This window comes from Phacochoerus africanus, chromosome 15, assembly GCF_016906955.1.
Source record: "Phacochoerus africanus isolate WHEZ1 chromosome 15, ROS_Pafr_v1, whole genome shotgun sequence".
In the NCBI taxonomy this organism is placed as follows: Eukaryota; Metazoa; Chordata; class Mammalia; order Artiodactyla; family Suidae; genus Phacochoerus; species Phacochoerus africanus.
The window spans coordinates 91,844,202-91,915,854 of record NC_062558.1 but is presented as its reverse complement, the minus strand read 5'-3'; the positions used below and the strand labels follow the sequence as shown (position 1 = coordinate 91,915,854).

Here is a 71,653-nt window from a genome sequence, read left to right as displayed (position 1 = left end):
ATCACTCACCTGACTTCGAGTTTTGCCAGTTCTCAAAGATCCAAGCTCATATTTCCAGAATGCCATGAAACAGAAGTAATTAATTTTTTCTGCAGTCGCATAACCAGATCCATCCTCAAAATGAGAGAGTAATCCCAATTCAGACTCATCTTGGGCAATTCTGGACAACTGGGATATGCAATTCAATTTAATTCAATGACAATGTCTCGAGTTGTCATGTGCGTCTGGCCCTTTTCCAGTTTGGGAATTATAAAGATTAACATAACATAGTTCCTGCCCTCGCAAAACTTATTGCTATTGGGAAAACACACACATAAACACAGATCTTGAGTCTCATACAGTAAATAATTTGACAAGCTGTGAATTTGTGGCCCATTTAGAGTAAAGCATGGATCCTCCCAGAGGAAGAGGAGAGAAGGTGTGTATTGGGGGGGAAGGGGCCTAGCAAGGGTGAGAGGGAGAAGGAGAGTCCCCAACACTAGAAAGGGCACATCAGGCAGAATTATGTAGCAACAGACCTCCGCTCACCCACTTGAAGCACTCCAGGAAGGAGGGGGTCTTCGCAGGGCACTGCCTGTGTGGCAGCCTCAGGAAGACTGGCCTCTCAGCCTCAGGATAGAGCCCCGCACCCAAGCCTGGTATCAAAGCCCAGTACTGTCTGCCCACAGGGAGGCAGATAAGAGCCCACGAGGTCATGGGCAAGGAATCAAAGGCAGACCATTCACATGACAAACAAGAGCCCTCCCAGATCCCCTTTTGGAAATTAAGACCCCCATAAGCCTCCATAGAATTTGAGGGTGAGTGGAATAAACCCCAGCTGTGGAGATATGGGGTTTTCTACCAGCCCTAGCAGACACGGGGCTCAAAGCTGATTATAACTGATTTTGTAAAAATAAAGGACTATGACCACTGAGGGAGAGAGAGAGAATGTGTGTGTGTGTGTATGCACGCACAATGAGCAGTTTCTACAGTAATGAGCACAGAGTCCAGAAGAAATGTAGAGGCCAGCACATGACAGATGTGGAGTCTAGTGAAGTCTTCATGGAGAAACTGATGGGTAAACTGAGTCTTGAAGAATGGGTTGAAGGTTATCAGGTAAAGAGGGGGCACAAAGGTGAACCCTGAGGAGGGTAGGAACTGGAGAAAAAGCTCGGCAGAGAGGCACCAGCAGATTCTCTGGTTTCTGTTTGCAAATAACCCATGATATATTTGTGGGACCCATTCTGACCCTCTGTTTCCTCTTCAGGAACTACCCCAGAAACGCAGCCAAAAGAGCATTTCTTTCTTTGTCATAACGTCAGCACTTATAGTCTTTCATCACAGGACAGATGATATAACATTCAAACTGAAGGTGGCTTAGCAATAACTCAGTCCAAAGTTGTCCTTGTGCAGATGGGGAGCCTGAAGGCCAGAGAAGGGAAATGACCTACCATTTGTCACACATCTAAATAGGAGTGGAGCTGAAACTGGAATCCAGGCCTTAATGGCTAATCCTGGCCTCACCGCTTAGCAGCTGCTTTGCATGATTTTTTGCCTTGCTCTATGTTAATGGGTCCCCAGGGGCCCCTCAGCATTATGTGGCGGGATCATTGCAAGAATATCACCCAAAGGACTGCAGACACCAGACATGGACTTACAGCAGCTTCTTTCAGGTATCCGTGCCTGCCATATTTGGAGTTCACACTGATGCAGAGAAATAGCTGGAAGTGAAACCAGAGCTCTCCTACTTCAGAGGATACAGGTGCCCATATTCAGGGAAAGAGAAGTGTGCCTTCTTCAGCAACAGAAATCAGAACATGAAAGGCTCAGATTCTTAGAGGGTAATGAAAACCTTCTTGATAGAGAAGCTGGTAAAAGGGAGAAGAGGGACACATGAGCCCCATGGAGGTGTCCAGTTCCAGGGCCCAGATCAGGAAGAAGCTCTCAGTCAAGGGCAACTGCTGGCAGAGCTGGGAAAGACAGCTGGAGGACAGCTGGGGGAGGTTCCTTGCAGTTGGCCAGAGCCACTCTGGGAAGTCTTCGAAGAAAAGTGAGAAGTGGCTAGCTGGCATGTTGCCCACCAGAGAGTTTCAGCGACAGGCCTTTCAGATACTCCCCAGCTCAGATCTTTCCTCACTGAACTAGCTTCCCAAACAGAGATGCTAGGCTCTGCTGCCATTTCTAGATGGTTACGATTTCCTGTTCTGTCCAGTGTGTAGATTCACTTGGAAGAGAAAGTGAAGTTTAGGAAGCAGGACTGGCAGCGCAGAGCTATAGGGGGAAGCCTGGCCCTCAGGGTGCTGTCACACACCATGCCACGCCCATGACCTCTTCAGAGGTGGAAAGGGCTTGGAAAGTGAGGTGGTATTGAACTATGTCCACAAATTCACAAACTCTTGACTCTTCTTGTCAAAAAGTGGAGTCTATTCTCCTTCCTCTTGGATGTGAGCCAGTCTTAGGACTGACTCCTAACAAATAGAAAACACCATACACCAGAAGTTACTTGAGAGACTAAATCCGAAAAGATGATGATATATCTTCCACTTGACTCCCTCCTGGTCTCTTCTTTCTCCCTCTCTCCCTCTCTTTTTCTCTCTTTCCCTCCTTCTGGCTCTCCACCCCCTCTCTCCCCCTCTTTCTAAGGATGCTGGCACTAACAGTCAGCCACCATCTTTTTAGGAGGCCAGGCAGCCACATGCAAAAGCGACATGTGTCTGTGAGGGAGTGAGCCCTCCCACAGCGGCAGGCCTGGGCAGGTCCCCAGGTGGTGCTCAGTGGAGCTGAACTCACAGACTCAGGCCCCAATTGCAGATTCATGAGCAAATAAAATGTTGAATTAAGCTCCTAAGTTTGGGGGCTGCGTTATTACATATCAACAGAGAACAAGATCAGAAAACATCTTGTTTGAACTTCTCATTTCAATATTTGGAAACTGAAGCCCCAGGGGTTAAGGCTTGGTCAAGTTTGCTCTGAGATGAGGTAGAGTTGCTATTCACACTCCAGTTTTTGGCTTCCCTGGCTAGTGCCACCCCCTCTGCCCCTCATGAGAATACGGGATGCGGGGGGGACGTCTGCATTTGCTGGCTGAGTCCTCCCAGGAGAAGTGGGAGACAGGGGAGGAGAAGCATCTCAGTCCCTGCAAGCCACCTCCCCTGAACAGCCTGTGCTCCTGGTACAGATGAGAGATGGTGGGCTGGGCCTGGCTCCCTGCCACTCAGCTTCTGGAACTTCCTTGTACAATATCTGGTTTGTGTAAAGGGCCCTAGATCCCCAGCAGGGGCTGGGGAGACAGAGGTGGCACCTCTTACCAGGTCTCTGTACACTGGGAGGCCGCCTCACACAGAGGTGGGGAGGGGAAAACTGTCCCCCAGCCCTGGAGTGCCCGCCCACTTTGGGAGGAACCAAGCGGCAGGGGCTCTGCACTGGAGCCCAGAGCCAGGAGTTCATGGGGTTGGGGTGGGGGGGGAACAGCCATACAGCCTCATTCACATCCTCTGTCCAGGCGTTAAAGCAGCAGCCAGTTCCCTGCATAAAAAAAAATAAACGCCATCTTATAGGAGTTCCCTTCGTAGCTCAGCAGTTAACGAACCTGACTAGGATCCATGAGGATCCCTGGCCTTGCTCAGTGGGTTAAAGATCTGGCACTGCTGAGAGCTATGGTGTAGGTCACTAATACGGCTTGGATCCCACGTTGCCATGGCTGTGGCTGTGGCCAGCAGCTACAGCTCCGATTTGACCCCTAGCCTGGGAACCTCCAGATGCCACAGGCGCAGTACTAAAAAGGCAAAAAAAAAAAAAAAAGCCATCTTATAGAAAGCTTGTCATGGGAAGGAAACAGTTCTGTGTTCCTAGCTGGATGCAGAGGGAACTCACTGGCTGCCAGGGATGGGGTGGAGTCCTTGAGGTAGCAGTCTCACAAAGCAGCAAAGAAGCTGGACCTCTAGGAGCCAGAGGAAAGTCCCCCAGACCAGGCGGCCACTGTCTGTTTTTTATGCATGAACTATTATTTTCATCTTGCTGGTTGGCCTTCTGGCCTCAACCAGTCATTCAGCAAAAATGTGCTGAATAATTACTGAGAGCCCAGGACACCCCTGGGCGCCAGTACCAGGAGGGTGAGGTTCCTTGAGGAGTACAACCCTGTCCTTTCAGGACCCCCTAAGGAAAGTTGAAGGCACACACAGCCTGCTGAGCACCGAGCAATTCACCCTCTGATTCATGGCAGTTGCTTAAGCATCCAGCTCCTGGTGCCACCACCCTGCTTCTGTGTGTCCACACAGGGTTATTAAGTACACATTCAGCCTCGTTACTCCAGGTCTGTACCTATATCAGCACATCCCCGACCACCCATGGCTCCTCCCAAAATGCCAATTGCATATGAACGTTGGGCACTTGGGCATTGGTTGCCCACCTTTACACGGAGCTCATAAAGATCCAGGACAGAGGGGCAGGAGGGCCTACTCTAGGCTCTTCTTTGGCAGAACAAAGGGCTTCTGAAGGGCTCCATCAGAGGATGGACCAGGATGAGGCAGTGTCACACTTCTCCCGTCCCTTCCTCAGCTGTGCTTCTCAATTCATAGGACCGGACAGATTTTCTGGCTCCCCATGGCTCCAGTAGGCCCCCAAGGCCAGGGATGCTGGGGGTCAGTGTGGCCTCAGGGCATTATGTGCTGTTCACAGAGAGCAGGGCCTGCCCCGACCACAGGGAGTGAGGGTACCACTTGGTCTTCCAGGGAGCTAGCATCCCTAATGCTTCTGGTTGACAATTAAGTCAAGATGGTACTTTTCTAGGGAGCTGTCTCCCCGTAAGAAAGTATACTGTCATCAAATGGTGAGGGACAGCCTCCCTGGCTGGAGGTGGGGGGGAGGGCGTCCAAGAGCTGGATTTAGCCAATGCAGGCTCCCAATCTAAGCCCTCCCCAAGCCCAACAGGAGGAGCTGGGGCCAGGGGTGGGGGGGCAGTTGGGAGGTGGGGGTGGAGCCCAGCTTTCCTTAGAGTGAACTGCAGCCTGGAGCTCTGGATTCCCCAGTGAGGCCCCCAAACATGCTCTCCATGCTCACTGGCTCCCAGAGTTTGCCGGCAGCTTAGGGCAAGAGATAATAAGCAAACCCTCTTTCCAGCATGTTGAGACTTGCCATGGTTTAGCGTGTCTGGGAGACCAGTGGGTAGGGCTTACAGGCTGCCAGGGCATGGGGCAACCTCCCCCATCCACCTCAAAAGCCCGGTTCATGAAATCATCAATTTTCTTTTATTCTGCTTTGTCACTTATCACATGAGCTTAAACTTATGGGACTATCATGGCAGTAAAGGAATTCAAGGCAGAGAGAATTGTACTAGCTGTTTCCTGTGTGGTCCCTGTCATTCACTCCAGAATTTTTTCCCTGGTCTCCTGGAATCCCACCACTCACAAAGGCAGGCTTTGAGGTGTGAGGCCCTGCTAGCATATAAGGAAATCAAGGCCCCCCAAAAAAGCAGATAAGTCCCATATCAAAGTGAATGGCTTATCCATTCAAACCAATGGCTCTAAAGTTATATTTTACCAGGACAGGTATAGCCCACTTGGAGAATTAAAGAAAAAAAAACATGGTTTCCTCTCACTCTCTCTCTCTCTCCACCTCTATCTTAGATTCCAAAAGCAGTAGCCAAAAGCACTGCACTCTTCTTCAGGGTCTATCATCTTCCCTCAAATGTGGATTCTGGGAAAAAAAAAAAAAAAAAGAGCCAAGATCTGCACAGGCAAGAAGCTTCTGTAAAGGGGGAGAAGGTGGATCCTAGTGGCCCCATGGGTTTATCTACTGGGGGATAGTTTTCCTGTCTTACTCACAGCATCCCAGAAAAGACAGGAGAGGGAATAGGTCACTTGCAGCCCCCTTCCCTGAATGGTAGTCCAAAAACCCTGCAATCAGCCCTGAGAGTAGAGAACATGGGAAGAAGCTGGCCAGCTCTCCACCCATGGGGCCAAACTTCTCCCGGGAGCCTGCAGGAAGGGAAGAGGAGGGAGAGAGGACGCAGACAGCAGCTGCTGACACAATGGAGCCATTGAAGCTGATGGGGCAAAAGATGGTAGGGGCTGGGAAGAAGATCATAGAGGGCAGAGCCACCAAGAGAGCCTCCAGAGAGGGTATGGGGTCCAAGCGGCCAGAAGGAAGGAGTTACACTCTGGAGGAGCAGGCCTCCTGACCTTTAAGTCTGCCCTCAGTGCCACGAAGTGGGGCAGGCTGGATAGCAAACAGCCCCCTGGGCTCAGGCTCAGGCTCAGGCCTGCATTTCATTATCTGCCCTGCCTCCAGAGGCATCAAATGCCCGTTGTTCTCAGATCCCCCATGCTTGGCTGAAACATGTGCAGTAGCCACAGGGACAGTGTTAAAGGGACTGAGTAAAGACCTCTACTCCCTATCCCCCTCCCCTACTCCTCCTTCCCTTTCCAGACCCCTTCTTCATTAGAACCCCAGATCATCAAGGCCCCCAGGAGCTGGAGACATCCCTCTCCTCTCCTCCCTGGAGCAAGCCTGCAGCCCTGAGAAAGAGCCTGGTCCACAGATGGGCATTGCTGCGAGGTCAACATGTTGTTCCCAAGAGTTCACCTCAGGCTTAGTATCTAATTTGCTGTGTGCCTCAGGTAAGCCCTGCTGTCTTCAGACCTGCAGGTCTGTCTCCTGTGGACTGAGGAGGCTGGAATGGATGAGCCCAGGACCAGCATTCACTCCTTCTAGCTGATTACTAGCAGTTGGTTGAACAGATCCTCTGGTGGAAGCAGGCTTGTGTTTTAACCTCCTAAACATCCTTCAAATCTGTACACTCCCTTCTTTACCCTCGCCCCCCAACCCCCGAACCCCAGCTGCCCTCCTCCCTGCCTGCCTGGACCACAGCAATATTCTCCAGACCTCCCATCCTAATCCTCTCCAATTTATTCACTTTAAAAAATTAAATTAAAAAAAAAAACCTGATCGTATCACTCACCCCCTTAAAATCCCCTTTTAAAATTTCCCATTATTTTAAAGTAAAGACCCAAATCCTTCCCAGGGCCCCAGAGGCCTTACAAGGTTTAGTACCACCTCTCAGGCTTCTATTGCCATCTTCACTTTTTTTTTTTTTTTTTTTTTGCTTTTTTAGAGCCGCATCTGCAGTATATGGAGGTTCCCAGGCTAGGGGTCGAATCGGAGCTATAGCTGCCAGCCTACACCACAGCCACAGCAATGCCAGATCCAGCCATGTCTGTGACCTACACCACAGCTCACGGCAACACCAGATCCTTAACCCACTGAGCAAGGCCAGGGATCGAACCTTCATCCGCCTGGATCCTAGTCGGGTTCTTTAACTGACAAGCCACAAAGGGAACTCCATCCTTCTTCACTTTCTTTCCTCCCTTCACCCAATAAAGTCCCCAGGGTGAGGGGCCATGCTGGGTTTTGCACTTTAAACTATTTCCGGCTTGTGACTTCATCTTGAGTTCAACCAATAGTATTACGTGAGTGAGTGGAAGAATGAATGAATGAATGAGTACACACTCAAAGGAGGTAATTGTCTCTCTGGGAGGTAAAGAGGATGCTCCCCTTGCCCAAAGCACACCCTGTTAGTCTGATGCCTGAAGTTCCATTAAAAGCTGGAGTAGACACTTCCAACTCTAGAGCCTTTGTTTCAAGAGATCTGACATGTGTTTATAAGACATACATGGACCGGCTCATGCTGGAATGGCTTCCTTTCTTTGAGCAGCTGAAATGTGAAAAGCCTCTTATGTTTGGGGCGAACCCCCTGGAAGAGTCTGTGCTGCAGTTGAGGTGTGTGTGGCAACGCCCCTGCTCAGTCATTGACATGATCTGCACGGAACCAGGATCCTCCTAGAAACATTGGAGCTATTTGTCTGTCAATCTTTAGGTAACTACGTTACAAGGGAACAGAGTTCCCCTGGGGAAAGACAGTCGAAGGAGTTGCTGGAGCCAAGAAGACAGCAGCCCAGACGTCCTGGAGGGCTCACTGATGCTCCCTAGAGAGTAGAGGCCAGCCATCTACAGAGCGGGGTCTGCAAGAAGCCTCCTTCCCTGAGCATCACCAGGCAGCCACAGTCCTTTCCTGGCTCTAAGGGAAAGCAGTTCTGTGGCCAAACTTTCAGGGACATTGTCAGATTGGTCAAGGCCAATGGGGGTTCTGCCAGTACCAGCTCTGTGCTGAAGATTCAAAGCCAGAATCCCAAGAACCCACTCTCCAAGGAAGAAAGAACGGTGGAGTCAGGAGAGGCGAGAACACGTTTGCTAAGCACCTCAAATGTGGGAGGAGGTATCTTTACATAGAGGAATCCATCTCCTCCTCTTCCCACCCACAGAGCAGGTGTGATTCTCCCACTTTGAGGACAGGAGGCCCAGACCCACAGACAGTCACTGAAGCCAAGTATCCTCTCACTGCTGCTTCCTGGTCCTTGGTAAACATCCGCCCAAAGGAAAAAATCCATGAGCCAGCAGATCTGGTCTCGTCTTGAAGCTAATGGTGTGGTCTCCGGGAATCACCTCCCCCGTCTGAGATCCATCTCCTCCTCCGTGAGACGGGCAGTGCTTCCCCTCCCTGGGGCTGCTTTGGAGATCAAGTAAGCCCCACGCAAGGCTTACACACAGCAGGTACCAAGACACCAGGACAGGTCCATTATCCTCCACCACTTTCCTTTCTGGGTACCATTTAGCCCTTTACAAACAGATCTGTTAGACTAGATGCTCTGCTGGTCCCTTTTGATTCTGCTGTTCACGTGTCTGAAGAAAGACCCTGGGTCTGGCCAGGACTGCTTGTGGAAAGGTTGCCTGACAGCAGTCCTTGTGGACAAAGAAGAGTCTTTATTCTGATGGACTCTTGATCCCTCACTCTGACTAAGCCCCTTGGTGCATGGGGAGGGGGGAGGTTGATAAAAAGAAAGGTCTTAAGGAATGCTGAGGATGGAAGAGAAGCCAAGTGTCTGGATTGTGTGACCCCAGGCTGCAGCGCTAGAATGACTCTCAAAACATTCGCCTTTATGAGGAAGTTGGAATGTGAGTCACACTCCGCGCGCTCCCCCAAGGGTTTCTTTGCAGGCAGGACTGCAGATTGTTCAGCTAATTAGCTAGCATTCTGAACTCAGCTTCAGTCCAGAGCAAGCCCTGGGCACAGGGCTCCCCAGGATGGATCCAAGGGGGCTACTGCCCCCTCTGGTCAAGACAGCAAGCTATGTAAGAGGGGAGGGAGGTGCCCAGGGTAAGGAAGGGAGCCTCCCAGTCTTTCAAGAGATCATGAATAAAAGGGCAAGTGGCACAGCATTGTTCAGTTTACAAAGAAACTTCCATCTACAATGGTTGGCTTCTTAAAACAATCCTGTGAATCCAGCAGACCAAGACTGTGCTATCATTGCTTTACATATAAAAACACTGAGGCTCCGAGTTCCCCGTCGTGGCTCAGTGGTTAACAAATCCGACTAGGAACCATGAGGTTTCAGGTTCGATCCCTGGCCTTGCTCAGTTGGGTTAAGGATGCAGCGTTGCTGTGAGCTGTGGTGTAGGTTGCAGACTCGGCTCAGATCCCGCATTGCTGTGGCTCTGGCGTAGGCTGGTGGCTACAGCTCCGATTCAACCCCTGGCCTGGGAACCTCCACATGCTGCGGGAGTGGCCCAAGAAATGGTAAAAAGACAAAAAATAAAAATAAAAAAATAAAGACACTGAGGCTCAAACAGTGCATGCAAATAATTTGCAGGGCAGCAGAGTAGGGGTGGGGAGGAGCTGAGCCAGGCTGGCAGCTCCCCAGGCGGGTGCCATCCCCACTCTACCACATTGCTTTCTAGGGACATCATTAACTGTGCATTAGAGGTTATGGGTAGATCGTGGGGATTCTTCATGAGGTTTTTATAAAGTTATCATGGCTCCATTTGGCTTATAAACATCCCTGGGAACAATGGAGAGAGCCAAATGAGCTAGGGGGTAGAAATAATTGCACTGAGCTCACACCATGGTCTGCCGGGAGATGGCTGCAAACCCACTTCCCACAGGGGTTGACCAGCCAGCTAATAGACACTGAATGCAGTATGCATGCTATTAAGGTTTCTAGTGACTTCTGCTCCCTTTGTCCCTCTAGGGTCTGTATTTGTGCCTGGAGTAAAGGCAGTGGCAGGAAAGAGCCCACTCCCAGATGTCAGAAAGGCTTTCTCTGCACTCAGCAGATGGCTTATTTAAGTTCCAGAACTTTCAACAAGAGGAACCAAGTGATATCAGTTCCTTAAACTGTCTACATAAAGCATGAGTTTATGGCACTTAACCATTTTTATATATATCATCAAGGTCTAGAAAAACAATTTTTTTTTTTTTAATAAGCACAGTAACTGTCCCACCTTGTCATCACCGTGAATGTGGAGAGGGGAGAGCCAGACAACTACTGATCGACCAAGCCCACTTGAAGCTGTAACCAGACCCTAGCCTGTGAAAGTCTGTAAACATGTTTTTAAGCTCCATCGCACTTTGTATAAGTTACGCTGGAGAGTGAAGGGAAACCCATGTTTTCCACAGCACGTGTCGTCTCTGGTGGGCCTGGTGCAGCTGCCTCTCAGCTCAGCCCCTTTTGCCCAAGGGCTCTGTCACCTACTGCCCTCGGCCGAGTGGTTCTGGGGCTGCGTCTCAAGCCACCATCCAAGAAGCAGAGTGGTGGGGCACCAGAGATTAAAGCTGAGAAAGCACCAGGAGTGGACACAAAAGCAGGAACAGGACAGGAGCCAAGAAGACCAGGGGAAAGAGCCACTGTGTTTCCACAAATAATACTGGACCTCTGCTGCCCCCTAGCAGACACTGACGGTAGCACACCCTCTGCTGCAGGAGCCTGGAAGCCAAGAACTCCCTGGACAAAATGGGGCTCCTCTCAGACTCCGCCACATTCTAGAGGATGGCCTTGGGAAGTTATTTAAAACAGCCCTGCAGAAGTTTCCTCATCTATCAAGTGGGGGTATAATAGTCCTTACCTGTAAGATTAAGAGGCTTAAAAGCCCAAGGTGGGGTAACTATAATGGAACAGGACCCTCTGGGGCCTTCCCAGGACAGACCCTTTCCCCCACATCCTCTGCTTTAGCTCCTCTCTGAAGGACCTATGCTAGTACCTGATGCACATTTCCTCAGTGGTTCTAGAGGTGCTAAATCCCCCGACAAATGGAAGAAATTGACTACTTGATGACCATGAGCACATAGCCCCCAGTCCTATTGGAGCCTAAGGATTGATAATGTCAACCCCTGTGACACTGCCCTGTCCCCTCAGTATCAACAATCAGAGAGTTGTGCACCAGCGGATCGCATATCCTGGCCCCTCCCTCACCTTGCCTTTAAAAACGGTTTCCTGGAACCCATCAGGGAGTTCTGGTGTTTTGAGCACTAGCTGCCGTGGCCTCCATGCTTGGTGCCCTGCAGTAAGTGCTGCACTTTCTTTCAAAAGCTAGGGTCAGTAAATTGACTTTACTGCATGTGGGTGAAGGGACCCAAGTTTGGTCCGGTAACAAGAGGGACCAGATATATACTCTACCTGAAAGAAGTGTGTGTGCGTTGGGGGCAGATATCTGAGAGAATATCTGAAATAACAGTTTTAAGACACAGCACATAGACATGAAGGACGGGGATTCCTGAGAGCAGATGATCCCTATCATTTCCCACCTCCGTGCCCAGAGAGATTCCAGGCCACAGCAGAAAGAGGGAACCCTGGACAGTTCACAGACTCCATGAGTTGAGGAGCCAAAGCTGAGAGCCCAGAGAAACCAAGGCAGATGCAGAGTTCCTGAGGGAAAGGGGAGCTGCACAGAGAGAGGACCCCAGAACATTGCAAAGTGTCCACAGAGTACTGGTCCGCACAGGTGTGTGGGGAACTTAGCAGAGCCTGGGAAAGAGCCCCCTGACAGCATCCCAGGGAAGCATCCTGGCATCCACACAGAACCACAATAGTGTGTCTTCCCACCAGCCAGGCTGAGAATGTCACAAACCATGAGGCACCAGGTAGAGTCTTTCTTAAGGAGTTGGGGAATGACTACCCCTAGAATAAATGCAGCTCCAGTTCTCCAAAAAAGGTTAAAGCATGTCTGAAAAGATCAAACTGTTTCTTTCTCTTTTTTTTGCTTTTTCAGAGCCACACTCACAGCATATGGAAGTTCCCAGGCTAGGGGTCAAATCAGAGCTGCAGCTGGCGGCCTACACCACAGCCACAGCAACGCCAAATCCAAGCCACGTCTTTGACCTACACCACAGCTCAGGGCAATGCCAGATCCTTAACCCACTAAGCAAGGCCAGGATTCAAACCCACATCCTCATGGATCCTAGTCGGGTTTGTTAACTACAGAGCCACGAAGGAAACTCCGGATCAAACTGTTTCTAAGTAGCTTAACTGTGTCCCAGAAAAGCTTAAAAATTCGTACAGGAAAACAAAAATATCCGGCACACAAGAAAAAAAAGTAACAGAATATGAAATCTAATTTTAAAATGACCACATATTCACAGAAGCGGGGGAAAAAGACCCATTGTGGGAAGAAAACTGTCAGTGAACTGAGTGACAAAACATGACATATCAAATTCAACAGGTTATGGACAAAGTAATACTTGGAGGGAAATTTATACCACTAAACTAGTTTAGAGGAGTCCCCTGGTGGCTCAGGGGGTTAAGGATCCAGCACTCTCACTGCTGTGCTGAGGGTTACTGCTCTGGCAAAGGTTCAATCCCTGGCACAGGGAACTTCCACATGCTGCTAGTGTGGCAAAAAGAAAGGAAGGAAGGAAGAAAGCAAGGAAGCAAGCAAATCAAACTCCAAGTAAGTAGATAAAAGGAAGTAATAAATACTAGTAAATCAGTGGAATTAAAAAAAATAGAAAAGAGAAACATCAGGAGTTCCTGTTGTGGCTCAGCAGTAACGAACCCAAATAGTATCCATGAACATGATGTTTCGATCCCTGGCCCTGCTCAGTGGGTTTAGGATCTGGCATTGCTGTGAGCTCTGGTGTAGGTCTCAGGGATCCTGCATTGCTGTGGCTGTGGCATAGGCCAGGAGCTGTAGCTCCACTTCGACCCCTAGCCTGGGAACTTCCAAATGCAGTAGATGTGGCCCTGAAAAGCAAAAAAAAAAAAAAAAATTAAAAAAAAAGGAGAGAGAGAAACATCAACAAAATTAAAACCTGTAGGGTTTTTTTGGGTGGGGGCAGGAGTAGAAACCAATAAAATTGAAAACCTCTAGTCTGATTGATCGCAAAAAAGAGACAAGATTCAAATTACTAGTATCAGGAATGAGAGTTTTGACTTAATTGTAGACTTGACAGATATTAAAAATAAAATAAGAAAATACTGTGAAAAATCCCAAGGCCAATATGTTCAAGTTAGATAAAATGGACAAATTCCTTGAAAGACAGTATTGATGCTTATATCAGCAAGTGTAAACGGATGAAGTGAAAGAGCCTTGTGTCTATTTTTCTAAATGAATTTTTACTTCAAAGTCTTCTCACAAAGAAAATTGCAGGTCCAGATAGTTTTTGTACTTAATATTTAAAGAAAAACTAATACCAACTTTATATAAACTCTCCCAGAAAATTGTAAAGGAGGAAATAGTTCTCAACTCATTCTAAGAAGCCAGCATTATCCTGATAATAAAACCTGACAGAGACGTCACAAGAAAAGAAACGTACAGAGCAATGATATCCTAATGAATATGAAGGCAAAAAAAAAAAAAAAGAAAAGAAAAGAAAAAAGAATTTGTAAACTAAACAAAATTTTAGCAAATCATATCTAACAACATAAAGGCGTAATCCATCATGACCTCCAGGAATGTAAGGTTAGTTTATGATTTGAAAAATTACTCAATGCCATTCACCATATTTGTAAATTTAATAAAGAAATACCATATAAGCATCTCAACAGACATAGAAAAAACATTTTCAAAAATCCAACTTCCATTCCTCATAATAACTCTACGAAAGCCAGAAATAAAAGGAATTTCCTCAATCCAATAAAGGATCTCTACAATAAACGTACTATTCATGCATATTACATTTAGTGGTAGAAGGCTAAATGCTTTCCCCCTAAGATCAACATCAAGACAAGTGTGTCCATTCTTACCACTTCTACTCAATGTTTTTCTGGAGGCTCTGGTAAATGCAATAAGGCAAGAGAAAGAAATAAAAGGCATAAAAGGCATTGCATTACAATAATTCCAGGATTAACCAGAGCACAGTTACCTAGAACTCCCAGCTGATGGAAATACTTTCTAGTATACCTCAACGGTTAGAAGTATCAAGCTGAAATAATAACAGCTCCCATTCATTGAATGCCTACCATAAACCTGACATAAACTGACACTTTGGATATGCTACCTAGAAACTTTATTAAAGCCATAAAAGGAAAAAAAAAAATCTTAGTACCCTTGTTTCACCAATGACGAAAATGTGACTCACAGGTGTTAAGTGCCTTGCCTGGGGTCATTTAACAGGTCCTAATTGTGAGGATTCCAACTCATATCCATCTGGTTTTAAACTGTTCACTGAAAGCTAGAATTTTTTCAATAAAAGTGTTTCCATGGAATGACGTCAAATCAAATATGGTTTCTGCCAAATCTACCTGCAATATTTTAAGCTCCTAGTTAATATTTTAAGTCCTGGATCGCTATTAAGTTTCCTGCCTGTACTAACTCCTCCTGAATAAAAGCAGCTGTCTGGAGTTTTGTATTGAGAAAGATTGTGCAACTGAGTTTGAGCTACATGAGAAAGATTGCAAACTGGATTCTAATGCTATTTGTTTTTCTTTTTTTTTTCCAGGTTATTATCTCATTTTATTATTTTTTTATTTCATGATTTTTATTTTTTCCATTACAGTTGATTTACAGTGTTCTGTCAATTTCTACTGTACAGCAAAGTGACATATATATATATATACACATATATTCATTTTCTCACATTATCCTCCATCATGTTCCATTACAAGGGACTAGATATAGTTCCCCAGGCTATACAGCAGGATCTCATTGCTTATTCACTCCAAATGCAATTGTTTGCATCTATTAACCCAAGACTCCCACTTCATCCCACTCTCTCCCTCTCCCCTTGGCAACCACAAGTCTGTTCTCCAAGTCCATGAGTTTCTTTTCTGTGAAAAATTTCATTTGTGCCTTATATTAGATTCCAGATAAAAGAGATATCATATGATATTTGTCTTTCTCTTCCTGATTTACTTCACTTACTATGAGAGTCTCTAGTTCCATCCATGTTGCTGCAAATGGCATTATTTTGTTCTTTTTTATGGCTGAGTAGTATTCCATTGTGTATATATACTACATCTTCTTAATCCATTCATCTGTCTATAGACATTTAGGTTGTTTCCATGTCTGGGCTATTGTGAATAGTGCTGCAATGGACATATGGGTGCATGTATCTTTTTCAATGAAAGTTTCTAATGCCTTTTGTATTTGTTGGGATTCTCCAGAGAAATAGAGATAATAGGATGAACAGATAAACAGGGAGAAAAAGAGATAGGCACATAAAAAAGAAGGGGAGGGAAACGGGAGGGGAGGGGACAGGAGAGAGGAGAAGAGATTTTTAAAGAATTAGTTCCCATGATTATGGGCACTGACAAGTTCAAAATTTACAGGCAAGGTGGCAGACTGGGAATTCTGGCAGGAGTTAATGTTGCAGTCTTGTGTTCCAGGGCAGTTCAGAGGCAGGATTCCATCCTCCCTAGGGGACCTCGGTCTTTCCTCTAAGTCTTTCAAGTGACTGGATGAGACTCACACACATTATGAAGAGTAATCTGATTCACGCAAAGTCTACTGATTTAAGGAGTTCCCTGGTAGCTCAACAGGTAAAGGATCTGTTTTGTCACTGCTGCGGCTCAGGTCGCTGCAGTGGTGCAGTTTCGACCTTGACCCAGGAATTTCTTCATGCCACAGGTGCAGCCAAAAAAAGAAAAAGGACAAAGGCTACTGATTTAAATCTTAAAATGACCTTCACAGCAACATCTAGACTAAGTTTTTGACCAAACAATTAAGCACCTTGGCTTTTCCAAGTTGACACATAAAATTAACCATCTGATCTTTTTAAAGATCAGAAAGACAATGTTGTGTAGAGCAGTGGGTCTCAAACTTTAGCATATTTTGGAAACTCCTGGAGAGCTTGTGAAAACAGAGACTTAATCACTCTTCCACCCAAGTATTACATATTTTTAATCAGTTGGAGACAGACATTCAGACAGTCAGTGCTGTTGGAAGGGAAAAGGGCTGCTCTATAAGGTAGGAAGTTGCCTGTGAGTTGGGGGAGTCCAAGCTGGAGGGCACTTGGTGGGAATTTCCTAGAGAGGTTTCAGAGAGCAGATGGGGCACCTCCTCTCCTCTCACACTATGAAATTCTTCAAATCCCTAAATTCCAGCCCAGACTCCTGGCATGAAGCTTAAAAGAAAGAAAGAAACTTTAAAGAACTAGAAGAAGGTGCCATTGTTATTACAATTATTGTGGATATCCATTGTTAAAAATAATAGCAACCATGCTCAGGCATCTTCCCTGCAGAAATCCAAAACCATGTCCTTAAAGCCATTTCAGGGTGTCAGTAAGTAAGTGAATGAATGAAGGAATGAACAAACAAATAAAAGTCTACACTGTCAGCAAAACTATTCCAAGTTGGATTAATCTGGAACTGAATGTCACATTTAATTCTGCCAAGGCTTGGCAGGGCCCCAGGCATAGAATGGTTTGCATTCCATCAAGCAAAGCAGCTTTGGGTGCTAAGGAACCAATAATCTCAGGGGCCCTACTAGGGTGGGCTAGAAGGTACTGTTCCTCTGACTCGAGTGAGATAAGGGTCACTGGCCTGAGTCCCAAAGACAGCTAGCTCCCCACCCCCACTCTCAAACTGCCCCTGCTCATCCCACAGCCAACGTTACTACTAGAAACACCACCAGCTTTAGCAGCTAAACAAAACTACATTTATTCCCTGAGCAGCTGTGATTACCACTGTACTATGCATGACCCAAAGATCAACCCTAAGACTCAGTTCCTGCTTTCTGAAAACTAGCAGACATGGCCTTAACCTTGGAGCTAGAGGACCTGAGTTTAAGGCCAGGCTCTGCCCTTGGAGAGCTCTGTGATTTGGACAAGGCAACTCACTTCTCTGAATCTTTGTTTCCTCATGGGTAAATAAGGCTAAAATTTTTGGTGAGAGCCCTAGGCAGGAGTTATTACATGCAACTTCTCACACTGTTTGATACCCATGGGACATGCAGGCCAAAGAAAGCTTTGGACCCAGCTTGCATGGGTTTTATAATCTCTGTCACAAAGGTAAAAAATACAGCATAAAGTGTTCATAATCTTTCCACTATCTCACCTTCAGCGGCTGAGGGGAAGCACGACCCTGAATCATTTGTGTTCCGCCGTGGAGCAACACAATAGCTGTAAAAGGAGGAAAGCAGTCGTGAAAGGGGGACTGGCCAGAACTTTTAGGAGAGACTAGAGAAGGCTTGAGGCTTGAGGAGGGGGTGGGGGGGGTGCGGTGAAGGTTGTGCGACAAGGCTGAAGATTTTGAGAGACCATTTGCTGTGTTTTGCATTCCCCATCCGCGAGCCCTCCAAAAGGCTTAAAGTCTCCTATTACTTTAAAAAGCTTTTGGAGTTGAATCTGCACTTCTTTTGATTCATCACAGTGCTAAGACTGGACCTTCAGGCCAAGGCAAGCAGGCCCAGATAATTTTTGGTTGTATGGACTTCAGAGAAAGCTGAAAGCTGGGGTCCCTATGTACATCACATGTAGGCATAATAATAATTAAAACAATTTCTGACATTTCTATCATTTCCAAAATATTTTCGCATATTGGATGCAATGCCTTCTATGTGTTCAGCAGAGCAGAGACCTTGTTCTCTCCTCAGAGCTGGATATTGTACACAGAGATCACTTTTCCTAAATGGAGTAACTCTTAAGAGTTCCATGTCCAGGGAGTTCCCGTTGTGGCGCAGTGGTTAACAAATCCGACTAGGAACCATGAGGTTGAGGGTTCGATCCCTGGCCTTGCTCAGTGGGTTGAGGATCCGGCATTGCCGTGAGCTGTGGTATAGGTCGCAGACAAGGCTCGGATCCCGTGTTGCTGTGGCTCTGGCGTAGGCCAGTGGCTACAGCTCCAATTAGACCCTTAGCCTGGGAACCTCCATGCTGTGAGAGCAGCCCAAGAAATGCCAAAAAGACCAAAAAAAAAAAAAAAAGAGTTCCATGTCCATTTAGAGGAGATAAGGGAAGCTAGGAGATGTTTTATTGATGGGAACATGGGAGAAAAGAATGAACTCTAACTTCAGGGCTGGCACCAAGTTCATGTTTGTGCAGTGACCATATGGACGCAAATATTTATCTGTCTATACTGGTTTATACACATGTATTTCAGTTAACCAGATCCAGCCCGTCTTGCTAGCAGAGAGTGGTTTTGCCTCTTACAAGCTCTGCTCTTTCAGCAGCCAGGGATGACGGGTAAACGTCGATGAATAAAAAGGGTGGCACTAAGAAGAATGGTAGGCTTCACTATGTTCCTAGACGCTAAGATGAAAAAAAAAAAAGCCATCATCAGAGTAGCCACATCTTCACAATGAGGGGAATGAGTTTGAGGAGCATTTTGAATAACCAGGGGTTTTTTGCCACTTTAGAGAAAAGGCTTGGCCCCACCCCCGGTCCCCTGCCATGTTTGAGCCTCTGTAACTGGGACTTGTCACCATCTCCCTCCCAGCTCTCCAGGAAATGAAGTTCCTCTCATTACCTAAAGAAACTTTTTCCTTCTCTCACACATGTGTATGTATGTTGCATCCATATTTCAGCTCCAGGCCTGGCTCCATCCACAGCTGCCCAGTTTGTCAACAGTTGGCCCTTTGGTTTCTCAATGTACCCTGAGTGAGCACAATACCCAGGGCCAGTGTTTGTAAAAGCACTATGGTTATATAAGGGGAGAGAGGGAAAGATTTGGGACTGTGAGACAGGATTGAAAATCAGCAGCATGGGCTGCAGGGTGTGGGCCCTTAAAATGTGGAGGAGAGTCTGGGTCTGCACCAATGGGCAGGAAGAGGAAGACAGGGCAATGGGTCATGAGCCAAGGCCCTGGCCTAGAAATGAAACCTAAAACTGTACCTGTAGGAAGGTGGCCTCTCCTCCCAGCCAAGAGGAGGCCTGAAAAACACACCCACTGTTGGTGGCCAGGTCTTATCGCTCCGTTAAATAAAGTAGAAGTAAAACAAGAGCAAAAGAATGAACTGGGCAGAACTTACTCCACACACTGGATGGACCCATGGACAGTGGGTGAGATAAAATACAAGCAATGACCTCCACAACCTCTGTGTCTGTGGAGATGCTGCCACAGTATGGGCTGGAGGAACACACAGCTCTGCTAGGTGATGGGCAACCCCCAGCTTCCCATGCCTGCGAAGTCCCTCTGTGTCCCCCACCCCACCGATCGCTACAGGATCCCATGTCCACCCCCTGCAGTTCATGGATATCTTCTGAGTGGAAAGGCTTTGCTCCTACTTGCTACCATCAGTGCGTAGATGACCATGAAGATCCTTGCTCTTCACTCCAGTCCCTAGAGCTGCAACTGTCCTGCATGGAGCAGAGACCTGGGGAGAAATGTCCCCATCAGCAGTGGGAGATGATGTTCTGTGTCACCAAGACCTGCTTCATTTTTATATTCAAAGGCACATGGAAAGCTAGTCCTTGGAAAGGATATTTCCAAAAGGAAGAAAAGCATGCAATTTTCTGATTAATCAGAGTAGTGGCCACATCTGAGGATTCACTGACACCACACTAAGGCCTGAATTAGTGAGAGGCAGGTCTTCTATTAGACTATGTCAAATAAAGTAACTAGGTCACTTTCAAATGTTTCTTTATTTGTAGAGCTGGGCCAAGAACTGGAAAATATCTAAAGGAAAAGTCAGATTCATCTGAACTTGCCATTTTCAAATGATCTAATGGCTCATTTATATTCAGCCTATGTTATGCAGCCTATGTTATAGGCTGCTGGCTTCTGATTAGGAGACGCGCAGAGAATTCCAAAGAACAAGGTCCCTTGTCTTTCCAAATGGTTATAGGATTTCCAAATGGCATAGCGAAGGGTATGACAAATGGAGGCTGGCCTGGGGGTGGAATAAAACAAGGGCACTTGAAAGCCAAAATGAGATGCCACACAGCAAGGTTTGAGTTAATAGTGGCAGAGGAAAACAAAACAACCCCTTGTGACCGTGCTGGGTTGAGAAAACAGCCAGGTCACAGGACCCATTCCTGCAGGCCCTAGAGCAATCAACAGCTGGGAAATGTGCTGAAACCTGGGAGGGAGCAGTCTGGTGACATTGAAAGGCCAGCTTGGGGGTGATAGGGACGCCCTCACCACTTCCTGTGGTGCAGCTGTACCTACCCATGCAGAGAAGGGAGGTCTGGGAGGGAACCCAGGTGCACCTGAGTCCAGGGACAGTCGCCTCCAGGCAGTCCCCTTGCCCCAGCGCAAACGCCCCCATGCCCAAGAAGCTGAGCCCTCTGCCTCCCGCAGCCTCTTGGAATCTGCGCTCAGAGAGGCTGCGGGTGCAGGGCTATGGAGGAAAGCACATGTGCTGTGGGAGCAAACAGCCCTGCAACCAGGTCCCAGAGGTGCCACTGTCCAGCTACATGCGTGTTGAGGAAGATCTCGATCTCTCTGAGTCTGATCATCCTCATCTGTGAGGAAGCACAGAGACACCCACTTTGCAGAGGACCTAGGACAGCCTAGTACTCAGTTGACTTGGCCATTTGCATCCTCTCCTATCCTTGGCTGCTCTTGAATCTCTGGCAGGTCTTGGGGCCCCTGCCACGCTGCAGCACTGATGACAGGTCTGTGGCTTGCTCCTCTTCATCTTGTGCCCACTGAAGCTCCAGGAGGGTGTCCTTTGAGAATCTCTTCCTATCCGCACCTGAGGCCTCAAAGCCCCCACCTAAGAGGCCCCTCCCTGCAGCTCAAGGAATTTCCCCAAAAGCCACTTCCCACCTCCCTTCAAACCTCCTGCCACCTGGCTGGGTCTCCTGGGTTCTAGCCACTGTCTCCCACCTCATAATTCTTCTCTTCTCCACTCTACTCCCTTCTTTCCTTCCTTTTGCATTTATCTCTTTGCCTTCTCTGTCTCCTCCCTCCCCTCCCTTCCTACTCCTCTTCCTTCCTCCCTCCTTCTCCCTCCCAGCCTCGCTTCTTTCAGTTAATGACTGGTTGCATGGCCCTCCAGACCTCTGATTTCATTTCACTCCCAAAGATACTGCCCACCAGCTCATTCTCTTATTCCCAAATCCTTCACTCAGGGACCTGGAAATTCAGGCTTTCAGCCTTTTCTCCCTTCCCCATGGACACTATCTGAAAATTGGCAACTATAGAGGACATTTGATTTCATTTGCAAAAGTCAGCTGGGGAAGATGGGTTTATTCTCTTGAGTGAGACCCCAGACATCTGCCTGCTCCATGCCTGGCTCACCAGCCCTCCCTTCTGTCCCTGAGCAAACTCACATTCCTCCAACACATCCCCTTCTGTTTCAATTACTTCCTGTCCACACCTGAGACCTCAAAGCTTGCACCTAAAGAATAGGTCCCTGTAGCTTGTAAGCAAAGAACTCTCCCTGCATGAGCAAGATAAGGCAAGACACTAAGAAAAACGGGGAGCAAGGGACATGGGACGTGGGGAGCCCTATCTGAGGCTATTCCAGCCATCATGATGAGAAATGATTAGTGCCTAAGCTGAAGCAGGAGCAGTGAGTGTACCAAGAAGCGGATGGATGCAAGAGCTTTTAAGAAGGCAGGGACTCTAGAACTGGGTGTAGAAGATGACCCCATCCCCAGGCTCCTGGTCAGGGTGTTAGATGGGAGGGGAGAGGCCCTGATCTGTTTCGGGCACAGAAGAACAAATATATGGTGGTACACCTGCCGAGGACATCCAAGAAGCAGTGGATTGTATAGTTCTGGAAATCACCCCAAGAACGGATTGTTTCCCAAGGATGTTAAGGATGCTTGGTCTCCTGGAGAGAAGACACCTTCAGAGCTGAGGATGGAGGAGGGGCCAGAGTGAGTGCAGAAACCCAACCGGAGAGCAAAAGTCTAAAGGCCTGGCCTCCATCAGGCTCCTCGCTCCTCCCTGTCCTCAAAGGCAAGCCAGTGACAGCTCTGAGTGTCAGTCTCATTTTCGAATGGGTGGTGAAAAGAGATGATGTAAAGGGCCACTTCTTGCAAAAATCCATGGAATTCAAAGTTCAACTTTGCCTGGTTTTCCATGGTAAGTGTTTATGCAGCTGTGCAGCCTCAATGCACCAGGAGCTCCTAGCTGCCCTCATGGACAGATAACAGGAAAAGTTGTCTTCACAGCTTAGTGCTGATACCCAGAAATCCTCGTGACAAAGTCAGCTTCAGTCTAAACTGCAGTGTACTCCAGGCTCAACAACTCAGGATGAGAGAAGAAATCTTAGACATTCTGGGAAGGCATCTCTTCTGAAAAAGATAAACCCAGCAAATAGTCTCAACAATGTTAATGGGTATTTTTATTGTGTATAAATGATAATAAGAGGCAAAAATTGTTTCTTTTCCAATTATTAGTATTTTAAAATGCACAAAACATCATGAAGCTCATAAAATGTCCCTAAGTACCACTCCATTGCCACTTAGTCTTGTTCATTGACGACACTTTTATTTCCATTAAAGCATTCTTCTAAGACTCCGTCTCCATGTTGTCTCCCTCAACTCGCAGTTGGCAGTTTACATTGTCTGCTTCCCCTCCTTAGCTCTGTGACACATTCTAGAATTCAGTCTTTTTAAGGCCTGGCCTGAGAAGCTTGATGTATAGTATCTGGCCAATCCCTGGAGACATCTGCTCATATCATGATTCTGCTGTTTTAGCACAAGGAGCAGCACATTCACATGGCTTTGTCACTTTTCAGTCCTAACTGACAGGTCCCTCTGTTTAAAGGATAACCTAGTTTGATGTGCCCACAGTAAACAGAGGGGCAGTGGCAGGTGGGTGGGGGGTCACTAAGAGTCAGCAGGTGTGGTTTTTACTGAGGTCACATACATCCACTCCAGCACCAGATCTCTGATTCACTGACATCAAGTGGAGGTCCAACAATTCAAATCAATTCTGACACTGACTCCCCGGAACTAATGCAGATCCCAGGGGTTAAGGGCTCAGTCCCCTAAGATTGTCACCACTTTAGATGCCAACTGCAAATGAAGTCCACAAACCTGCCCTTCCACCTGGCCAACTACAAATTCAGGGTTTCCGTGACCCACCTTGGGTTTATAATTTGCTAGAAAGATACTCAAAACTGAGGAAAGCAACTCTACTTACAAGTTTATCCTAAAAGAGGCAAATGAACAGCCAAATGGAAGAGACACAAGTTTGGGCTGGGGGATGGGCCTTGTTCCCAGTCCCTCTCTGGATGTGTACCTGGATGTGTTCACCAACTCAGAAACTCTGAGCCTCTTCATTTCAGAGTTTTATCCAAGTTATTTTTTTAATGTGGACACAATTGATTAAATCATGGCCATTGATGACTAAAGTGAATCTCCCGGCACTTTTCTAGTCAAAGGTCAGAAGGCAAGGCTGAAATTTCTTATCTTCTATTCACATGGTTAGTTCTTCTGGCCACCAGCCCCCATCCTGAAGCTCCCTCTAAGAGCTGGCCAAGAATCAACTCATTAGCATAAACTTGGGTGTGGTCAAAAGAGACTCATTAGGAATAATAAAAGACAATCCTATCACTCAGGAAATTCCAAGGGAATTTCAAGGAGCCTTGTTCCTGGAACCAGAGACAAGGATCTAAAGTCTATTTTTTATTATACCTCATAGCCTGAGCAGGGCTTGAATGCTGGCGGTGTCAGGTATCACCTGGCTGACAAAGCAAAGGCACTCACTCTGCGTGAGCATTGGTTTCCTGGTCTGTAAACAGCCCCAAAACATCTTCAAACCTAAAAGCAGGCTGTGAGCGTCTCGGAGGGTAGTGTCAAAATGCCAAACGAGTGTGAGTTAAAATTCTCCACTATGAGATTCTAGTTCACACCCACCAGTGTGGCTAAAATCAGAACAAGCCCACCAGCCCAAGCTCTCCTCCACAGCCAATGGAAGTATAGATTGCCTTATCCACTAAAGAGAACTGTTTCTATAAATACACATCCTACCCTCTGACTCAGCACTCAAATCCAGAAATGTGTTAGCCGATGGTTCAAAGGGGACCAAGATGTATTAAATGTGGTCCTGCCTCCCAGGAACTCAGAGAACAAAGGCTAGGGGCACATGGACACAAATGCAACACAAGCTTCTGAGCCCTGTGTTGCAGTTACCCAGCAGCCCTGCACCGCAGCGTATCAGCTCTGGCGACAGCCCTGTGGCTGTAGCGTACCAGCTCCAGCAGCTCTGTGGCTGCAGTGTATCAGCTCTTTTACCCGGCAAGAAACCAAGTGAGCACTCCAGAGTTGGAGAACTCAGGTTTATGATGCCGGCAGGCTCAGGGGAGGTCGATCTCCAGAGTCTGAGCCGAAGAAGGGTTTCACAAGGCTTTTATGGGCTACCTCTTCTGGGTCCATGCTTGGCTAGTTGGACCCGAGAGATGTCAGGCAAGGTAGTAGATGCGGAAACAAATTTACAGAAGCAGATGTGTGGGGGAGGGGTGGTTGGGGCAGTTGGCTAGACTTTGCTTAGTCATCATGGCCAGGGCCTCTCCTTTCTACATTTTTATTGGGACATTTTCTCCTACACCTGTGCTTAGCACTGATACCAGAAAGATGATACCGGAATCAGGGTTCTTGTTCACGGCAGTCAAAGAATGAACTCCAGGAACACGCAGGCAGCCAGCAAGGTAAGTCTTCATTAAAGAAAAGCAAATAGCTCCCAGGGCTGCTGGGAGGGGGGAGAAGAGCCCCCTTCTCTGTTGTCCTATAGGGATTTTTATCTCTTAAATGTGCAGAGGGTACCAAGGGGGGGGTGTCCAGAAAGATATGGTTTTTCTCCCATTGGCCTTGCTCAATTACCTATATCAGTCCTTGTCCAATAGGGTTTTAGGGGTAGAAATGCCCTGTAAGTCTCATAGTTTCTTTGCCCTTTTCTTTCCATAAACTGAGTCACAGGGGATTAGGGATTAATATCTATCTGGGCATAGGTACTCCCCCTATGGTAAACAAGGCCCGTGAGGATGTTACTCCCTGAAGCCCTTAAGCCACAAATGTTAATCAATGAATGGGCCATATCGAAGAATGCATCGAAGTCCATTCTCCTACACTGACTACCTGAGTTAATATTCTGCCTCAAAGGGGCTCTATGGACCCCTGGGGATGGGACAACAACCCAAGGATCAGGCCAGTTCACACTTGAGCTTGCACAAGGAAAGTTACATTGTACCTCCCCCACCTCTCCCCAAGAAGAGGCTCTTTCCCATTTCAACTCCTTGCATTTGCAGTGAGTATCAGAGATGAAGGATGACTTTCCAAAGCCATCTGCACTGTGTTTTTCATAAATGAAAATGATGCATGGATTGAAGATTGAATATTAAAGATGTGAAGCTTTGAATCTAACAGGTTTCCCCATCCAGACTTTTCAGGGTGGTCTCCCCTACAGGTTCTCAGACTCTGAATATGCCTCTAGCACTCACTTCCAGCAGGATCCACATCACAGTATAGCTTTCCCAAGTGTGCACCAGCTCCATCTCATGAGATGAAGTGACTTCTATTCAAAGGATCTATTCAAGGTGAGCTCCTGGGCAGGTATGAAGGTCGCTGGCTTATTCTGACTCTATAAACAGCACAGCAATCCTCCAACACACTGAATTCCTAAGAGGATGTGGGGACGAGGGACAGACCTCTCCCTCCCTTGACCTTTCCTTCAATTCATTAACCTCCTTGGCCTCTTCCAACTTCCTGCACTCCCGGAAAACAGTGTACCCTGATGTGTACATCAATCACTTTGATGTGCTCAGGGCTTCTTTTGTTTGTTTGGTTTTCGTTTTTATTTTTAAGTGTTTCCAGTTACATGTCAGAGTCAACTCACGTAATCTTATGAGAGCCAATTATTAAAAGTTCAGGTATTTTAAGAGCTGGTTGTTAAAAAAAAAAGCCATCATTTAAAATTAAATTATTTTCCAGTAATTATATAGTAAAATGTAAATATTCAAAACTCATCATGGTCTAATTAATTACATTTTACTCTTACTTCTACTTTTTTTTTTAGGACTGAACCTTCTGCCTATGGGAGTTCCCAGGCTAGGGGTCAAATTGGAGCCGTAGCCACTGGTCTACACCACAGCCACACCAATGCCGGATCTTAATCCACTGAGCGGGGCCAGGGATTGAACCAGCATCCTCATGGATACTAGCCAGGTTCATTACCACTAAGCCACATTGGGAACTCCTCTTATCTCTACTTTTGAAGTCGTTTAGTGCCCATTGTATTTGCATGGAGGAAATACCCCATATCTCTCTTTCCAGCTCTGCAATTTAGTAACATAAAGTTAGTTGCTTGAAATCAGCCATGGTGGGGATATTTACACCACAGAAACTGGCAAATGCTACAAATAAGGGCTCTTGTCCTGGAAGGAGGTTGTTAAATATTTACTAGCCATCAAGCTATTGTCCCAGAGCCCCACGTACTTGGCAGGAACGGATATTTACACTGAAGAGTGGTATGGTTCATTCTGTTTCTCAGAACAACCCCCGGCTTTAGTGTGGCATCTGGAATGGCAGCAGGAGGTGTAAGAGGCAGGGAAATCAGCTGGGAGTCAATGGCACACATCAGAGGGTAAACAGGCAGCCCTGGAGTCAACACAGCCACAGTGGTTAAGAAGGAGGTGGACGAAAACAATGCCAGAAAGTGGGAACAGCAGGGTTTTATACTGACCCAAGAAGGGCTGAAGGAAAACTTGAAGCAAAGTCGCGTCTGAGGTTTTGAGCCTAAATGATGGGTAGAATCTGACGTCACCAGCCAAGTTAGACGAATCAGAGGAAGGGCAAAAAAAAAAATTTTTTTAAAGGAGTTCCCATTGTGGGAGTTCCCGTCGTGGCGCAGTGGTTAACGAATCCGACTAGGAACCATGAGGTTGCGGGTTCGGTCCCTGCCCTTGCTCAGTGGGTTAACGATCCGGTGTTGCCGTGAGCCGTGGTGTAGGTTGCAGATACAGCTCGGATCCCGCATTGCTGTGGCTCTGGCGTAGGCCAGTGGCTACAGCTCCGATTCGACCCCTAGCCTGGGAACCTCCATATGCCGAGGGAGCGGTCCGAAGAAATAGCAAAAAGACCAAAAAAAAAAAGGAGTTCCCATTGTGGCTCAGCAGGTGACAATTCGATGTTACCATGAGCTGTGGCATAGGTCACAGATGTGGCTTGGATATGGCATTGCTGTGGCTGTGGCATAGGCCAGGAGCTACAGCTCCAATTCAACCCCTAGCCTGGGAACTTCCATATGCCGCAGGTGCGTCCCTAAAAAGAAAAAAAAGAAGAGGAAGGAGATTCAACTGGGGACCAGGATGGTGAAAAGATGAGTTCCTTTGAGGTATTTTAAAACAGAAGTAAAAAAAATAAATAAAAATAAAACAGAAGTAATGAGTGGTGCCCTTGACCGTGAACTCAGGGTGTCAACCAGGCAGAGAAAGGAGAAAAGATGTCCGTCTCGTTTGCTAGCAGATTGTCGGCCCTGCTCAGCATGTTTTCATCTTGCTTTACAATCTGGGTGTCAGAGCTGGAGGAATGTTTGTGAGTTTCAGGCCCTCTTACCTCATGGTACAGATGCGATCATAAGGAGGTAAACAGGCCTCAAAGCTGTCGCTCCCGGGCCAGCCCCACCACCCGACACATCCCAAAACAAAGGTGGGACAGGGGTCTATTAGGGGCAGCTCTTACCTATTCAGCAGGGGTGACCTGATTTGCCATCAACCTTGGCAAGACAGGCCCTTGGGCTGGAGACAGGGCCGAAAGTGAATATAAAATGTCAGCCCCAGGGACCACCAGGGGTGGGAAGGAAGCCACTGCCTGGGCCTGAAGGTCAGCCTGGAGCCAGCCTTCACCTCCTTCCCCAGTGTGTCCGGGCCCTGGCTCTCCGCCACCCTAGGGGGACAGGGCGGGCTTCCACTCCAGCCCAGGCCTGGAAGGCAGAGCAGCCTGGGTCCAGCAGGAGCAGAGGAAGAGAAGAGGACACACCTGTCCAGGTACTGGGGTGTACCAGCAGGGTCCAAGGAGGGTGGGGAGGGAGACTCAGGAGAATTCCAGCCAGGGAAATGGGGGACTCCAGGGGGAGTGCTGCTGCTCAAAGAATGGTTCTCCTGCAGCCTTTTATCCTGCTTTAGAGTGTGACATTTATGGGGTCCCTACTTGCCCATCTGAGACGAACACAGGAAGACAGAGCCTGAAGGAGGCACGCATTCTGTGTCTGCTCCCTGCCAGCTCCAAGAGTGTCATCTGCGTCCTCATTTGGTATAATGTCTATTGCGTACCAGGCACCATTGTGGGCGCTGGGAATACTGGGGTGAGTGGCTCCACAAAGCCCCTGCCCTGAGGAACACACCTCCCAGGGGAGGGGAGCCGAGTAAGAAGGCATACAAAGAACTGAGGATTCGAAGATATGTTCCAGGAAAAAACAAGGAGAATAACACACCCTGAATGAGTTCCTCGAGCCTTGTTTACTAAACTATAAAATGGGAGTGGTGCCCCCCCCAGCAGGATCAGGGTGAAGCACAGGTAGGAGGGGCTGACGTCCACCACCACCCTGGAGCAGAGTAATTGAGCCGAATTTAACCACTGGTGCTTTTGCTTTTTTTTTTTTAATTGTGTTAAAACTCAGACCTCTTAAAAGTAGAGTCTTAAGAATTTTTATCCTTTCATGTATAACATTTCACTTAGCTTCACCTAGAAGAGGAATCACTGGATCATGCAGTGTATCTGTGTTTAGCTTTTTGAGGGACTACTCTTTTCTCAAGTGACTGCACCATTTTCCATCCCCACCAACAGTGCCCAAGGCTTCCAATTTCCCCACAGCCTGGCCAACACCCCTTATTTTCTAATGTTTTAGTGATAGCCACTTGAATGGGTGTGAAGTGGTCCTTTGCTATTTTATGTAATCACAATAAGCATTGTCAAAGTGCATCCTGCATCGTGTTACTGACATGCCTACATTGTTCTGCACATCATTCATTTAGAGGACACATTGTTGCACTGGGTTGTATATACTGGCCTCTGCACTCTATATCTTAGAGGCAACTTATGGCATCATCAAAGATAATCCCAAATAATGAATGTCTCCGCGTTTCTTTCCATAGAAAGAGAGGTGACTGGCAGCTTGTCTGGGAAGTTTGGTTTTATGTCACAGTCAGATCCAGGATGTCTAAGAGCCAGCCCCAGCTCTCTCTCAGCACCCCTCACCCTGCCACTCCTGTGCATGCTAAACCCAGTGCCCAGGAGGACGGCAAGGCCAAGGGCAACTCACCCAGGCTTCACACTCATGTTTATGGGCCAATTGCTCTTTTTCAAAATAACTGGAACCAATGTGAGTGGATAAAGAACAGAGGAAATAAAAAGCCTTTAAAACTGTCCCTGGCCAGACTGGCCTAGTCTATGATCCTCAAGCTCAAACAATAAATAACATGTATCCTGGAGCAGGACAGGCTCACAAGTGTAATTTATATCTCGAAATCCAAGCAAGCCCCAAACAGCAGCCAATCCTACAGATATAAATCGAGCTCATTCATATGCTGACATTCTATGGTCTGGGGGGGGAGGGAAACGATGAGCAAGAATGTGCTTTCCTGGGTAAGAGTTACACACGGCCAGGTCTTGAACTCCCAGGGAGGAGCACTTCCAGGGGTTTTAGCAAGAGCTAAGCCGAGAAAGGGGGGGAAGATGTCCATGTCGCCGGCTACACATCATCTTCCCGTTCAGCAAGTTTTCACCTCGTTTCACCAGCTCAAGATGTCCGAGCCAGGGGATGTTGACGGTCTTCAGACCCTCCTCTCACCTCATCATACAGATGAGATCATTGAGGCCCAGGGTTCCTACGAGGTAAGCAGGGCCCAGCCCATCACCCCCAGGCCAGCCCCTGTGCCCTGACACACCCACTAAGATCTTTTAAGGGCTGCATCTGCCCTTCCTCAAATGGGCAACTTTGAGATCATTGTTGACAAATATTTTTTTTTTTTTGGCTGTGGCATGCAGCAGCTTAATGTGGGATCTCAGTTCTGAGACCAGGGATTGAACCCAGGCTGCAGCAGTGGAAGTGCTGCATCCTAACCACTGGTCCACCAGGGAATTCCTGACAAATCTGTTTAAAAACAAACTGACACTTGAGTCTCAGCCAGTTCTTTCAGCAAGAACAAAACATTTTCCATGACAATCGGTGGGCTCAAGAGCCCCTTAAGTAGAAGTATGAAATACATCATTATGCCCTTCTGGCCCCCTAAGGAGAAAAGTCAAATGCTGCTCATAAAGCAACCAGAAACTGAACTCCCCCTTTGAGGCATAATAAATTTCCTTGGAAAAAGGCAAGGCCAGCTCCCTAAAAGCACAGGCACACCCCAAGCTCCTGGGGCCAGAGAAGTGGAGCAACCGCCATGCCGAGGCCCTCTGCCACCCTGAGCATCACCTCTGCTCTGTGAGTCTCCTGTGTTTGGGGATCTCTTCCGGGTCTCATATTGGGAGGCCCAAGCCTTTCTTCTGTTGCAGGCTTCCTTGCTAGACAAAAACAAAAGTCAGTTTAACAGAGGACAAAGAAACATTCACCGAGCAATGACGGGTGCCAGGCTGGACTGGGGGCTTCGTGCCTAGAAATGAAAAGGTGAGGTCCCTTTCCACAGGTAGAAGTCCCTTTCCACAGGTAGAGGCCAGACGGAACCTGGAGACCACACACAGCTGGCAGAAACAGCTCCAGCCCCATAGCTCCAGGCCTCCAAGCCTGGCTTCCCTTAGTGGGATCGCCTGGGGAGTTCTGACATGTACAAGGCCCAAGGTGGTCTCCTCAGGAGCTGGTCTAGAGCATAGAGGTGGTTTGCTCATCTTTCTTGTCACTTTGTTTCCCAGTTGATTTTAATGTGCAGTCAGAATTGAGAGCCACTGTTAGACCAGGGGTTCTCAACATTACCTGCCCCTTAAAGGTACCTGAGGAAGGAGTTCCCCTGTGGCCCAGTAGGTTAAGGATCTGGCATTGTCACTGCAGTGGTCTGGGTCACTGCTGTGGCTTGGGTTCTGTCCCTGGCCCAGGAGCTTATACATGCCATGGGCACAGCCAGAAAAAAAATAATAAATAAATAAATAAAAATAAAAAGGAGCTTTAAAAAGGTATTAAGCCTGAGTCTCCCATTCCCATCTTCCCTGGTGTTCTGATTGGATTGGTCTGAGGTACAACCTGGCCATCAGGATTTGTAAAAGCTCCCAAGGTGATTCCTCTGTGCAGTCAACTATTAAGACCCAGTGTCTTAGGCAACTCCTAGGGAAAGAGAGTCTGTGTTACTCAGAAAAGTCCAAGGAACCCATCACCTGGGTGCTTAACCCCATAGGGTTGCACCCACCCCATTCTCCAGGGCCAAAATCTCTGATTTCACCAGCTTCTCAAACACCCTCCCACACAGAGATTCCTGCAGCCAGCACTGCAGAGCTCAGGCTGGACTGTGTCCTGCATCAGAACCGCCTCTGAGGCTCTTTCCTGCATCCTGACTTCCTGAATCCCTGTCTGAGCCATGAGCCCAGCTGACTTCCCAGAAGACCCTGCCGGAGGCTTTTCAGTTCCTTCCAGTCAATTGTCTGGGTTGTGTTACCTTTGTAAGACATTAGCAGCCTGACTTCTGAGGCAGTCACGTTCCCAGACCTCCAGGGAGGCCCCAGAGTGACTGGGAAGCACTGGCAGCCTAAGAAACCCTTGCTGACCAAGCACAATACAGAGACAGTCCAGCCCAGGAGCACAGCAAAGCAGGAAAGGATGGCTGATCTAGAGTCAGGGATCTCATGAGAGTCACCCACAGGGCTTGTTAAACCCCAGATTGCTGAGCTCCACCCTCAGAGTTTCTAATTCAGCAGGTCTACAGGAGCAGGGGGTGGCAGGGCTGGGGGTGGGAGGGTAAGCATCTAAGAGGTGCTGCTGATGCTGCTGGTCCAGAGAGCATCCTTTGAGAACCACTAACCCGAAGGCTGCTGCCTTCTCCGTTTTTCACAATTGCAGGTTTTCCTCTAAGGATTCACTGAAAGGCTAAATAAAATACCCCAACGTATTGTGTCCCAGTCTTCCGCGGAAAGTAGAATATGCAGGGGAAGCATCGACAGTGTAGCAGGCAGAGTAACGGTCCATTGGGATGTGAATGACCAGTTGGGTGTTATTGGGTGAATGAACAGAAACAAAGGAGTAAAATATGATTTAGCACTTGTTGACTTAGGAACAAAATTCACTGGCAGGATCCTCATTTTTCCTGATACAGCCTTGGTCATCTTTGTATAATTTAAACAAAAACAAACAAACAAAACAACTAAAATGTTCAGAGACACTATCACTAAAAGCACTGACCCAGAACATTAATCGTAGTTTTTCCCTCTTCATTTCACCACAGCCATGACATTTTAGGGCGAGTATAGTTTTCTGGAAAAGCGTGGCCAGGACCCTTATGAAGGAGCCTGTGTTCTTTCTCCTGAGCCCCCCTTGGGGCTCTGATTGATGAGGAAAGCCCTTCCTCACAGTAACAGCCGGAGGAGACCCTGTCTATACTGACTCTATGCCTTTGACTAAAATATTGTTTCCTGTGCATATTGGAGTCCACTCCTGGCAGCATTGTGGATTTAACCCCCTAAATGCTGCAAACCTGGACAGGTATTTCGTCTCACCGTATCCCCTGGGAGGACTGATGTCAGAGACCAGTTTCCAGAATCTGTGGTCTTCAAGAAGGCCAAGCCCACGGAATGCCTGAAACCTCCCACGGCCACACATTATAAATCTGTGTCTTGACAGATGGTCCCAGGAGCCCATGCTGCAGCGGCAGGGCCATCTGACCGTGAACGATGAGACTCACTCAGCGAAGCAGGTGGTCCCCATGTCAGACCCCCACCAGGAATGGCAATCCCTCACTCTGTCAGTCCACTCTTTCAAGATGGATTAATTGAAATGAAGTTCAGGCTCTGAAGACCTCAGCCAGTGAGTCAGAAGGATCTGGAGTCCAACTGCCTCATTATAAACAGAAAAAAATAATGCCCAAGACACATGACCTGACCAAGCTCACACTGATCTTTAGAGGCAAGCCGGAATTTGCCCCCAGCGAACCTGGCCTGAAAACCAAGGTACCATCACCCTACCAGAACCAGGATGTCAAAATGACAGCTGCCAAAGTCGTTATGTGAGCTGCAGTGGGGACAGATCCAGGCAGCAGATCGCCCCCCTCTCTCCCATTTCAGAGCAGGTCACCCTTCACAAACCAATGCCTGGTGGACCCTGGGCACCTCTACCTCCCTGTGAGCTCAAGACTTACAGGGAAATTGTTAACACAACCCCGTACACAGGCCATGTGCAGATTCTGAGTGCCCTCTGCTCTGTGAGGAAGCAAACACTGATTGCACTAAACTCAGAGAAGGAGGGAGAGATGAGGCGTATGGTCAGGCTATTCAAGATGGCTGTTCTCTTGTTCTCTCTACCAGTTTCTGCTTCACTTACACGTCTATGCCATCCCCTTAAATTATAGGGCTTAATTAGTAACTGCCTTTGAGCTTGTCCCCTGCCCCTGCAGCTGGTTTCCCTGATGAGCCAACCAGACATCAATTCCCCCTAAAAATTGCAGCCTTCAACTCCCTCAGCTAGCAAAAATTGCTGCCATCTGCTATAGATGGTGGGTGTTGCTCCAGGACCTTTTGTTTAAGCCCCCCTGTCAAATAAACCATGATGCCTCTCTGTCACTGTTTCTGGTCTCTTTCTCTGGTCTCAAGGATTGGCAACCACAAGGCTTGCAGGCCTATGGGGTGCAGCCCAGCAAGGGGCAAAGATGAGTTTACCTGAAAATCTATCCACCTCTTTAGACTCGGGTATGTGGCTTTGCCTACTCCCTGTGCTTTGGCTAAATTGATCCTAAAGAACTGAAACATAAATAAAGGATCACCTTGAACAAGCCTCCTTCATTCATTTAAGCATCTACTATTCCTGTGTCCATAAATCTCTTTGGCTGGTGGGAGAGGCCAGCACTAATTTAAGGAATTCAAATACAATGTGACCAGTCCTGGGGGCCTGGGAAGAGAAGCAATTGACTGTGGAGGTCAAAAAAAATTCCTCCCTCAAGGAGGTGCTAGTCCCTTGGGCTTTCATTGATGAGTGTAACGGTGATGAGGAGGAGGATAGATGATTGCGGAAGGAAATAAGATATTACAGAGAGAACAACATGAGGAAAGGTAGTATGAATGTGTGTGTCTGATGGGCTGAGACTGAGACCCCAGACAGTGGAGAAAGAGAAGAAGGAAGGGCATAGACTAGAAACTGGAGAGAACACATGGGGCAGCTTACAGAAGGTCTGGGATTCTAGACTAAGGAATTCAGACTTTATTCTCTAGGCAGTGGAAAATCTTTGAAGGTATTAAGCAAGGTTGTAACTTGTGAAAAGCTACAATCTCCACCAACAGGTCAAGCACAGGGCAGAGGGTTCGTTCAAGAAGGGTAAAATTGGAGGCTGAAGACCAGGCTGTGGCATTTATCTGAGCAAGAAATAATGAGGGCTAAGCTCAAAGAGGGCTATGAGCAGCTGATAAGAGGAGGCACATGAGAAGCAAATATAATGTACAATTGGAAAAACTAGAGAAAGAGGGAGAGGGGTTATCAAAACTGATGTTGATGTTTCCAGCTTTGGTGACTAGCGTAATAATGAGGCTAGTAGCCAGGATGTAAAGCTCAGGAAAAAAAAAAAAAAGAACTGAGTGGAAATATTAAGTCAACTTGGGACAGAGTGAGTTAAACAACTAATAGACAGGTGGAAATTTAGCTTCTTAGCTAAGGAAAGGAGGTTCGGACCAGAGAGCCTCCCTGAGAATTGTTCTCTTACTAGTAACACTCAAGCCATGAAACTAGATAATATCCATAGATAGACTAGAGAGTGGATGAAATTTCTTTCAAGGGTTTCAAGTTCCCGTCGTGGCTCAGCAGAAACAAACCCGACTAGTAACCATGAGGACGAAGGTTCCATCCCTGGCCTTGCTCAGTGGGTTAAGGATCTGGCATTGCCGTAAGCTGTGGTATATGTCTCAGATGCAGCTTGGATTCCATAGTTACTGTGGATGTGGTGTAGGCTGGCAGCTGCAGCTCAGATTCGATCCCTAGCCTGGGAACTTCCATATGCCTCGAGTACAGCCCTAAAAAAGGGTGGAGAGGGGGTTCAAAGAATGTATTTGTTAACTCTTGCTGAGGAAAGTTTACTCTAAAACCTAGCAATTTGAAGAAATAAAACACTCACGTGGTTGCTGTTGGCAGAAGCCTCAATATGTGGCTTCTCAGTTGGGTTCCTCAAGGCTTGGCAACTGACTTCCCCTGAGATAAAGTGACCAAGGCTTGGCAACTGACTTCCCCTGAGATAGAGAAGGTGACCAAGATAGTGTCTCTTATAACCTAACATCAGGCTGACACACTACCACTTCTGCCACATTCGGTCACACAGGCCAACCCTGGTCCAAAGCGGGAGGACACCACATGAAGCTGTGAAGACCAGCGGGGGAGATCATTGGAATCAACTGGAGGCTGCCAACCACGGATCACCAAGGGCAACAGCACAGAAAGATGACTCAGTGAAGGACACATAGGAAACAGAAAGAACGTAAGCCCTAATTCAGGTAGGATGATTGCCAAGGGATAATGTCACAGGGAGATTTTCCAGAAGGAGTGAAAATTTAAAAATGTGTCAAATGCTAAAATATCCAAGAGATAGAGCTGAATGAGCACAGCAATTTGGCCATTGATCTGGTCATCAGTGGCATGTACCCACATAGAAGCCACATTTTAGCAGGCAAACAAGTGAATAGGAAACAAAGAAACAATGGGAGGGAGTGCTAAATTTAGACCACTTTCAAAAGTCTAGGTAGTGAAGAAAGAAAAAATAGCATGTGGTTTGCAGAGGAAAGCATCATCTTGCAGGATAGCTTTGCTCTTGGCTGTGGATGAATAGATGGGAAAAATGGAAGGAAAAGTGGAAGACATGAGTTCAGGGTCCTGGGGGACATACAAGGACAGCGATTGAAAGCACAAGTGTGAGATTCTCCTACACTGTTGGTAAGAATGTAAGTTAGGGCAACCACTATGGAAAACAGTATAGCAGTTCTTCAGAAAACTAAAAATAAAATTGCCATATGATCCAGCAATCCTGCTCCTGGGCATGTTTTCAGACAAAACAGTGATTCAAAGGAATACAGGCATGCCAATATTCATTGCAGCATAATTCATGATAGCCAAGATACGGAAACAATCTAAATGTCCATTGACAAATGAATGGATTAAGAAGATATGGTACATATATACAATGGAATACTACTCAGCCATAAAATAGAACAGAATAATGTCATTTGCAGCAACATGGATGCAACTAGAGATGATCATACTAAGTGAAGTAAGTTAGAAAGAGAAAGACTAACATCATATGTATAATATCATAGAATATCACTTATATGTGGAATCTAAAATGAATCACAAATGAACCTATCTACAAACTGAAACAAACTCACGGACATGGAGAACAGACTTGTGGTTGCCAAGAAGGAGTGGGGGAGGGAATCTGATAGACTAGAAGTCTGGGGTTACTAGATGCAAACTATTACATTTAGAATGAATGGACAATAAGGTCCTACTGTATAACTATCCAGTTTCCTGGGATAAATCATAACAGAAAGAATTTGGGGGGGGGGCTTTTTAGGGCTGCACCTGCAGCATATGGAGGTTCCCAGGCTAGAGGTCTGATTGGAGCTACAGCCGCCGGCCTATACCACAGCCACAGCAACACAGGATCTGAGCCACATCTGCGACCTACACCACAGCTCACGCAACACCAGATCCTTAACCCATTGGGAAAGGCCAGGGATTGAACCCGCAACCTCATGGTTCCTAGTCGGATTCATTTCCACTTCGCCACGACTCGAACTCCAATAGTAGAAAGAAATTTTAAAGAGAATATGAGTGTGTGTGTATGTATAACTAAATCACTTTGCAATACAGCAGAAATTATCACAGCCCTGTAAATTAACTACTTCGATAAAACATTTTTAAAAAGAAAAGGAAAGAAAAGAAAGCACACATGCCAGGATGAACCCCTATTCCTCCATTGGAGGGAAATGACAGGTGCAGCTAGGAGGAATGCAAGGTTTGAGGGGTGCAGATCTGAGGGTCTATTTCTTCTGCAGATACTGAAACGAGGGTTGGTGACAGGGCATCTGAAGAGGTCAAAGGCTTAGACCAGCTCCACGGATTTGTCTTCTGGGCCAGGCACTTGCTTTGAGTTATGCCCGTGAACTTCCTAACTTTTTGCTGAAGCTTCCTCACCCCCGACAGATGAAGATTTGCATACACCCACATTTCATCTTTTCCTGACCTCTCATGCTCCCCAGGGCCATCCCAAGCATCTGGAATTTTTGTGCTGCTATTAATGGTGCATAATTTATGGCTATTCTATATGCTGGGGAGTATCTGTGAAGCATCCATTTGTAGCAAAACACAGAAGCTCTAGACAAGACCCAGGGAGAGCTGTGGGCTGCCACTGGAGGTGTTTGTTCCCATGGACCGCTACTGGGAGGACAAGGCGGAGCTGCACCAAACCTACCACTGCCTCCCGGGATCCAGGGGCAGTGAGAAAAACCAACACCCAGATTCCACCCAGTGCCCTCCTGGAAGATCTACCCCAGGGCTCCTGTGATGGTCTCCTCTCATGGGGCAGTTTTGTGACAGAGGCACCTGTAAAAGCAGGGGTGGGGGCTGGAGGTAGGAGAGGGGGCTAAGCTGAGACCGCTGGACTCAAAGTCCCCTGATTTATGTTCTGTGTGAGCTTGAGCAAATACACTTAACTGAACCTGACTCTGCCGCCTCATCTGTAAAATGTGAATAGTACTAATAATATATAGCACTTAGCGCAGCTCCTGGAATGCAGTTAATGTTGAGCAAATACTACCTATGGTCATTGTCACCGATATCATCACTAGTTTTCATGGTGCTGGAGGCAAGGCTTAGGTTATTGTAAGTGTCTTGAGTCACCTGCCTTCCTATGCTCTGCAGCACACAGGGGCTCTGCTTGGTGTCCCACCAAACAAAATAACATAGTAAGTAAAGCTCTGGATGAACCTGTCTTCTCAAAGAACAGCTACTCCCTTAACTTTGTTGTCCGTGATATCGGGGCCAGGCTCTGCCCATCGTGTGGGGTATTATGGGTTCAGTGGGTGAAATCCTATGTTAACAAAACCTACATAGGCTGGGCCACCATGCAGTTTACTTTGTTTACTGATAATATTAGCTCCCATTTCCTGACAGCTGCTCTAGACAGGTACTTTTGACATGGTAACTCTAACCCAGGAAGACGGCTCTTAAACCCATTTTATAGATAAGGAAGTTGAAAGAAGGTAAGGAATGCCCCAGGCCACACAGTTGCTAAAGGCAGAGGTGAGCCTGGAGCCCATTCCCACCAACCCCCCTCACGGCTTCTCTTCTGGCCGGGTATCCAGGGTCCCAGGGCAGGTGGGTGGGAGAGGAACCAGGCAAGGTAGGAAACCCCAGCTCTCTTCCTTTGAATTCTAGGTGGTGTCCCCTGCCACTTCTCATAGCGCTTGTCTTGATTCTTTCAGGACGCATAGCCATCTAGAGGCACAGATACCAAGTCTGAATCATCCAGTCGGTGCTTATGAACTGCCCACAGTGTCACCTCCCCCTGCCCAGCATTCACGGGGACTCCAGGGAGCTCATTACCTCCCATGACCAACCATCCACCTATCAACGGGGGGGAAAGGTAGTTACCACACCTTCCCCTACTTGGAGCTTAAAGCTTCTCCCCATAACTTCCAGCCACTAGTGAAAGTTTAGACTCCAAGAATGCAATAGAAATTGAAACTCTGCTTTTTCTGCATGAGATCCAGGTTACCCCACTGTCTCGAGCAGTGGGGTCCCTAGCACTCTACTTCTTAGGCCTCAGTAATCTGAGACTCTCTTTTTGTTGTTCGGAGTACTTTTCCACATACTTTGTGCAGGTTCCTCAGCCCTCCCCAGTGCTCTGTCCTTCCTTCTGCCTTGCCCACTTCTCGGCCTTTCACAATCTCCCTGGGCGGTCCCGCAGTTTCCCCAGGAAATACCCCCTCTCTTTTTCCTCTGGGCCCATTAGGACTGCGTCAGATGATATACAGCCATTGTTATCCAAAAAGAATCAAGGCATGCTGTGGGACCAGCAGAGCTTCCCAAGATGCTCAGGGACTGCTGACCCCAGCCCCCAGCATCTCCACCTGTGGAATCAGTGTGAGCCACAGAGACCCAAGTACCAGCACTGGGGGAGGAGCTGGACTAGTGTCAAGACCTGTCAAAACTGGGAAGTTTGGAAGTGAATGAATGCAGTCTTGCTGTTAAACACTCAGCTAATTTACTAAATAAATAATATGTCAGTTTTTCACAGAACTAGAACAAACAATCCAAAAATTTATATGGAACCACAAAAGACCCAGAATTGCCAAAGCAATGCTGAGAAACAAAAACCAAGCAAGAGGCATAACTCTCCCAGACTTCAAGAAATGTTACAAAGCCACAGTCATCAAAACAGTGTGGGACTGGTATCAAAACAGACAGACAGACAGACCAATGGAACAGATTAGAGAACCCAGAAATAAACCCTGACACCTATGGTCAATTAATCTTTGACAAGGGAGGCAAGAACATAAAATGGGAAAAAGAAAGTCCATTCAGCAAGCATTGCTGGGAAACCTGGACAGCTGCATGCAAAGCAATGAAATTAGAACACACCCTCACACCATGCACAAAAATAAACTCAAAATGGCTGAAAGACTTAAATATACGACAGGACACCGTCAAACTCCTAGAAGAAAACATAGGCAAAACACTCTCTGACATCAACATCATGAATATTTTCTCAGGACAGTCTCCCAAAGCAATAGAAATTAGAGCAAAAATAAACCCACGGGACCTCATCAAACTGAAAAGCTTTTGCACAGCAAAGGAAACCAAAAAGAAAACAAAAAGACAACTTTCAGAATGGGAGAAGATAGTTTCAAATGATGCAATGGACAAGGGTTTAATCTCTAGAATACATAAGCAACTTACACAACTCAACAGCAAAAAAGCCAATCAATCCATGGAAAAATGGGCAAAAGATCTGAATAGACTGTTCTCCAAGGAAAATATACATGAAAAAATGCCCAACATTGCTGATTATAAGAGAAATGCAAATCAAAACTACCATGAGATACCACCTCACACCAGTCAGAATGGCCATCATTAATAAATCCACAAATAACAAGTGCTGGAGGGGCTGTGGAGAAAAGGGAACCCTCCTGCACTGTTGGTGGGAATGTAAACTGGTACAGCCACCATGGAGAACAGTTTGGAGATACTTTAGAAATCTATACATAGAACTTCCATATGACCCCGAAATCCCACTCTTGGGCATCTATCTGGACAAAACTCTACTTAAAAGAGACACATGCACCCGCATGTTCATTGCAGCACTATTCACAATAGCCAGGACATGGAAACAACCCAAATGTCCATCAACAGATGATTGGATTAGGAAGACGTGGTATATATACACAATGGAATACTACTCAGCCATAAAAAAGAATGACATAATGCCATTTGCAGCAACATGGATGGAGCTAGAGAATCTCATACTGAGTGAAATGAGCCAGAAAGACAAAGACAAATACCATATGATATCACTTATAACTGGAATCTAATATCCAGCACAAATGAACATCTCCACAGAAAAGAAAATCATGGACTTGGAGAAGAGACTTGTGGCTGCCTGATGGGAGGGGGAGGGAGTGAGAGGGATCGGGAGCTTGGGATTATCAGATACAACTTAGAATAGATTTACAATGAGATCCTGCTAAGTAGCATTGAGAACTATGTCTAGATACTCATATTGCAACAGAACAAAGGGTGGGGAAAAAAATGTATACATGTAAGAGTAACTTGATCCCATGCTATAGAGCAGGAAAAAAAAAATTTTAAATAAAAATAAAAAATAAAGAAAATAAAATAAACTTTACTCAAAAAAGAAAAAAGAAAGAAAGAAAGAAATAATATGTCAGGGAGGTCCCGCTGTGGCACAGCAAAAACTAATCTGACTAGTATCCACGAGGATGCGGGTTTGATTCCTGGCCTCGTTCAGTGGGTCGGGACTCCAGCATTGTCCTGGCTGTGGTATAAGCTGGCAGCTGCAGCTTCAATTTAAACCCTGGCCTGGGAACTTCCATATGCCACATGTGCGGTCCTAAAAAAGAAAAAAAAATGAAAAAATAAATAAATAAAATCAACAAAAAAATAAATAAATAATACATCAAATCATACATTTTTAAACTTGACCTTTTTTATTTTTTATTTTTTTGTCTTTTCTAGGGCCGCACCCATGGCATATGGAGGTTCCCAGGCTAGGGGTCTAATCGGAGGTGTAGCTGCCGGGCTACGCCAGAGCCACAGCAACACGGGATCTGAATCGCGTCTGTGACCTACACCATAGCTCACAACGACGCCAGATCCTCATGGCCACTGAGCGAGGCTAGGGATCGAACTCACAACCTCATGGTTCCTAGTTGGATTTGTTAACAAAGGGAATTATCTTAAAAATCTTTAAGCCATTTATCTTAAAGATCATGTGAACACAGAGGCTCTTAAACTCATTCAAAGCAGGAAAGGGTGTGAAAAAATTAGTCTTTACGGAATGTTACGGAATCTTTATCAAGTTAATCAAATTAAAACAATTTAATAGAGAGAATATTTATTTATTATATGAGGGTGTATGCACCTTCAACAAAGTAAAAAGCAAAACCGACTCTGCCTGTGTTCTCTATTATTTTATTTTATTTTTTTATGGCCACACATGGAGCATATGGAAGTTCCCAGCTGTGGGCCTATGCCACAGCCACAGCAACACTGGATCCAAGCCACATCTTTGAGCTACACCATAGCTTGTGCTAATGCTGGATCCTTAATCCACTGAGAGGCCAGGAATTGAACCTGCATCCTCATGTACACTACATTGGGTTCTTAGCCCGCTGACCAAGACAGGAATTCCTGAGTTTTCTATTACCATTAGAATTTGGTTTGTTGTTTTTTTCCCCTACCTGGGTTGTTTTGTTGCCTATCCCATATGCGCAGAGGCATAAAAAAATTTCAAAAAAATGCCTTGGAGGAAAACTGAAACTTGCTATACTTCATTCCCTTATGTCAGTCATTAAGTTAATAATTAGTCAAAGCCCACCATTGTCCAATTTCAGAGGATGGGCTTCTTGGAGCAGCTCTCAGAACTTGCTTTGAGAACCACCAATTCAGCCAAACACTCTCATTTGTTTTCTGCAAAAGTTACCAAGGCTCACGCATGTCTTTGGGCTTCCCCAAGGTCACCCTGTTAATTATTGACATAGCAAATCCCCTCCCAAAGAATCATAGTCATTTCCCACATCACATGATAAGGATGAATGTCATGGATAAAAAAAAGGTGTGTGGCACGGGCCTGAGCTAAGGATGTTTGGTCAGAGTCCAAATCTGCCACGGACTTGAAAGCTTTCTAATCCACCTATACACAGAAGAATAGACGCTTGGAACTTATTTCAAAAGTTGTTTCTGCTGGTGATTTAAAGACACAGCTCTCTCTCTCTCTCTCCCGTAGACATACCCAAACACACAAACATGCATGCACATGTCACCTCCAGATACTGACTCCCAGATCTTGAATGCCTGAGGTCATGGTGCCACTTTTTCTGGGCCTTTTTCCTGCCCAGTAAGGAAGGGCCTGGGCTGGTCCTTTGGCTGGCTCCCTCCTCCCAGCCAGAAACAGTTAATTGCCAGCTCTAGGCTGCCTCCAGCCCAGCCCTAATCGGCCTCATCTCAGGCGGTCGAGCTGAGGCCACAGCGGCTCCAGACCAGGCCCCGACTGCGCACAGCAGTGGGGGCGTTCTTCCAAGGTAATGATTAAGCTGAGCGCCTGGCAAGCCGGGAAGGTGAGCCCTATTCACACCTCGGCCAGGCTGAGGTGGCCTGGACTGGTTTGGGAAGGCAGGGCCCCAGGGCACCAGAGCCCGGTAGCCTCAGCCTCCCGCTGCACACGGGCGACCTGGAGCGTCTCAGGCCAGAGTTGCTGCTGCCTACCCCACTGGGACCCTGCCCTCGCGCCCAGCACTATGAAGCTGCAGGGGTTCTGGGCTGGGCTGGAGTATACCTGTCGGCTCCTGGGTATCACCACTGCTGCAGGTAAGACCCCACCTTCCCTGTACACTGGATCCAACAGATAGGGCTCCCTAAGGGGTGGGAGCCAGCCAGCAAGGGATGGGAAGAAACTCCTGGCCACATCTTCCTTTCTTTCCCCAAACCCCATAGACATCACTCTTTAAGGCAGCAGCAGGTGCAATGGGAGTTAGCCTGGGGCAGGGATCCAGGGGCCTGGGGCTGAATCTCTGCTTGGCAACCCAGCATCCATGTGGCCTCAGGAACCCTCAGCATCCTCATTGTGAAATGAGTTGAGGGGGTCTGATCCACCTCCTTGGGGGGTGTCGTGAGGTGGAGGTGGGAGCTGAAGATGAAAGTAACGTGAGAGTCAGATGCCTCACTGTGCAGTCACGAAAATTGTCAGTGGAGCACATCTTATTTTAATCAAACCACAGCCTCATTTCATGGAGAGAGAATTCCCAGCACACAGGGCAAGCTGAGCTAGAGGGCTGGCCAGACTTCCCTTGAAGCACCCTGGGTCTGGGGGAAGAAACGTTTCCCTGTGCCAGTCTGTTCTTCCTCACCCAGCCTGATCCAGGGGCTGCTTGCTTGCCAGGAAGACAGATGGTTAGAGCAGAACCTTTGCACGTGTGACCCTGAGCTATGCCTGCTCACTTCCCCAACTCAGACCTGACCCTTAGCCCCAGGAACCCCCTGTGGCCAGGATCTGTGCTGAGAAAGTGAACAGGCAGCATTCTGAGCCCTTAGCTCTGGGTTCCACTGTCACCTGGGGACAAGGAATAGAAACCCACTCTTACCAAGCCCTTGCCCCCCACTACACACAATCTTATGCATGGTTGTTGATGAATGGGAAATGGCCCCCAGCTCAGACTCAAACAGTGCTGGTCCCCACCCCACTATGTGACCTTGGGAAAGCCACCTGAGCCCTCTTGGGGCTGTGCTTTCTGATCTGTATGATAGAGATAATTGGACCAGCAGGTCAGGTGTTTTGGAAGCTTGAGGATGCATGAACTGAGCGTGGCTAAGTGGAACTGAGGATGTGAACCTCTTAGGGGAAGCCCCCAGGACATGGTTCAGAACTCAGTGGGGATCTATGTCTTTCCCAGGGTGCAGGGCCAGCCCCACTGCTGTGCTGCCAGTGGGCTCTTCTAGCACTGAGCCCTGAGTTGGCACAGGGAGGGCTGTTGTAGATGATCTAATCTCACCCCCTCCTGTTATGCGTCGGAGCATCTAAGTTCAAACAGAGACCATGACCTTGCCCAAGTTCATTCTATAGGCCAGAGGGACAGCTGGCTTGGAACTCTGGTCCCTCAAATTTTGAAAAGGCCAGGATTCTGGCCAAAGAGCTCCCTCTTCCCAGGATAGGAAGCCCCACCCAGTATGTACCAGGAAGTGTCTGGAATTGCTCTGTGAAGGACCCTGAGTTAACAAACGCATGGGAGAGCCAACACCAGCCTCTGTCAGAACCACCTTGTCACCTATACCTATTGGAATGAGCTCCAAATCCCATAATCACCCATCCTGGGGATGGAGGGAAATTTTAACCCTAAGCAGGGTCTCTGTGCCTTGTGTTTGAGTCCTGTCTACCACTGTTGATCTTGACTCCACCCTGCCCTCCTCTAAACCTTGGTTTCCAAACATGTAAAACACACCCCTTACAGCTCTCGGAAATCACAGTGACACTTCCCCTCGCCTCACTCTGCCCAGAGGGCAGGCCTGGCTCCTGTCAGGAAGCTGTTTTAAGAGGTACATGCACTTCTAATGGATTAGCTACAGACAGTTTAAAAGTCTGATTTATCTCAGCCAGTGGAGGGGTCTGCAGCCACACACACATACACAAACACACCAGGCATGTTTGTACCACTCCTTTGAGCCACAACTCTTATTTCAGTGCAGAGGGCCACTGTTAATGCAGAGGTCTCTGGCTTGGTTTTGATATAGGATCCAGACTAAATATAGGCCATGAGTTGCCTTCTAATGGCCAGGCTTTCCAATAATCATTTTTAGGAGTGGGTGGGAAGTTAAAAAGAGGGGCTTTAGTGATATTGGGAAAATCTCGAGTTTCTTTCAGCATCACTGAACTTGCTGGCCTATTTCCAATGTGTAAGATTTGCAAATTCCTCATTCCCTTAAGCCTCTTTTTTTGTTGTTGTTGAAATCCTCTCGTTGAGAATTCCAGGCCTCATTTCCAGGGGCACTGCTGCTAGAGAGACTTGAGACAGAAGCTGTCACTTTACAGATGCCCCTGTGGGGAGGAGTGTGGGTTTTCTAGAAACTAGGAAAAGCAGGTGACCCAAGGTCACCCAGACTGTCACTTGCAGGGACCAGGCAGCTCTTGATCCAGCAACCCCTCCCTGGATCCCTTTCCCCTGATGGATCTGAGGCTGTGAACAGCTCTGAAGGCCCCCGGCCCCACGTACATGCACCAGGATGGCAAGGCCCCATGGCTGCGGCCGAGGCCTGCCCTATACATGTGTGGTTAGCTGAGCCCAACTCTTCCTCCCCATTCAGCCCCTTTAAATGAGAAGCAAGGAGGAAAGATTACAACTGATGAAGGTCTAGTCCTGAGACCCTACTCTTAATCAACATGCCTTCCACCTAAATCAGGCCATGTCTTGGTGACCACAGGATTCAGAAAGCAAAACACAAAGAGGGTACCAAGGAGGCTGATTGAGGCGACCCTATCCAGTCGAGTGCCCCTCCCATTAGTCAGTCCTGACCATACAGAGCCTCAGGCAGGTGCGGTCATGGTGAGAGTGGACACGGTTAGACTGAAGGAAAGGGAGGATGACTAAACACTTCCTGCTTCTAAAGATACTGATGTTTTTTTGTCTGCACTATTATGGTTTTTTTTAACTGAATGAATGATTCTTTAAATTCTTTAGTCCTTGGCAAGTTTCAAAAGTCTCACACACATGATTTCTTAGAATCCCCCACGTAAGCTTTTTTTGTCTTTTCCCCTACTCCTATATTGCCCCCTTCCACCTTCCCTCTCCCCACTGGTAACAACTAGTTTGTTCTCTAAATTAACAAAGACACTGATACTTGATCCAACTCTTCCTTCTCCGTCTCTGAATGCCAAGCATGCTTTGACTGACACCATGATGACCATCTCCAGTCAAACCCACTCCTGGACCTCATCTGGGGACAGACAAATTTACACACATTCCCAAAGGGAATTATCATGGAAGGACCTTCCATGGATTGGTCCAGAGGTACATGACTGACAACAGGCTATAGAGTCATTATCTATAAAGTAATTATCTTGCCTCAGCCCTGCCAGTATCTATGAGGGCCAAATGCTGAGTTAATCCTATTTTATAAATGAGAAAACTGAGTCTCAGAATGTTTAGGTAGCTTGGTAGAGGTTACACAGCCAGTAAACAGCATGTCTGCTTTTGGAGCTCCAGTTTGCCCACTCACAGGGTGGTGATACAGTGAAACATCTAAGGGCTGTTGGCCCACAGTTCTAAAGAGAAGGGACTCACAGCCAATGAGAAAATAAGCTGGGCTGGAGACAAAGCCATTTGAACCAAGTCCTGCTTGTCAAGCTAACATGTTCCTTCTTACAAATCAACTACTTTGGGTCAACCTGGATCATTCAGGAGTTTTGTTCCAGGCTTTTGACCTATTAACATCCTCTGTACATAAAGGACAGAGCCGCATTCCTGACAGCCCCACTCCTTGCCACACTCCATTCAAATGGAGACTTGGTTTATTAATATTGACCAGGATAAAAGGAGCATTTAAACCCAGATGTTCTCATTATTTTTTAAAGAGTAGAGCAAATGCAAACTTTGATTTTAGCCTTATTCAAAGACTTGAAAAAAAAAAAAAAAAAAGAACAGCTAATGCTTCTGAGGTGATCATCTTGGGCTCTATGCTAATTTCCACCCTTCTTAAATGTATATCCCTGTGACCACCTCCTACAGTCTAAGGAAGCTTCATGTGCTCCAACATGAACAGGTGAGTTTATTACCCAAGCAAGACCACATTGTCTTCAGATCCTCTAAATGGATGGTGACTGTTTTCCAATATGATTGTCCCAACCAGCAAATGAAATATCCCCACCTCTGTTCCACCCTCCTACCACTGGAACATAATATAATTTGGTTTGTGCCTGTTTCCTCCTTCTTTGATTTAAGACAAGAAATCTAGATAGATAATATACATAGCCAACTGCAGTTTATCCCAGAAACGTAAGGTTACTTTAATATTTGAAATTCAATTTATGTAATTGACCATATTAACAAACTAAAAAAGAAAAAAATATATATTATTGTCTAAATGAATGCAGATAAATCACTTGACAAAATTCAACATTCTATAATGATAAAAATGATCATCAAACTATTAACAGAAGGAAACTTTCTCAACTTAACAGGACCACAAAAAACCTACAGCTAATTAAAAGTAAAAGACTGAATGCTTTTCTTCTAAAGTTAGTGACAAGACAAGAATGTCCACTTCCACTATTTCTACTCAACATTGTACTAGAGGTTCTAGCCAGTGCAACAAGGCAAGAAAAAGAAATAAAGTGCATACATCTTGACAAGGAAGAAAAAAAAATGTTATTCACAGATGGCCTGGTCATCTGTGGAAAATCTGATGGGATCTGCCAGAAAAGCTACTAGAACTAATATAGAGTTTAGCAAGGATGCAAGACACCTATAAATAAGGTCACTATACCACAGTCAACTGTGTTTCTGTATGCTAGCAACAAATAATTAGAACATTAAAAAAATTTTTTTTGTCTTTTCTAGGGCCACACCCATGGCATATGGAGTTTCCCAGGCTAGGGATCAAATCAGAACTATAGCCGCTGGCCTACACCACAGCCACAGCAACATGGGATCCAAGCCACATCTGTGACCTACACCACAGTTCATGGCCACATGGGATCCCCAACCCACTGAGCAAGGCCAAGGATCAAACCCACAACCTCATGGTTCCTAGTCAGATTCGTTAACCACTGAGCCTTGACGGGAATGCCAGAAGATGAAAAGTTTTAAATACAATTCATAACAGCATCAAAAATATGAAGTTCTAAGGGAAAATCTGGACCAAAAAATGTATTTAAAAAAAAAAAAAAACCTGTACACTGGAAACTAAAATATACTGCCGACAGATAGTAAAGAAGACATAAGTAAACCGGGAAGTGCTTTTTATTCATGAGTCAGAAGACCCAATATTGTTAAGATGTCTATTCTCACCAAAATTTCTCTACAGTTTGAATGCAATCCCAAGTCCCTACAGGGTTTTTTTTCTGAAATTGACAGGCTGACTATAAATTCCACCACCTGGAAATGCAAAGGTCTTAATATAACCAAAAAAATAACTTTATAAGCAGAGAACAAAATTAGAAGATTAACACTGTCTGATTTTAAGACATATTAAAAGCTATAGAAATCAAGACAATACAGTATTGATATAAGATAGATTAATAGAACAGAATAGGGTCTAACAATAGACCTAGATAGACATATACAAACAACGTTTGGCACAAGTACAAAGGTAATTTAGTGAGGAAAGGAGAATTTTTTCCAACACATGGTACTGAACAATGGAATATCCATTTACCAAAAAAATGAACTTCTGTCTATACTTTGTTTCATATATAAGAAAATGACTCAAAATGGTTAGACCTAAATATAAAACCTAAAACTATAAAACTTCTAGACAATAGGATAAGACCTTAGTGTTATGTTAGGCAAAGATGTTTTTAGATAGAATGCCAAAAGTTCAATCCATAGAAGAACAAATTGATAAATTGCACACAATCAAAATTTTACGTATCACTTTTCACAATATATTAAAAGAGTGAAAAAAACAGGTCAACAAAGAGACATGATGATAAATAAGCACGTGAAAAGATGTTTCACCTCAATAGTCATTAGAGAAAAGAAATACAAGTCAAAACTGCAATGAGATATTACTACACAGCTATTACTACACATCTATTAAAATGGCTACAATTAAAAAGACTCACCCTACCAAATGTTGAAGTATTGGCAAGGATGTGGAACTCTCATACACTACTGATGGGATGTGAGATGGTACATTCACTTTGGAAATAGTTTGGCAATTTCTTAAAAAACTAAACATGCACCTACCACATGAGCCAGCCATTTTACTCCCAGGTATTTACCCAAGAGAAAAGAAAGCCTACATCTGTATAAAGATCGTGCATGAATGTTCATAGCAACAGGCAAAACTAGAAACAACCCAGGTGCCAATCACAGATAGATTATAAACTAACCAAGGTATATATATATATGCACACTACTCAGCAATAGAAAAGCATGAACTATTTATTGATACATGCTACAACCTGAGTAAATATAATGATTATGATGAATGAAAGTAGACAGCAAAAATAAAAAAGGAGTATGTATTGTATGATTCTATTTGTATAAATATGAAAATGCAAACTAACCTCTGGTGACAGAGAACAGGTCAGTAATTCCTTGGAACTAGGTGGAAAGGTGGGAGAATAGTATTATTACAATTCTACAAGGATTACAAGGAATCGAGGAAACTTTCAGGGTAAAAAATTTGTTCATTATCTTTATCAGAGTGATGATTTACCTGGTAAGCGCCTATGTCAGTACTTACCAAATTGCACACCTTAAAGATATGCAAATTTTTGCATGTCAATTATACCTTGATAAAGCTATTTTCAATAGTGGATGTGTCAGTTATCTATTGCCAAAATAATGCTGTGTAACAACTGTAAAACCTTGGTGGCATACAACAGTAAGATTTTATTGTTCACACATCTGGGTGAGTTAGGCATCTCTGAAAATATTGGCTGGGTATACTCTCCTCTCTGAGGGTCAGATAGCTGTTGGTTTGTCTAGATTGGCCTTGGCTGGAATGATGAGATCCCTCATGCTCTAGCAGGCTGGCTTGGATATATGCCCATAATAATGGCAGAGGCACAAGAGAGCAGGCCCAGTTCACAGTCCCATTTACATCCTTGCTGGCCTGGTACCTGACAACATCCTATTGCCCAAAGCAAGTCACATGGCTGAACCTGGATTCAAGGGGTGGGGAAACAGACTTCTCCCTCTTTTTTTTTTTAAGTTTTGTGGGGTTTTTTATGATTTTTTTACATATACCTTTTTTAAAAGTATAGTTTAAAAAAACTATATTTTAGTGTAGTAGTTTCTTGAAGTATGGTTGATTAACAATGTTGTATTAGTTTAAGGTATAAAGCAAAGTGATTCAGTTTTATAAATATGAAGTATGTGTGTGTGTGTATATATATATATATGCCATGTGTGCAGCATGTGGAAGTTCCTAGGCCAGGGATTGAACATGCATCACAGCAGCAACCCAGGCCACTGCAGTGACAACACCAGATCCTTAACCTGCTGTGCCACAAGGGAACTCATATATACACAACACACATATATATATATACACATATATATATATATGTGTATATATATACACATATATATGTATATATATATATGTATATATATATATACACATATACGTATGTGTGTGTGTGTATATATATATATATATATATATACACACGTGTATATATATATATATATATACACACACACACATACGTATATACACACACACACACGCATACGTGTATATATATTTCAGATTCTTTTCCCTTATAGGTTATTAAAAAATACTGAGTATAGTTCCCTGTGCTATATAGTAGGACCTTGTTAGTTATCTATTTTATACACACACACACACACATACACACACACATATATATGTAGTGATATATAGTGGTGTGTTATGTGACTCCCAAACTCCTAATTTATCCCTCTCTCCTTTTCCCTTTGGTAACCATAGGTTTTTTGGTTGACTTCTCTTTAGTGCAAGGGACAGCAAAGTCATATAACAAAGGATATGGATACCAAGGGGATGAAAGTTTGGGGGCATCTCTGCAACCTACCACAGGGATTTCTACAAGCCAAGCTAAAATAGACCTCTTGGATGGTCCACTGTAGTCTATGGTGGAGAATGCAGTAGACAATGAGGACTCTCTCGCCTTCAGGAAATGCCCCCTAAACAGGCTTGTGAGGTGTTGGTGGGCACTGAGTGTCATGTTATAATCTAAAATCTCTTCTAGTTGAATATCTAGAATTTTCTTCTATAAAATCTTGGCCTTTTCTCATGGTGTCTCCAAACCCTGGCTCATGGGTATCAGCTGAATGGCTCTCAACACCCAGGTAAGTTCCCTGCCATGCATACTATCTGCCACAACTCCTCCTGAGTTAAGGCTACAGCTACTAGCGTATTGTCTCATTGGATTCTTAGCCACTGGTTCCAATATCTCTGTGTTCTTAGAAATGCTACAAATCTAGCTTTCATGTCTACAGTCGGCTGTGACCCCTTCTGCACCTAAACCATCCGCAGACGTTGTCACCATCCCTCCTGAGATGTTCCTAGAGACACTAAGACCAGTAGGAGATATGCCATAGCTAAGGACGAAGAAGACCAATAAGTGCAATGTGAGGAGTTATGAGGTGCCCTCAGCAGCAGGGAGTACGACATTCTTACCCATCACCCCAGACATCCAGGGCCAAGACCACTGCCTGACATGGAAAGCCACTTAGCGTGGCCTCTAGTGCCCTTTATGAAGTGTCCTAGGTTGCCACCTGCACACAACACTGAATGCAAGACAGGTGTCAAAACTCAACCTAGTGATGGAGTCAGAGCAGATAAACTATAGCCCACTGTGACATCAGCCCTGAGGCAAAAGCAGCCCAGGCCAGAAACCAGGGGATATCCCTTTAGCCATTAGCATCACACACCGGCCCCATCCTCAGGAGCACACGGCCCCTCGCAGGCTGTATAAAGGGCCTCACATATGAGATGCTGAGGCAGATGGGGCTTTGGACAACTTACATCGCAAATGGGCCTGCAGGAGAGACCTGAGACAGGAAAATCAATGAGCAATATCGGTACACAGGGAAGTGCTCTTCAGCAGCAATAAAAAATTTTTTAAAGAATGTATTAATGGAAGGAAAGGACAAGAATAAACCCTCCCCTTCCCCTGAGACTACTGATGGGAACGACCTGCCTCTCCTAATAATTCTATTAGCCGTCATCTACATTTGCACAACACTCTATAATTTACCAAGACTGAGGCACAGAGCCAGTTATACATGTTTTATGATCCCCATTTTCTGGAAGAGGAAGCAGGCAAGGGAGTTATCGTTTGTTTGAGAAGCCAGGACTCTGCTTTTCTGATCAAGGCTCACATTCTCTGCTGCAATGCCCATAGCTTTCATCTGGGACACACTCTGGGACCAGAGCTTCAGGATGTTCAGAAAGATGCTTCAGGGTGTATCTGGCCCAGGCCTGCATCACAAGTCCAGAACCTCTGATCCCTGCTAAGGCTGAGCTAGAACAAACAGCTCAGGAAGGCAACACAGAAGAAAGCCCCAGGCTCTGGGAGAAGAAAATACTGTGCTGTGGTTGGACGCAGCCCAAACAAGAGAGACAGAAATGAGAGACGAGGGGATGAATGAAGAGGTCAGGCTTGTCCACAAGTGCTGGTTCTAACTAGACGCCAGAAAAAAAATAGTTCCCAGGAGTCTGTGAGGGGAAGTGAGAAGGAGAGGTAGGGCGGCTGGACTAGGGTGGGCCTGTGATACGGTTCTGTTGGGCTGAGACAAGATGCAACGGGACCCTAAGGGTCAGATTAACAGGGAGGGTTGGAAGGACTCCAAGGCCACTTGAAGGGGTGTAAAAGTAGCACTGGCAGCTCTGCCCAGTGCCCCCAACCAGCTGCAGTGCAGAGAACAACGCTGCCAGGGTCAAGGCTGTTCATGGGGGCAATTCCTTCTTACAGAGAAGTTGTTATAATGAAGCCTTGATTCTGTGGCCATATATGGCATGACCCTCTGTGCTCCACTGTCAAACTGTCAGGTCCTCTGTCTCCGTGCCAGGGCTGCAGTGATATTTGCTGCGGTGAGTGGCAGATGTAGATTGGCCCATTTTGCTCAGCACTAGAGCCCTGTGAAACCACAAAAGGTGAGATGGAAGCACCGTCTAGGAATAGCTGCCAGGAGACACCATGGAGCCTGGGCAGGTGGCTGAGAGGCAGAAGCAGGCCTGTGGGTCCAGGCCAGAGGCAGATAAACAGATGCCCCGTGCAGACCTCCAGAAGCCAGCCTCAGCCTCGCACGGTCTGGCTCTGAGAATATGAGCCCCAGAGCTTGGAGGATCAAGCAGGTAACTACTTGTCCCCCATGTCGAAGGGCCTTCTGGCCTCCCATGAGAACCCTCTTACAGATCTCTGGGCCCAAAAGTTCACACTCCTTACTAAACCCTGGCTCTCCTCCTCCCACCCAAGGGCATCCTTCCATCCTTGGGCTTGCAGAATCCAGCATGTTTATTGCTGGCTGAGAGTTTTTGGGAAGGTGACCTCAATTCTCATGGAGCAAAATGAGCTAACTGGGGGCTGGGAAGATGCCCAGACCAGAGTTAGAGGAAGGAATTTGTATGTATGGGGGCCCTGACATCTGCCAGGCAAAAAGCCCTGTGTTTCAGACTCATTTTCTCCAATACAAGCAACAATTCTAGGAGATATAAATAACTCTCCCCATTCCACAGATGGTAAACCCAACTCAGAAGTTAAGCATTTACCCACCATGACCCAGGTAATGACACGCAGAACTGGGATTCCAACCCTCTCTTTTTCCCTATTGATACTTTCATTTTTTTTTTTTTGAGTGCAAACCAGCAACACCTCTAGAATGTTTCCTGAAATGCCTCCATTTCAGTCAAAAGACATCAGAATACTTATCCAATTGCTAAAGGGGTACAACTCAGGCAAAGGGGCTGAGTTCCCAAGTCCCTTTCCTGCCACCTTCTGGCCATCATCCCAGAAGCCCATGCAGATCTACAAAGACCACGGAGGTAAATGAAGCCTCTGCCTCACCCCAGAAACAAATAATCAGAACCATCAGCCTTGAGCAGAAGACCCCTCCCCTAGGCTCTGGGTGGGAAGACCTTTACCCTGGGCAGACACTTCACCGGGCTGGGCTGGTTTCTTGTACCAAAAATTGGTGATTTCATCAAACACTTGTGATGTATTTGACATTAATTAACTTACTGAATCCTCAGAGAGATTGACATAGCTATTAACTGGCCAATGTGAGCCTGAAAAGCAGGATAGTTTTGTTTTCCTTACACGTTCTGTGCCTCAGTTTCCCCTTCTGTAAAATGAGGGTAACGTAGTGCTTTCACTTAGGACTGTTGTGATGATTAAGTAAGTTAATAAATGCTAAGTGCTGAGTACAGGACAGGACACACTGTGAAAACTAAATACATGAATATTTGCCCGCATAACACACACACACACACACACACACAAACACACACACACACACACACACACACACACACACAGGTAGACAGTGAAAACCAGGGAATGGCCCATGCCTGGAGCCAAAAGTCTCAAGTTGGTCTATAGGTCCTTTGCTTTCTAGCGTGTGTCCTTGGGAGGACGATGCAAGGTCACTGAGCCTCATTTTCATCCCTGTAAAACAGGGAGCATAGAACTCCTCTCCCTGTGTTGTGAGGCTGCTATGAGGAACCAGGATGGGGGAAACTATTGTGGGTGGGTAGACATGGGTGACCTGATATAGCCATTAAGTGCTCTACAGATTATGTTCACACTGCAGAGGGGCGTGAGGCTGTATAGCCCCCCTGACCCCTCACTTGGGACATGCCAACTGGCAGACAGAACCTGGAGGGAACAGAGGAACAGTGCCCTCCACCTGTACCACCCCCCCCAAGCACAGGCGGCACTGGAACCCCCATCCCTAAGAATACACAGCTCCCTTCCTTCCTAGACTGAAGAGCTCTGTCCTTCAGCATTTCTTCCTGAAGTGCATACACACCACCCCACGAAGTGAGAGTGGAGGTGCCGGAGCCTAAGTGAGGAAAACATTGTTTCCACAGCCAACAAAGGGCTCGGGTCTCCCACACATGGGCGCTTACACAGGGTCTCTGCCAGGGAAGGGACGAGGCATCAGACCCGAGAAAGTCACCCCCTGCAAGGCAGAGATGAAGGGCCACATGGGTCCAGTCCTACCATGGTCTTTGACTCTCAGAGAGGGAAACGAGATGAAGTCACAATTCGGCAGAAACCAGCGTGGGTCATCAGGGTGCAGAGAGAGGAATGGAGAGTGTGGGGGCTGTATTCAGTTAGGGCCAGAAAGAGGTCTGATTAATGGGTCACCGCAGTGGGAGGAGCACCTCGGGACACCTGCCTGCTGTCTATGGATATTCCCATCGACTGGTGAATGGGTGAGTGATGCTGTGCAAGGGAGGAAACAGCCAGGACCCAGCAGGTCCGCAAAGGCAGGGCCAAGATGGATTCACCTCAGACAAATGGAAGGTCAGATATCTGAGCGCAAATGCCAACTGCCAAGAAAAGACAAGAGGAGAGATGAGGCAGAGCTGCATCATGTGTCCAAGAAAACCCCAGGGGCTTACTCAGCACCAGGTCCAAAGCGATGAGCCAAGAGTGTGTGATGTAGCTGCCAAGCCAGCAAATGAAAGAGAGATCATGGAAAGAGCAAGGGAGCAGGCAGGGCAGCAGGTCCCACCCACAGCCGAACCCAGACACACAGCACACCTGAGCCTATAGGACAGGGAGGGCCCTTGAAACCACCACACATGGAGGACAGCTGTGGAGCCCAGGGGTTGGTGACCTGTCCATATGGATGGTTTTGGGGGGCTCTTAGGGGTAGCAGCATGACCAGTATGAACAGAGAAGGATGGGCATCTGCTTCTGGGGAGGCTGAGGTTCTGCATGAAACCCCTCTGATTTCTAGACACCAATCCAGAAGGCTCCCTGCTCTTTTGCATCTTCTCAGGCACAGCTCCCTATGCCACGTGAAGAGGCTACTCTGGCTCCTGGTCCCCAGGAGAGGGCTCTCTCCATGAACAAGGAGCCCTCCACAAGGCAGTACCATGACTGGAGCACCTGGGCCCATTCTCCCCTCTGCTTCCTCCCTCTGCAGTGTTGATCGGCGTGGGCACTGAGACCTTCTTCCAGGGACAGTTCAAAAGTCTGGCTTTCTATCTGCTGTGAGTACGTGTGTATGTACCCTCCCTGACTGCATGTTCTGCTCCAGTTCACCCCAAGTCCATCTGCTGAGACTCACCTGCAGCACCCCCAATCCCACATGAGCTCCATTTTATCCCAAAGGTATAAGGAGTAGAGGGGGCTTCTGTAATATCCCCTTGTTTGGAAAGGACTGTAGTCAGACTATCCCATAAATCAATCAATTAGCATTCCATCCATCCATCCACCCATCCATCCATCTATTTATCTCTCCAGTAATTTATTTATTCAGTAAACATTAAGCGAATTCTTGTTTTAGAGAGAAGGGAATCAGTTCAAAGGACTATATATTTGAGCTCCTCTACATGTTATACACAGATAAATGTTTTATTTAAATTATGTCCTTTAACTTTGACAGCATTACAGGAAAAGTGCACATAGTGTTTTGCAGATTAAAAAAAAAAAAAAAATTCAGGAGTTCCCGTCGTGGCGCAGTGGTTAACGAACCCGACTAGGAACCATGAGGTTGCGGGTCCGGTCCCTGCCCTTGCTCAGTGGGTTAACGATCCGGCGTTGCCGTGAGCTGTGGTGTATGTAGGTTGCAGACGCGGCTTGGATCCTGCGTTGCTGTGGCTCTGGCGTAGGCCAGTGGCTACAGCTCCGATTAGACCCCTAGCCTGGGAACCTCCATATGCCGCAGGAGCGGCCCAAAGAAATAGCACAAAGACAAAAAAAAAATTCAGAAAGAGTAAGCAGTTCAGCCCCCATCACCAAGTCCTTGAGCAGCAGGGATTCAGCCTTGAGATTCAGCTATCTAGGTCCCTTCAGTTTCTCTGCCACTGTCCTTTCATCTCTGCCTGCTGCCTCTGCAAACGCCCCCTAGTGGTGAAAGGATCACTGTTCAGTGGTATCCTGGAAGGGTAACCACCCAGCTTCTCAGCATCCTCACCCTGAGAGAGCCCCCGGGTCTGCCTGCAGGGTCACTGGGCTGCATCCTCTCCCATACTTTCTCCCTTCTGCATCCACTCTCATCACGGTGGCTTGGTCTATGTCCTACAGAGCCCTCTGCCTCAGGAAGCCTCCTCTGTTTGCTCCATGGCTCACACTCACCGTCTCCCAACCCTGCTTCGCCCTTCAGGTCCACCTCCACACCACTCCAACTTAACCCCTAGCCTGGGCGCAGCCCTAAAAAAAAAAAAAAAAAAAAAAAAAAAGGAAAAGAAAAGAAAAAGGCAATGCCACTTGCTTATCAAAGCACACAGGCTCTGAGTCTGAGTGATGGTTCCAATCCTGCCACACTACAGATGAGCTGAGTGGCCATAAGCAAGGGGCTTGACCTCCCATGGCCGTTTCCTCAGCTGCAAGCTGAGAGTAATCATAGTGATTCAACAATGAAATTGTTATAAGGACTAAATGAATTCATAGTTACAAAGCCCTTACAACATGTTTGGCACATATTCATCATATAAATGCTAGTGATTACCACTTAAAAGCTTAGGAGTCAGAGTTAAGCAGACCCTGAGAGGCAGAGAGAAAGTAGGAGACAGTAGAGATTAAGTACTAAATGGTCAGAGGGAGAAAGAGAGAAGTAACTAACATTGTCACACAGACAAGAGAGGGAGACCTCTGACAGGGCCCAGCCATGTGGCACCTAATAGCTTCATGGAGGGCTTTAAAAGGTATGCTAAAGGAGTTCCCACCGTGGTGCAGTGGAAACGAATCCAACTAGGAACCATGAGGTGGCGGGTTCGATTCCTGACCTCGCTCAGTGGGTTAAGGATCCGGCCTTACTGTAGCTGTGGCGTAGGCCAGTGGCTACAGATCCAATTAGACCCCTAGCCTGGGAACCTCCATATGCTACGGTACAGCCCTAAAAAGACAAAAGACAAAGAAAGAAAGAAAGAAAGAAAGAAAGAAAGAAAGAAAGAAAGAAAGAAAGAAAGAAAGAAAGAAAGAAAGAAAGAAAGAAAGGAAGGAAGAGAAAGAAAGAAAAGCATGCTAAGAAATTGTACAGGCCAATTCTATAGCCCAGTGAGATCTGCCAATGAAAGATCCAGGTTCCAATCCCAAAGATTCTGATACGTCCAGTCTGCAGCTGGCCCAGGAATCTCTGCTTTTCCATATTCCCCAGGGGATTCTGATTGGAGGGTCCCTGGACCCTTGGAGCATGAGGAGATTGAAGCAGTCTGGACGGGGAGGACTCTGATCAGATTCAGAAGGAGCCTCAGGCAGCCTGGTGGTGACAGTGGAGGAGCAGGAGGCGAAGAGGTGAGGGCCAGGGAGTCAGGGAAGCCCGAACGGGAAGCTGGTGTAAGGGTTCAGGGGGCAGGCCCTGAGCTGAGCAATACAAGTGAGACCAGAAAGAATGGGAGTGATTCTAAGGCTATTGAAAGAACACAGTCAACCCTTCCTGGTGACTGTTGGGATGACAAGAAGGAAGGGGGTCAGGAATGGCTCTAGCTTTAAGGCTCAGACAACCGGGCAGTAGGTAGAAGGATGTGGCTGCCAGTGTCCACGCAGGGGTGCTAGGATCAAGGCAGTCTCCCCTGCTGGTCTGCAGCTCCCTTGCCTACCTCTGGGCCCCAGCCACCACCCCTATCCTCACTACCAAGTCCTGGCCCCACCCAGTGCAGGCCCTGGAATCCAGGCAGCTCTTGGAGGATGTTGGACAAGAGACAGGATTAGATAAAGAAACTCCTGGTCTGTAGTTCGGCTATACACAGATGCCCAGGAGGCCAAGGTGCTGTGAGAAGACACTCAAAGGAAAGCAAAGGGAGGGTCAGTGGGTGTCACCTCCCTCACCTGTCTCCACCATAGGTTTATAGGAGCCGCCGTCTCTGTGATCGAAGGGGCCTACTTTGTGGCTCAGCTGCTGGCCATCTGCTTCCAGTAAGTAGCCTCCAGAGTGATCCCACCACTACCCCCAGCTCCAAGCACTCCCAGATGCCTCCACTCTGGGGCCACAGCCGAGGAGATGTTCTGTTCCCAAAGCAGCCATGAACCTGTGTAGAGCCCCAGCCTGGATGTGGGCTCAGGCCTGTGGGGCTCAGTGTCCCCTCGTCCCTTCTCCCAACCAGGAAGAGGATGGACACATCCATTTAGGACCTGACCCCACCCAGAATCCCCCTGCAGTGCCCATCCCCACCTTCCAGAAACAGCCAGTCACTGAACCCGCCATCTGAGTCATCCACCAGGAGGTGGGGACCCAGTGGGAGGCCAGCTTGAAGCACACAGAGCTGGGCTTGAGAACTGATTCTGCCTCCTGCTGGGACCCAGGGACAAGCCAGGGTCACAGCCCCCACCCCACCCCACCCCTGCCCATTTTGGGGGCAGGAGGGCAGAGCTTGCAGAGTCTTGGGAGGCCACATGGGCCCTGAGGCCTCTACCTCTACCCAGTCATGCTCAATTCATGGAAGCTATCATCAAGGTGGCCGAAGGCTGGCCCTGGACCACAGTTCTCAGAACCTGGATGGTTGGGTCTCAGATGGTCAGCAAAAGAGGCAAGCTTTAAACCCAGCTGTCCTAGCATCTTGCAAGGCCACTGGCTGCCTCCAAGGGCTACTAACCCTGAGGCAGAAGCTTCCACCAGACTCTTGCAACGTCTCAGGAGCAGAGGAGGGAGGAGCCCTAGGGCCTACTGGGGCTTTTTACCCTCTCCCTCCACTCCCAGCCAGAGGCTTGTCACAAAATAATGACCACTGGGGGGCAGCAATGAGCCACAGCAGCAGGACACTGGAGGAGGGCTATGCTGCTGCAAAGCCAGCCTGGGGAAGGATGCAGTATGCAGAACCCCATTCTAGGCCAATTCAGAAGATGAAGGAGATGAATCTAAAGGCAAACACTTTCCTCCTCTGCATCCTGGAGGCAGCTCCCTGAGGAAACCAGCTCAGTATCAAGCCTCTGTCAGGCCCATGTGTGGTCCCTGTGCCCAGTTAACAGAGAAGCCCCTCTAGGTAGATGCCACCTCATGCCTAAGCAAGGCACCTTTGATCAGAGTGCAGCTGGATTCAAGCCCTCTCAACCATGTGGTCAGGTCCTTTTTGCAGTGTACAACCCTCACAACCATCCCGGCCTTCTCCACTGCCCTGTGGATTTCCCAGTGTACCCTGAGTGTCCTAGTCTCCTTCCCACTGCCTCTGCAGTGACTTGAGAGCATTTACCTCCCTCTGCTCTAGACCAGAAAGGCAGAGCTGAGCAGCCTTTCAGAAAATGTACAGGAGACCCTCAGGAGAGGCCTCAGGCAAGGCCCTTAACTGTGGAACCCATAGTAAGGACTTTAGCCCCTAGGGGCAGGGGGGAGAGACTATGGCCCCAATAAACCCAATCCCAGACTCCAATAGTTTTATAGATTTCTGGGACTTATCCAAACTATTCCCTACTTCCTGCCAATCCTGGACTTCCTCCCCTCAGGTGTCAGCCAGGGTCCCTGGCCTACAGAGCAAAGGAGAAGGCTCACTGGCTGGGCTGTTTCCAGAGGTTTCTGGCCTACATGCTGCTGTCTGTGGCCTGCTTTCTCCACCCTGTCCTGGTCTGGCACGTGACCATCCCAGGTAAGAGTTCCAGGAGGTATGGGGTGGGGGCAAGCAGCACCCCCTGCAGGTAAGCTCTGAGCAGGAGGGGCTGAATCCCCCTCTCATGAGTCTGCAGTGACACTGGCTCCAGGGCAGCACTGGTCCCACTGCCTTCTCTGGCATTGACCGTAGCGATGAAGAACTCATCATGTGGCAGGAAAGTCCCAAAAAACATGTCTTTCACATAGGTGTCCAGAGGCTGTACCCACAAAAGGCAAATGACTTTTTCTCCAATGCTTGCATGTGGGCTGAGTTTTTAGAGGGGCTGAGATGGTCACTTCTCCATCCAGACCCTTTTGTGCCTCCTCAGCTCCTACCCATTCAGGTCCAAACTCCTCAGCCTAATGTGAATGCACACCAAGATGGGCTCCCTGGCAACCCCACCCTCCTCTCTCACTCCACTGACCCTGCCAGTCAGCCCAGATTCTGATCTCAGAAGCCAGAACTTGATGCTTCCACCTTCTGAGTTTTAACAATGACCTTTGCCAGTGGGACCCTTCTCTTCCTCCCCCCGCCCCAGCTGTGAAAACTGCACCCCTCCCCACGACCCATGTAAAAGGCCAGGAAGCCTACTGCCCATGGAGATGAGGTTGAAAGGCAGAACCTCCTCTTCCTTCTAGCCATTTCTCTTAAGGTACCCCTCCCAGCCCCTCAGGACCATTCTATGCAGCTGCCAGTGGACTCCTGAGCAGGACTCAGCACTGCCAAGGCCAGTGTGAGCCACCACCTCCCATTCTATATAGAGCGTGAGATGTGTTAGGAGTCTCTGGCCCTGGCGGGCAGGACAGCCAAGTTCACCCCTTTCCTTGCACAGAGCGGGGCTCCCTGCAGGAGACAGAGGAGCCTCTGACCTGGAGGCTGCTTCGTGAGGGGCCAGGAGGGGAGCCAACACTGTGCCCAAAGAGATTTGCCACTTCTTCCATGTTTTTGGGCAGGGCGCAATAAAGGAGGATTCCCCCACTCCTGGGACTGGAAGGAAGCCCAGCTCAGCCGTTAGGGCCCGATATCCAACACAGGTCTCTTGAAGGCATTGCTGGTCCAGCCCCAACAAGCCACCCCTGAGAGGGAGGCTGGGCGTGGTGATGGAAGGACAGGCTGGCAGCACCTGGATTGGCTGTCACAAGAAGGGGACCTAGGGCACAGGGTCTTCTGGCCAACGGTCAGGATGAGGGCCTAGCACAGCACTGGCCCCACTGTCACCCCTTGGCCAGGTGTCAGCCCTGCCACATGAGCTTGATATGAGTGTGTGAGGACAAGTTAAGTGTGAGGGCTGGCACCCCGGGTGTCTGAATATGGTCACACAGGCATGCCACCCGTGGCCCTTTGGAACGATGGGTATGGACAGCCTCTGGCTTTTGTCCAGGACATGTCCAGCGTCCTGACCTCCCAGATCTCTTCCAGGCTCTATGCTCATCATCACTGGCCTGGCCTACTTCCTGCTGAGCAAGCGGAAAAAAAGCAAAGCTGCCTCAGAGGTGCTGGCCCCGCCGGAGCTCTACACTGACCCCTCCAGCAGCGCCGTGAGCACCACTGGCTCTGGGGACACGGAGCAAACCTACACCTTCCACGGGGCCGTCAAAGAGGGGCCTGGCTCCCTCTTCATCCACATGAAGAGCATCCTGAAGGGGACCAGGAGGCCCAATGCCCTCCAGCACCCAGAGGCCCTGACAGAGCTGACGCTGGAGCCAGCTGACTCGCTGGCCAAGAAGAAGCAGGTACACTTTGAGGACAGCGTGGTCAGAATCATTCCGGCCCTGGCTGAAGGCCTGGAGGATGGGGACAGCGAGCCTGAGGAGACCACCTCTGACACCACCCCCATCATCCCTCCCCCCGAGGCCCCACCCTTCCTATCTTCCCTCTCGGGTGACAGCCTCTTCTGAGTTGCTCATTCCAGGCTAGGGATGCTCAGCCAGGGATCTGCATAGGTAGCCAGCCCTGCCTGGAATGTCCTGGTGTTTGGGGCCCTCCGGGGAGCTCAGGGTCTTCACAGGTCAGCTCTTCAAGGGGTGACCAGACACACCACAGAGGCAGCTGGGCCTCTGGGGCCATGGAGCGGCAGGGCGGTTCCTGCAGAGTCCTTGAGGGTGGCACAAGTGGAGCTCATGCTGCCTTGAGCCCTCATGGGTTCCTCCCACACATGGAAAGGAGAAATCCTCGTGCTTTCCCGGAAAGAGACCATCACTCCCACTTCATACAAGGCTGCCTCAGCCCAGAATCTCCAGAGCTCCTCCTGCTCCTGACACAGGGCGCAGCACTCAGCAATAACTCATGGCCCATCTCATCTCCATTGTAACATTTCAGCTCTGAAGGCCCAAGGATGCATGGCAACTCACGCATCTCAAAGGCAGGTGTTGACGATGGCTGTAGACCCCAAACTGGGACCAGGGAGGAGGGCTGGGAGCGAGGAGGAAAGGCAAGGCTGTGAGCCCTCAGGGTGGGAGCAGTGCCCAAGCAGTGGGCCACATTCTCTGCGTGCTCTGGCACTGGCGCCAGGCAGCAGGAGTCACAGGGCCACTGGGGAAACAATGCGGCTCTGTGCTCACTGCAGGAAGAGCCAAGCCAGATGAGTGGTGCTCATTCCAGAAGCATTGCTGAGAGTTCCCAGCATCCCTACCACAAGGGCTGTCGAGATTCCAAGTAGATGATGTAAACTAAAGATACTGAAAGCCAATAACAGTCTTCAGCTGGGAATGCCAACATCCAGGACAAGGCGCCTGCTGTATGCAGGGACCACAGAGGCGGTGCCACGGAGATTCAGACAGCACAGAGAAGTGGTTCTGCCATGCTGAGGGGATGGGTAGCAGAATAGGTGCTAAATATATGTTTGTTCAAAAGGGAAGGGAAGGAAGGAAGGAGGGGGAAGAGGGCAGATAGAAAAATGGGCAGATGACAGGCTAGCTCTGTCACAGGGCCACAGAAGTGACAGCCCAGAAATAACAAAGAAAGTTGAATCCGACATTCTTTAGTTAAAGGATTTGCAATATAGATTTCTTTAAAAAGTGAGTTTTGGTCCATGGGATAGTTGTAAGGCAGAGTAGACATTTTATTCTTTAGAGGCAATCTTAATGAATGAGCAATCTGCAAAACACTGTTACCTTGCTTTCCCGTTCATGTGTGTGAGCAACTCCGGGGTTCTGAAAAGCCTGTCTTAGACTACATGCCCAAGGAAAATCCAGCACTGAGTCTAAAGATAGGCTGTATTGTTTTTTATTTCAGCATGAGCTTCTGGTAATTTTGTATAGTCTCTTAGAATAGTGATCTGGACAGTTGGGACCATCGGAACGGCAGAAGTACACTGACCTCTGCTGGGGCAGGTGCAAGAGCCCATGCAATGAAATGTTTACCACCTAATGGATATCGAAAGCCTTTGTGAGTCTCGAATCAAATTTCTCTTTCAAGAGAAGATGACAAGTAAATGGCCAAGGCCAATGATGATTCGTTTGTCCCTAAACAGCTGCTTCTGTCTGAGGCTGCACCTGATCCCGAGCGGGGGATGAGGGGCCACGAACCCACTATCACTTCAGTTTCCAGGAAACTCGGTGAGGTATTTGCAGGCCCCAAGTCTCAGTTTCCTCTTTCTAAAATGGAACGAAATTTCTTTTTTTTCCTTTTCAACCAGCAGTACCAGTAAACTTGGAGAAGAGGTCTCTAGGGGCAAGAGTGCTTTTTTTTTTTTTTTTTTGCTATTTTTAGGACCGCACTTGCAATATATGGAAGTTCCCAGGCTAAGGGTCAAATCAGAGCTGTATCTGCTGGCCAATGCCACAGCCACAGCCACATCAGATCCGAGCCACATCTGCGACCCACGCCACAGCTCACAGTAACACTGGATCCTTAACCCACTGAGCGAGGCCAGGGATAAAAGCCACAACCTCATGGTTCCTAGTTGGATTCATTTCTGCTGCACCACGACAGGAACTTCGGGGCAAGAGTCCATTTAATTCAACAACTATTAACTATTCATTAATTATCACCTGGTGGGCCAAGCACCATGGAAGGTGCTGGGCTGACGGGGTGAGTCAGCCTTACTCTCCATAGATGGACCATATGTGTGGTTCCCATGAGGCAGATATAAGCCTTACAATGAAATTGCAAACAATGTGCCATGAGAGATGAATTCCAAGGGAACTCTAAGAAGGTAGATTTGTGTTGAGTTTCAAAAGAAAGGCTGGCATATTAGCAGGTACCTAATTGTCTATCCTGGGACAAGGGGAGCCATGGAAAAATCCATCCAAATATGAAGCCAGCAGATGTTTTCCATACACAACAGAGAAGATTTTTGTGCAATAGAAAGGGCACAGGACAGAGTCCCATCAACGACAATGACAATAACAGTGGATAAAACTGAGCCCTGAGAAGAAGACAGGGGCATTCAGTGTTTTGCAGCTTCCATCTCCTCTAATGCTCACAGCCTTGGAGGCACAGTCTTTTTCAGCACATGCTACAAAATGGGAAATCACAGCGTGCAGAATGTAGTAACTTGCACATTGGCATGCAGCTAAAAAGCGGGAGAGCCGCTTTTTAGCTGCATGCCAATTCATTCCAGGCTCTAGAGCCAAGATTCTTAATGCCACCAGGGGATCAAAGTCTTAGATCAGCCACAGACCTCATCAGCCTGTGGCCTTGACCACACCTCTTCCCCTGGGCCCTTCTTCCCCAGTGCTTTGAATGAGTAGAGTGTTGACCAGATGACCCTGAGATCCCTTCCATCTAAGTCATCTGAGACTAGTTTTTCTCAGGGGTACATGGAGAGGAAGAAAGGAAGAGAGAGGGGAGCTAGCTTAGGTGGGAGGAAGCAGAAGACCAGCTCCCCACTGAGGTTTGTGTTTACCTCCTTTTTCACCCTTGTGTTTGCATGTCCAGGGCCAGTTTCTGCTATGAGCACCAAACCCTCCCACCCCAACACACAGAGAACCTGACCAGTGCCTGACAGCCAGTGCCAGGGGACTGGGGCCTTTGGGATTTTCCCTGGTGGCTCATGGGCCTGAGCTCAGCATGGCACTTGTGCCAAGCCCTCCCACCTAGCCTACCTCCAGGCCCAGGACAGAAACCCCTACACCATGCAGGCAGGAAGTGGTCTCTTTGATACTTAGGAAGACAACATCAACACCCAGGCTCCTCTCTGCTTTCCTCCTGGAGGCCCAGGTCTCCTGCTGCACTCCTGCTCGCTGAACTCTAGACCCTAGGCCTTATATAAAGGGTTAGCAGAGACCAGCCAACACAACCTCCCAAAGACTTCTTGCTTCCTTGGGCCCAGAGGCCCCTGGCTTAGGCCCCTAGCAGCTAGCGGAGGCCTCTCTGGCCCCAGGCTCTCATGGGTCCTCTTCATTTTTCCATGGGCATTTTCAGTTCCCATTTCTCTGGCTTGGGCAGCTCCCTGTGCTCACAGCCAGTCCTCTTTTCTCCAGCCAGGGTCCTCTTCCCATTACCCAGAGCCTCCCGCATAGCATACATGGGGCTCAAGAGAGGACACTGCCCCCCTGAACTTCTCTCCACCTGTTGCCCTGCCCCTCCCCCTCCAGACTCAGCTCACCAATCGCAAGGCAGTGACTTTGCCCCATGGAATGGTTCAGCCTTGTCTTCTGGGACTCTTAAGTTAGAACAGATATTGCCAGGCTTCTTCCCAGGGGCACCATTGACCCCTTGCTTTCTAGCAGAGCCTAAATTTTCACAGCTGATCTACCTCCCTCCCCCATCCCCACCTCCAGCCAGCCACGCACTTCACACCCTCAGGTACAGTGGGTTCAACCTCTGCAGCCCACCCATACCCTCCTTCTGGCCAACAAGAAGTGAAGGGAGATGGCCCAGCTCCTTCTGGGAAAGGTTTCCTTGCTATTAAAATGAGCCTCACTGGATATCAGCCTTCCTTTGCTTCCACAGAATGTGGTCATGTCTGCTGAGAAATCTAGGAACCATTTGCAAATATTAGGGGGAACTGAACCATTGTGTTAAGATGAGGGCCGAGAGGGAAAGAACCCAAGTCCCCAGCAATGTCTTTGAGACACTGACTTAACCAACCATGAAATTACCCATTCCTGGGGCTTTTTTTTTTTTACAGTATGAGATAATAAAATCCCCTTTGCTTAGTTTTTTTTGTTCCTCACAGATGAAACATCCCATACCAGAGTGTAAGTAAGTTACCCACCCCATTTATCAGGTTTGCATAAAGAAAAGGTCAAATATCAACCCCAATTCTCATTTTACTCATGAACCAAATCAGGCCCTCTGTCTGTTTTGGTGAGTAAAGTTTGTGTTGTTTTTTTTAATTTTTATTATTATTTTTTTTTCTTTTTATGGCCTCAACCATGGTATATGTAAGTTCCCAGGCTTGGGATTGAATCTGAGCCACAGCTATGACTTACAGGTGCAGCAACACCAGATACTTTAATCCACTGTGCCAGGCTGGGGATCGAACCCACACCTGTGCAGAGACTCAAGCCACTGCAGCCAGATTCTTAACCCACTGCACCATAGCAGACACTCCAGTAAATAAAGTTTTGTTGGAATACAGCCATGACATTCATTTACAGATGGTCTATGGCATTTTCCAGCTTGAGTAGTGCCAAGAGAGATGGTATGGTCTACAAGTAAGAAAATGTTTACTATCTGGCCAACTCCTAATTCAGATTCAGTAGGTCAATAGAGAAGCAAAAGTTCCTCCAAAATTGCCACAGATTTTATTGGTACAATAAAACATGAAATCCCTGGGAAAGAAGGCCCTCTCACATCCTGAAGTGTCTTGAAATGCTGAGTATCAGGCCACACCTTGCCACAGAGTCTGTCCTAGGAGAGACAAGTGGGGGTCCAATTTGTTGGTCAAACTCACTAATTGTAATGGTTAATTTCACGTGTTAACTTGGCTAAGCTATGGTGCCCAGCTCTTTGGTCAAACACAGGCCTAGAATGTCGCTGTGAAGGTATTTTTTAAGATGTGATTAATATTTATTATCAGTAGATTTCAAGTAAAGCACATAACCTTCCATAATGTGGGTGGCTCTTGTGTAATCAGTTGGGGGCCATAAGAGCAAAGACTGAGATTTCTTGAAGAAGGAGCAGTTCTGCTTCAAGATTGCAAAACAGAAACCCAGCCTGAGTTTCCAGCCTGCTGGTCTGCAGATTTAAGACTCAAGCCTACTGCATTCACTCTTACTTGAATCTCCAGCCTGCTGGCCTGCCCAAAATATTTTGGGCCTATTGACCCACACAATCACATGAGCCACTGTCTTTAAAAAAACAAATAAAGGAGTTCCCGTCGTGGCGCAGTGGTTAACGAACCCGACTAGGAACCATGAGGTTGCGGGTTCGATCCTTGCCCTTGCTCAGTGGGTTAACGATCTGGCGTTGCCATGAGCTGTGGTGTAGGTTGCAGACACGGCTCGGATCCAGCGTTGCTGTGGCTCTGGCGTAGGCCGGTCGCTACAGCTCCGATTCAACCCCTAGCCTGGGAACCTCCATATGCCGTGAGAGCAGTCCAAGAAAATGGCAAAAAGACCAAAAAAAAAAAAAACCAAATAAATATCTTTATCTACCCTTCTAATCTCAATAGGATTTATATGTATATATAATATGATATAATATAGCATGTATTTCCTATTGGTCTGTTTCTCTTGAGAACCCTGTTACACTAGTCATTCTAATTCTGTTCTAATTGTAAGGTCAAAATCTTAATTGTTACAATGAGAGTTTTCAAAGGGAAAAGCCAGAAATGATTCCCAAATGGACACAATTTAGGGAGTTTGGCAATTCTATGGCATTATCCCTTCTTAAACACCCAGGTCCTTAATTCATAGTTACAAAGCTTAGGAAGGAAACTTGGGGATGGGTAGCCTTTGTCACACCAGGAGCTAAACAGTGGTGTCTTTGATGGCAGGTTCAGAGGTAAGGTCAACTGAGCTGAAATAGCTTTTTAAACCCAGGGTTAGCAGGTCAAGTCTGGCCTGCTTTTCCCTTCCCCACTGGGGATGTTTTACATTCCTCGGGAAGCTGCAGGCTTAGAAGAGGTAGAGGAGGCCTCTCTTCCCTCCAAGACACAGCAACAGCCACATTCTCTAGCTGGTGAGTCTCCCCAAAGTGCCTGAGGATGATCATTTTGAAATTAGCAGCCCAGGAGCTGGACAAACAGCCCTTGTTTGTCAAACACTCTGTGCTCTCTCAAGGTTCCTTTCTTTTCCATCTGGAAGGTCTCCACTTCCTTTAGCTGCTTAATATCCTGTCTTGAGGGAAGGTCTCAATCACTTATTAGTTCTCAGCTTGAGTATACATCAATATCTTGCTGTTCATGCAAATTCTGGCTCCTCAGGAACACCAGGCTCTGGAGGGAAATCCACATTTAAGACAGTCTCCTTTGGGAAGCATTGTCCTATAAATCCTCCTGCCCTGGTACTGTTTCATGCCCAGCTACTATGTCCGATAAACACCCTTACTATTTGCTAATGAATCAAAATATTGAACAACATAAAATCATTTTCTATTATTAAAATTATAGTTACAATGAAAATGCAGTGTTTTCAGAAACCTCACATTGCCAGAATTATTTTTGTCTTATTTTTAAGATGTTATCAACTCACAGCCATTACAATATCCATTCATAATAATTGACTTTCTAGCAACCCCACATTGTCAGCATCCTGAAAGGGTATGGCCATGTAGAACGTGGAAGGATATATGAAATGTGTCTAGGAATGGCTTGGAAAGGCAAAGAAAACCCAAGGAAGTGGAAATGTGTCCCTTCCTTAGCATTCTGACTTGCACTATTGGGTAACCAACAATAAATCAAAAAGCGTATATGTCCAGTGTCAGGAAGATAGTGGTGAGAGAGTGAAGAGAAAGATCTTCGACTCATCAACAAACCAGACCTGTTCATGTTCTCTGCCTGTAGTTGTTCATGCCACCCTTTTCCTCACATATTTTTGAAGCAGATCTGGGGATAACTGCATCCTTTTCTCACGACTAAGAAGAGGAAGGGTTTGAGATATGCAGTTACCTTTCCTCATAAGGAAGTAACAGCAGCAATCTTTAACTATATCACCTTTTAGAGCACGCTCTCACGACTTCTGAGAAAACTCTATGCCTAGACACATACTCGTTCTGCAACATGCAGAACAAAAGCTTTTCCAAAGCTGAATCTAAAGGACAAATAATGTGGTGTGTGCGTGTGCGAGTGCATGTGTGTGCACGTGCACCCCCCCCCCGCCTTTAGCAAGAAGGCACTTATGTGGCATACATCATTAAAATTAACGTCCATTTGGAAACTAAATTCTTATTCCCAGCCTGCCTGTGGAATGGGCCTGTAGAACGGGCTGAAGTTATTATTTACATATTAACAAATGGAGTTAATGAAAACCATTTCACATAGGAAAGAAAAGTGGATCATATGCAGATTGTTTGAGAAATCATCTGACAGCTTATGGCAAATCCTGTTGCATATTAAGATCATGCAATGAGATGACCTCACTACTCAAGGATTCCACCAAAGCGAATAGTGCAAGAAGCATTCTCTAAGTGGCCTCTTTCTGCTGGTGGGCTTAATAATACGGAGCCAATTAAAAGCAAAGAAAAGCCGTTTAGTTTGAACTGGATCTTATAGATTTCAATCAAGTGCAATCACCCAGCTCTTTTCTAAGGAACATACATTTGGAATCTGCAGGCTTTTTGAAAAATCACCTTAAAAACTCGCTTATTCAGAATCTTATGTCAGAGAGAGTAAAGGGGGAAAATCATACAAAGCTATCCATAAAAGACCTTACACAATTAACCATTAATTTTAATTCAAACTCTCCTTTACCATTTTAAAGGAATGGTTTTAAAAATAATCTTCATTATTAATATTACCTATGTTAAAACATATAAGCCTATTTTTCCTTTAAGACTCAGAGAAGTCTAAATTGCATCTCAACAGCATGTGATTATACCCAGGCATTTTCACGACTTGCCTCTTGAAGCACCTGAGGGAAGAAGGTAATTTCTCAGGTTTTTTAGAAAGGTGCCCAAAGCTTCAAGCAAAAGCCTAGCAGAGCCTGCCCCAGGGACACCCTTACCTGACGCAAGAAGTCACATGTGTTTGATCAGACTCAGGCTCCTTTACATTTCTGCACTTACAAATCAGATATAAATTTATTTTCTGTAGTTTTTCCTTGGCTAAAAATGTTGGATCATGGAGTTCCTGTCATGGCGCAGTGGTTAACGAATCCGACTAGGAACCATGAGGTTGCGGGTTCAATCCCTGCCCTTGCTCAGTGGGTTAAGAATCTGGCATTGCTGTGAGCTCTGGTGTGGGTAGCAGATGTGACTCGGATCCCGCGTTGCTGTGGCTCTGGCGTAGGCTGGTGGCTATAGCTCCGATTCGACCCCTGGCCTGGGAACCTTCATATGCCACGGGAGCGGCCCAGGAAAGGCAGAAAGACAAAAATAAATAAATTAATTAATTAATTAAAATTAATAAATAAAAATGTTGGAACATGAGTGCTTCCATTTGGCTTTTTATGGATCTTACAAGTCAGTCTGGACTATTTACAAAATAATGATTTTTCTAAAGATTTTCTGAGGCAGGAATGCTATAAAAAGTGAGACTGCAGAAAGATAACAGAATAATGCTCTGTGCCCTTAATGAATTCCCAAAGGCCTCCTACTGGGGTGATGCCCTGGGGAAAGAAGTCATGCAGAAACTTCTGAGTGGCCCTAGCTTCCCC

General features: G+C 47.1%; 1 protein-coding gene across 3 annotated transcripts; it reads left to right on the top strand.

Annotated features, from left to right (window-relative positions):
- The first annotated feature begins 42,972 nt into the window (after positions 1–42,972).
- On the top strand, positions 42,973–64,616 carry TMEM72 (transmembrane protein 72). Of its 3 annotated transcripts, XM_047762051.1 has the most exons (5): positions 42,973–43,352; positions 56,351–56,417; positions 59,212–59,283; positions 60,805–60,944; positions 62,367–64,616. In XM_047762051.1, the coding sequence occupies exons 1-5, from the start codon at positions 43,070–43,072 to the stop codon at positions 62,843–62,845; spliced, it is 1,041 nt and encodes a 346-aa protein (XP_047618007.1). In that variant the 5' UTR covers positions 42,973–43,069; the 3' UTR covers positions 62,846–64,616. The 3 variants fall into 3 exon arrangements, with proteins under 3 accessions (XP_047618007.1, XP_047618008.1, XP_047618009.1); XM_047762052.1 differs by lacking the exon at positions 59,212–59,283; XM_047762053.1 differs by lacking the exons at positions 42,973–43,352; positions 56,351–56,417 and adding an exon at positions 58,607–58,662.
- The last annotated feature ends 7,037 nt before the right edge of the window (positions 64,617–71,653 follow it).

What these genes read in the sequence shown, in the direction of transcription:
- TMEM72 (XM_047762051.1), top strand. Translation starts at nt 43,070, where the DNA reads ATGATTAAGCTGAGCGCCTGGCAAGCCGGGAAGGTGAGCCCTATTCAC. An exon ending in GGGTATCACCACTGCTGCAG is followed by an intron (nt 43,353 to 56,350) that starts GTAAGACCCCAC and finishes CTCCCTCTGCAG; the next exon opens with TGTTGATCGGCGTGGGCACT. An exon ending in AGTCTGGCTTTCTATCTGCT is followed by an intron (nt 56,418 to 59,211) that starts GTGAGTACGTGT and finishes TCTCCACCATAG; the next exon opens with GTTTATAGGAGCCGCCGTCT.